This window comes from Silene latifolia, chromosome 7 (assembly GCF_048544455.1).
Source record: "Silene latifolia isolate original U9 population chromosome 7, ASM4854445v1, whole genome shotgun sequence".
In the NCBI taxonomy this organism is placed as follows: Eukaryota; Viridiplantae; Streptophyta; class Magnoliopsida; order Caryophyllales; family Caryophyllaceae; genus Silene; species Silene latifolia.
Genome location: NC_133532.1, coordinates 10,967,892 through 11,039,980, shown reverse-complemented (window position 1 = coordinate 11,039,980; position 72,089 = coordinate 10,967,892). Strand labels below are relative to the sequence as shown.

Sequence of the window (72,089 nt, the reverse complement as noted above, 5' to 3'; positions counted from 1 at the left end):
TAGCACTATGAGTAATGTTTTACTTTCCGACACTTTCTTTTCAAGTTTCACCTCGGAGGAAAAGACCCTAGAAACAAAGTGTAACTAGTCCTCTTTTCCCAGTGAGTCGCCAAAGCGTGGACAAGGCCCTCGGGAAGCTGCGTCCGCGGGATCCACACTGGGCATAATCGACTCGAGGTTCTTTCGAATCGAATTAAGACATATTAGAGTCGCCACCAAGTTTTTTGGGAACTTGGAACCGTTCAAGTCAACTTTACACCTTTCATCGAAAAGCATAAAGCCAATCGACTACGAGTGATTAAAGATAAAGACTTGTACCCTATATCACTCGATTTGAATGACTCTCGTAATCCAATGGTATTTAGACGGATCCACAAACCATAGATCTTGAGTAAGGGGTGAGGGTACGTGTTAGGAAGCCCATAAGGACACCTAACCCCGCCCGTCGATAACGGCCTCTACTAAGTCAAGTATCGGATTTCAAACAAGGTCATAGCTACTACGATATATGATATGCAAACATCGTTTTAAAACCCTAACATGTGACAACAATTTCTATGTCGTTTAATGCATGAATACTAACTTTGTCAAAGTTGTTTTAGCATGTTGGTTGATTTGAAATAAAAGATGCGCAAACACGGCTTAGGAGGAATGGGGGAGCCATTGGGATCTATCCTATTACAACCAAGGCATTTCATGCCGACACAACGAGAAATAAATTACAACTCAATCTAATTACAACAACTATCGTAATTACTTTGACTCGGATTACAATACAAACTAACAAAATACAACTTAAATTATTAAGTCTTAATAAACGAAACAAATGTAAACAAAAAAGCTAAAGCTAAGTTAGACTAATTAAAGATGTTAGCCGAATTATTAGTTAATAAACAAATTAGATTAGAATTAAACTAATTAAATTAAAATAAATAAGTATAAAGGCTTGAAATAAATTAGGTACAACTTATTAATTAAATTGAACCCAACTTATTAAAATTATTCACCAATCCATATTTATTAAAATAGGATTAGTAAACAATTAAAGAAACAAAAGAAGAAAAGAAACTAGAACTGGCAGACCCGTGCAGTGCACGGATCAGAAGTCAGACAGACCCGTGCAAGGCACGGTTTTTGTAGAAAAGCAAAGTTAATTATGTTTTAATTACGAAATCAGTAAAATAAATTACGAAAAAATTCATTAAATTAAATTTACAGATTTTGAACCATAAAAGATAATTAAAACGACTTTTAAAAAAATTAGAAATAAATAAAACAAATTAAAGGTTAATTAATTACAAATTGAATTAAATAAATACGAACTAGGTTAGGTACAATTCTAAATCGTCAACGAGTGCAAATGGAAAGGTGTTAAGCACGCACTTCCATGCTAGCGAGAAAATTAGTGAAAGGGAAGATGAATTCAATTAAGTTCTAATTGTTAATCGGTTTTTAAAGCTATGTCGATGTACCCTAATGTGTCTAATTAGGTTATCAAATCGATCTAATGTCATCTAAATGAGTTATATGTTAACAATCAGAGGTCATACTAACATGTGACGGGTCCTAAGATGGGTCGAATCACACGAGAGAAGAGGAGATGTCAAAAGCGAAGAACGAAGTTAAAATTCGTTTTATTAATGCCCTACCTTGAACACGAGGATATGTAAATGAGACGGGGGTGTACGACCGACTGATGTAGCGGTTTCTTTCCCATCTCAAGTCAACGCGGGTGTTCATGGTGGTACTTTAACTCATACTCGGACTAAACTAGTTTCATAGTTAATTAAACAATCGATAAACAAAAACGATAAACGAACAAAAACAAACTATAAAAAAACAAACATAAAAAAACGAAATAAAAGGGAGAAAGAAAAGGATTTGATGCACCCTCAACCTACATGTATCGTTGACACCGTCTTGGGTCGTAATCGATGGTAGATTTTATCTCGAGAGGCCGTCGTCGACGAAGAAACAAAGCAAACACGCGTTTTTATCGAATCTGGACAGCAACTTTCAAACAGCGATTTCTCCCTCGTTTCACGATGAAAATTCGATTTAAAAGATGTTTTGAAAACTAGAAAGAGAGGAGAACAGAGAGCTTAAAGCAACCCCTGCTCGTTTTGAGTTATTGGGCACGAAAAACGAGCACAAACAGAACTGGACAGACAGGAAAAAACCGCGAAAACAGAGTGTATAACACTCTGTTTTTCGAGGGATTTCGTGTACTCTCAAGGGCAATTTGGCTCGTAAATCTTTGTCTAATGTGTAGATGGATGTTATGTGGTTAATTAGGAACAAGAAACTCGAGTTTTGATGGAGGTTTGATGGAGGAACGAATTGTTTTTCGAAGAGGACACACAAACTGTTTCAGTTTGGATGTCGGTTTTGTGAAGGGTTTTTGAGAGGCAATTAGGGTTTGTTTCTGAGGTTTAAAGCTTGTGAGTGAAGGTAGGATGTATGGAGAACTTAGAGGAATGAATGTATGGTGAAGGGGTGGTATTTATAAGGAGTTAAAGTAGGTTAAAAGAGAGGGAGAGGCAGTCGGGCCTGCTCACGCATAGCTGCTGTCCAGCAGCTTTTGTGAGGGTTTGAGAGGGTTTTTCTTGGTGATTAAGCTAGGGTAATATGGGTAGGATACTAGGGTATGGGTTAGGGTTAATGGGCACGGGTTTTGGTGGTATTTGGAGCGGGTTTTGGGCTCGGGATTGAGCTGCAAAACAGGGGGGGCTGTTTCGTTTTTACGGGCTGTTTGGGGGTGTTTGGGATGGAATTTGGGCCGTGGTTATGGGGGTTCGAACTGGGTTGGATGGGTATTGGTCTAGGTTGGTTAGTGTACTCGAGATTCGTGCCAATTCGTAAAGAAAACGGGCTCAAAAACCGAGCTAAAATCGAGCTCAAAAAACATGTTTAAAAACGAGTTTTCTTCGCTTTTTAAAATCGATTTTTCAAATCAATTAACCCATTAAAATAAATGATTTTTCAAATCAAATATACTCATAAAATGATTTTTCAAATCAAATATTTATTTTATTTTCAATAAAATAGACTTGGGAAAATAAATTCAAAATAAAATAAAATAAATTGAATTCACCTAAAAAAAGCCACAATTTAAATATCATTTAAATTAATAAAATGAACTCACTAAAAAAAACATTAATTTAAATATCATTTAAATTAATAAAATGAATTCACTTAAAAAAACATTAATTTAAATATCATTTAAATTAATAAAATACTTCATCGACAACGCCCATTCTACATCGTAAAACGAACCCAAATAATGGCAATGACAGCTAAAGAATACATGTGTCCTATCATCATCGGGTGTTTGTCGGGTTCTCTATAAATTCCAATATCGACGGATACGGGTATCTACAGCAGTCCTTCAAGGACGCAACCATACACCTTAAAATCAATTATCAACACACACGCAGAACTACGATCTGGTTTGATTTCACACCACGTGAATATGTAGGCAGTCCTTCAAGGACGCAACCATACACCTCAAAACCAATTATCAACACACACGCAAGAACTACGATCTGGTTTGATTTCGCAAACACGCGAATACGTAGGCAGTCCTTCAACAAGGACACAACCGCATACCCCTTTCAATCTCAACCATCGGCATCAATCCTCAAAAGCAGCCCACCCAGCTGCAAAAATTTATCTTATACCTCTTTACTAGGGGGTCCTTCTTGGATGCGTCACCCAACACTTCCTTTTACCAAATTCTCACCTTCTTACTCTGGGGGCTTCTCTTTCGAGACGCCACCCGTTCTTTATCCTCAAACATCTTTTGAGTCTCAACTAAAGTCCAAAATAAACCACCTTTAGCCTAGTGCTTGGTTCGGACGATCACAAGGTCTTGGTTCCGCTCTCCGAATCATCATGCCTCAGGGAAGGATCTTAAACGAGCAAACGGAGGCAAATATGTCTGGAGAAGATAATCATCTAGTGTTCCCCAGCCGAGCGGACCTTCTACTCCAAAGATATGATGCACGTTGTCACCCTTTCTTGGCTAAGAAGCTGCACACACATATGAAAAGTCTATCAGAGTCACCCTCGTGTCGCGTTGAACCTGAGTTTGCATCACGTTCACGACCGCCTGTTTGTCAGCCTATCAGTATGCGTCCATGTGAGTCAATGTCGCAACGGTCACGTGTCTCCAGTCTATCAAATCACGGATCTACAAGCAACAAGACTCAATATTAAGCTTCAGAACTTTCAAAACTCCTATTTCCCCTCATGTGAGATATTTCATGCTAGTTGCTTATATGCTAATTGCTCACATGCTTATGTGCTTACGTGCTTATATTGTTGCATGCCTACGTGCTTGTCTATGCGTCTGCGGATTTGTGTGGTCACTAACCATGCAGATAATCTTGAGAAGGAAATTGCACTCCAACTGAGTCCAAGGGCTTTAACCGCATCAATTACATGGCATATGCTACCTCCCAACGAGCGGCAACTCATATCCCCAACGAGTCCTAAGAAGTTTCTAACTCCCTAGCGAGTGCCGATTTTCAAATGGAAGTCACACAGGTCTTTCAAAGATCCTCGCACCATCATTCATGATCCCGGCGCAGTGCTCTCCCTAAATGGTTTTCCCATAGAGCCTTTCTTAGATGATTTATCCTCACGGAGTTCGTTTAGGACCCCTAGCAAGTTGGTGTTCGTTGCTCCCTAGCCGAACCTATCAACGTCAACGTGGTTGGAAGTCATTGCTGAACAATATCTTGAAATAAGCCCGATGTTTCATGTTATTCCCTGCAGTAGATAATTCAACCATCTAAAGCTGGCGAGCCTCTACGCCACATTCAATAGCTGGCAAGCCTCTACGCAGGAACAAGAAGCAATTCAAGGACATATCCCGAAGATGCCTCGGGTATGACTCCTTCTTATGGCTGGCGAGCCTTTATACGTAGTCTAATGGACTTTAAACGACCCGCTTTGGTAGTCGACATGCTCTAAACTGTTCCCGACGACAGGTCCTTGACTCGAATCCTTGTGTCGCCTCGACGTCGCCCTTCCCGATGGCAGGTCCTTGGCTCAAACCCTTTTGAGTCGCCTCGACGTCGCAATGGTCTTCAGGTTGTAATATTCGATTGACCTGGAGGCCATACTTTGACTTTTGCCCCATCCAAGCCTCACTCAAAGTGGGGGCTCTGTAGATACCCAATATCTGCACCTTCCAAAAACCATCCGATGATGATCGGACTACAACGTGTTTTTGATATGCGTGCGTGGATTGGCTATACATGAGACGGTTTAATAAATTACTCGGATATGAAAAATGATTTCAAAAATGGTTTTCTAACTTCATTTGCATTAAAACAACACTATTTAGAGTTAAAACCGTCTTTGGACCCAAAACCGACTCATAAACCCGCAACCCGAGTCAATATGAGTCAACACGAGTCAACCCGAGTCTCGAATTTAGAAAATAATGCCATGAATGGTATCATCATGCCATTTGCATTAAAATGACACTAATTAGAGTCAAAACCGACATATGGCCAAAAACCGACTCAAGATTCAAATTCCGACTCAGGACGAGTCAAACCCGAGTCAAGCACACAAATTACCTACCCCAAATAACACCCAAGAGTAAGCTCACACGGCTAATAAATCACATAAGACCATAAATCACAACCAACAAAACATAGGTTAGAACAAATGGAAAATCCAAATTTCCGAAAAGGACAGGACACTCCATTGTATCACTGGCGTGCTCGCGCCTCAATGGCTTCCTCCTTAGCCTCCAAGCAAACACAACTGACCTACCACCCTACATTTCTCTATAAATACCCACCTTCACACACCATAATATTCACGCGAGCGTCCGCCCCCTCACATCTCCCTTAAACTTCTATACTCGACTTCTTAAGTCAAAAAATCGACACGTGTTTTCCACCTACCAATCGAAAACACAAGCCTTACACATTTTATTTGGTACTGTCGCCGTGAATTTGACTGACCCATTCGACCAACTCAACATTAATCAATATGTTTTTCAACAACATATTTTCGACACATTTTCAAAACAAAATCCTTTTTTAAGGCACTCTTTTAAACTCATTTTGATTCTGAGTAGTCACATATGAGAAAACCATTTCTAAAGTTGTCTACCTCTCAAACATCATAACATGTAAGTTTGAGGGTGTAAACAACTCACTTATTTCATGTCTCTATTATTTTTATGAGTTTATAAGCATGGACAATGCGTAAGACGATTCAAATATAGGTTAGATGAGCCAAAACCGAATTTTGACTGGAGACATAGGCTGGTAGTCACAACTACGAGCCTCGCGCCTCTTATAGGGTCCCTGTTCAGAATCCAAACGTGTTTGTTCTCGTCGTTCCTCTTTGTTTTATTTCTTATTTACAATCGGTTTTTACCATTTCAAATAATCCAATTCATTTTTATGACAAACTTTTTAACCATAAATCGTAATCAGCCTTGGTTCCTTATACCAATACGGTTTAATCCGTGACTCGGTGATATCATTTGGTTAATTACATTTTAAAGGGTATTCTAACACTCTTTTCTTTTATTTACCTTTTTTCTCATTTATTTACACTTACAAACATATTAGTCATAATTCATAATCATCCTTGGTTCCTTATACCATGTCAGTTTAATCCGAGTACGATGATAAACTTGACTAATTATTAGAAATAGATGAACTTAACATATTTAGTTCAAATCAAACATTTTCCTTTCACTTTTATTTCATTTTATTTTTATCCTTAACTTGACCATATTATATGTCACCCTTGATTAAAATAAATACCATGTCGATTTAATTCGAGTACGGTGACAAAACGGTTAAGCACACACATTTTACATTTTTATTTGTAAACTATACTTTCCAAGCTTGCAAATATGAATCCGACGACGAATATTACTAATATAAGGGTAATCATTCCGATTTATGCAAACAACATTTGCAAATCATTCATCTCAAATACGGTTTTAAACAAACTTTTTAAAAACCTTTTAAAAAGAATTTAACAACCTTTTTATAAAACCAGAGGACGCCCATTTTCATCGCCCTATGGCTCGCGCCCCTATGGGGCTGCTTGATGCTATTCTGCCCCATTTTTAGCACTTGTCTAGGATGATCCTGATTACGGTTAGCCCGAATACATGACGGATCAGATTGCGAGTTAACACTCTTTTAAACATTTTAACATTTTTTATTCATCCTTTTATTCTTTCATTTTAACAATAAATGGATCGTGTTAAGCACCATAATCCGAATTTGGTAAATGGATGTTTAATTTCCGTGTTCACATGTAAATCAATCTAAATCCAACTCGACATCAATTACTTGATATTTGGATAAAAAAACCGACTTAGCAAACTTTCACATGTTAGGTTAAACTTTTGGATGCGCATTCATGTATTTAAACCGTTTTATCAACTTTTGCACTTAAACAACCACGATCGATCAGTAGAGGCCGCTAACTCGGGAGGGATTGGGTGTTCGATTAAAGAGCTTCCCAATACGTACCCTTACCCCATACTCAGAACCTTTGGATAGTGGATGACCTTATCTAGGGCGTATGAGAGTCATTATAGCGATAGGATGCTAAAGGGGGACGAGTCCTTATCTTTAGTACCTATGTCAAGCACCGCTTTTTGCCTTGATTGACTGAGGTATAAAGTAGATTCGAACGGTTTCCAGGCATCCCATAATTGCTTGGTGGTGACTACGAATATCTCTGCATCGTTTCGAGACCTTCTCCGAGACGAAACCGACCGATTTAAAGCGATCTGATCGAAAGCATTTCTACCCCTCCAAACGTGGCTTTCAAAAGACCGCCGCATGTCCACAAATTGGCTTGGCATGCAGGTGGCCCATGTCTACAGAGTGGTAGGTGGCTTGTGTCCACAGACCGGTAGGTGGCCTATGTCCACAAAAGGGCTATCTACTACCTTAGTAAGAAGTTCTTGGAATATGAGGTCAAGTACACACCTCTCGAAAAGACATGCCTCACTCTTGTGTGGGTAACGAAGAAGCTACGACACTACATGCTTAACTATTCTGTCAAAGTCTTCTAAAAAATTGACCCTATCAAATACATATTTGAGAAGCCCGTTCTAAACGGTAGATTAGCAGGATGGACTTTGATGGTTTCCGAGTTCGATCTTAAATACGTACCTTTAAAAGTCATTAAGGGACGAGCATTAGCCGAATTCTTCGCAGACAATCCAATTCAAGATACACAAGTGATAGATACATGGTCATTTCCAGATAAAGATATTCCATACTAATGCCGAATCATGGGATCTCTACTTCGATGGGGCTACCAATTTAGGGGGTGTTGAATAGGAGTGTTGCTCATTTCTGCTGAAGGTAAGCACACACCAATTTCAGTAAAACTGGACTTTGAGGTGACTGACAATGCAGCAGAGTATGAAGCTTGCCTCATCGGTTTGCAAGTAGTAGTGAGTTTAGGCATCAAAAGACTTCGAGTACACGGGGATTCATCCCTAATCATTAATCAAATTACCGGATCTTGGGAAATCCGAAGTGAAAGTCTTGCACCATACCAAGCTAGGATAGATCAAGTGGCCCCAATTCTTCGACCAAGTAACTTATCTACAATTACCTCGAGAAGAAAATCAATTTGTAGACACTCTTGTAAAACTTGCATCTTTGATTAATATGCCTGACACCATGATAGAAATGCCACTATGCATAGAGAGGCGTTATGAGCCAGCTTATGTAGATTTCATTACCAACGATAAGGAGAATCAAGAAGATCCTTGGTACCAAGCTATTATGAACTACAAGCTCAATGGTGAATATCCACAAAACATGGAAAAGAGAGGACATCGAGCTATACGACTGCTAGCATCTTAATAGTCCTAAATGAAAGAGACTTGTACAAAAGAACGCCACAAGGAGTCATTCTCCTTTGCCTCGATCATTCGAAAGCAAAGAAGGTTATAGAGGAAGTCCATGATGGAGAGTGTGTTCTTCACATGAGTGGGCCAATGATGATGGCAAAGAAAATCATGCGTCTAGGGTACTACTGGACGACTATGGAGACAAACTGTGTCAAATATGTTAGACATTGCCACAACTGTGAAATCTTCGGGAATGTTCAACATGTTCCACCATCTCTACTATACACGATGACATCTCCTTCTCCATTCTCTACATGGAGCATTAACATCATAGTAAAGATCACCCCGGCTGGGATGGGAGGCCATTGGTATATCCTAGTGGCCATCGATTACTTCACAAAATGGGTTGAACCAGCGTCATATGCCACTCTAACCTCCAAGCAAGTGGCTAAGTTCATACATGCCAACAACATTTGTCAATATGGGTTCCCACATGAGATAATAAGTGACAACGGATCTCATTCTCAAGCCAAAACCGAGCAACTATTGTAATACTACGGTTTTCTATGCTTTTGGGTACTCTATCGAGTAGGGCTTACTCTATCGAGTAAGGGAGTTTGGATTTCGAAACAGTGTACCGCTGATGGGTACTCGATTAAGTAAGTGTGGCACTCGATCGAGTAAGGGTCACTCAATCGAGTAAGTGACTTACGGACCCCAGACCAATGGAGCCGTGGAAGCCGCAAACAAAAATGTCGTCACGATTCTAAAGAAAATGATAGACAATTGATTCAGTTTAAACTTTGTCGCCTAAGCTAACCAATCAAAACAATATTTATAAACTCAACAAACTACTCTTAGTAGAGTGGCAAGTAAAGGTCAGATCCCAAGGGACGGTATTGTATTGATTTATCGGTTGTAGGGAGTTGTGTCTTAGGGTGTCACAAATTGGGTTGAGATTGAGGTTTGCAAACTAAAATACTTAACAATGAAATGTAAAGAAATTAAAGCAAAACAAAGCAAGTAAACAATTAGGGTTTGTAAACAATTGATTAAGGCACTAGGGTGTCATGGGTTTATAGGGGAATCTGGTGAAGATCATACAAACATGTTTACATAGATGCAAGCAAATTATTGTTGTAGTGGAATCGAGATAGTTTATGTCTTACAATTCCTAGGAAGATTTGAGTCCCGGAGCCGAGTCGGTCAAGACTTTACAACACCTACAAGTCGACTTAGTTTATTCCTATTCAATTATATGCATGGTCTAACAAGACTTGAGTTAGTTTATATCTTACAAGTCTTGTTGAATGAATAAGAGATTCATGCTAGGTTGTCAATCAAGCATTTCATCAAGCATAACATGTGCATAAGTTGAAACTACAACAAGCAAGCATTCTTATGAAAACATATTAAATTAAGTATGGATCTACCCCCATGATTAATTTTCCTAATCCCCCATTAACCCTAGCTAAGAGACTACTCACTCATGGTCATGGTAAACATGCTAATAGGGGTTTCAATCAAACTAACAAAGTTAAACATGGTGAATGAGTAAAACAATAAACAATAATTAAGCAAAGGGTAAAAGAGATTATACCAACTTAAGGATGATCCAATTAATAAGCAAAGAATAATAGAAGAAAACTTGATGAATGATGAAGAGTTGTCAATTCTTCAATAAACCCCAAATAGTCTTCAAATTACCCAACTAAACCTAAGAAAACTTGAATGATTAAAGAGATATTAAGATTTGATTAATATTGAATTGTGTAATTACAACTTGATTAATACTAATAAGCTCTACTAAACTAGATTAGGAATTGGTAAATTAACTTGATGCTTAATTGTTGGATTATGTGTCCTCAACAATGGTGCGATCACATTATTGAAACTCATGATAAGAATACATAAAGGGATGATTCATTTATATAAATCAACTGATCAACATTAATCGGTAATGATTGGCTGACTAGAGTTTGACATTACTGTCGTTTGACGGTGGTGGTCAGTTGATCCCTTAAGGTCACACCTAAAGGATGAAACCCAAATAGATAATTAATTAATTGTATTTGATACAGATTAATTAATCCCTTATTTATGTGAGTTGAATTTTATATCTTATTGTAATATGATTAAATAAGATTTAATTTAGTAATTAAATGTTGAGTTACTAAATTAGTTGAGGTTTTATAAATATTTTGAGGTAGAGGTAATAAGTTATTTATATTTACAAGGAGTTGTAAATTTAACTAACTAGTAATTATGGGACCCGTTATATTTTGATATAATGGTAGTATACTACTTAAGTGTTGGGAGTATATTATAGGATTAATTATAATATTTAATTGTTAAATGACTATATTAATAATTAATTATATAAGATAATTGATCACATGACTTATAAGCATTTGTGGGAAAAATGTCAAAAATCAAAATAAGACCCATATGAGCCATGTTGGACGGTACAAGCATCATCATAAGGATCATGTTTTGTTTGCCATTTGTCCACTTATTTTTGAAGATTCCTACCCATTACTACACTCCAAGTTATGACATTGTCATTACTTGTTATCATAAACATAATGATGTATTTTTGGACTCAAAAATGGTCCACCTTTTGCATGTGTGCCGTGAGATAAGAAGGGAGTGAGCAACATTGTTTTGTTCATTCTTCTTTCTAATTTTCACATGCAAAAACCTCTTCAACTCACATTAAGACTAATATGCATCATAATATTACTAAGGTAGTAATAAAAAATAATATTAGTAAAATTAGGGAACAATACTACATAATAACTAGTCATTATTAGTAGTATTTTTGGGTGTAATCTTGGTGCAATTGAAAGAAGGTTCTCACAATATTGAGACAAGGAGGATCGTTCATTTATTTAAACTCAAGAACAAGTAAGAAAGGTGTTCTTACTTGTGCCCTTAATACCGTTTTTATCAATGTAAGGAAAATTTTTCTTTACTTATCTATTTATATTTTGTTATGCATGCATAAGATTATCATCTAAATCAATGAGTATTTTAGATAAATAATTAAAGAGTTTAATTTAAGGGTTAATGAATCCTTTCAAGTTTCAAGTGATATCAGAGCAAATGGTTGTTGCATGCATAATCGGTTTGGTTTTTCCGAGTTATTTGTAACTTAATTAAAACTAAAATTTGTGATTTATGAAGATAAAGTCATGAAAAATTTTGAATGTCATATATTCTGGTCCCAAAATGAATTTAGGTCATTTTGATGATTTACGGTAATTTTTGGCTCATTTTAATGATTTTTAATAATTTTATTACATTTTAATGTATAAAATGGTGTTTAAAATGCTAAAATTAGTTAGACTAAGTTTCTGACCTTGGATTTTTATATGACCTCACATGCATATTTTACTTATTGCATGTAAAATTTCGTATTAATGTGATTAATATTGCATGATTTATGATTTTTATGAGATAAAAATGACATAAATAGAGGTAAAATGGTTAAAATTAGTTAAACTTTGAAACATGCCATGAAATTTTAATATGTTGTCACATGCACATTTTACTCACTAGTTGTAAAATTTTAGATGAACTTGATTCATTTTGCATGATTTATGAATTTTTAGTGTAAAAATGACATAAATAGTGACTATTTTAGCAAAAATAGCTAAATTAAAATACATGGCATGAGAAAATTATTTTAAGTTGAATTATTATCCCACATTTCAGATCTAAACTTGTAACATTGATTGGATTAATTTTCGTATGCTTTAGATGTTTTATTTGATAAAACCGATAAATAACAACTATAATTTTCTCGATTTAAATTCGAAAATTTTAACCTTGATTTTTGATATTATGAGTGTCATGGAATTTTTCCAGAATATTCAAAAATTTAAAATTAAAATTTTGAAATTATTGTAATTTAATTTGGATTTATATCATAAAAGGTTATGATTTTAAGGTAAAAAATGAGCATAAATGATAAAACAAGTTGAATTATTGTCAAAAATTTGAGTGATGACTAATTTTTGAGTCCTAAGATGTTAGGATAATTAACTTGGACTAAAATTAGATTTTAGTAATATTTTGTGATTTTAATAAGTTAAAAATCGCGAATATCCATAAAGCCGGACTATATTTTCGATATAAATTAAATAGGGAGATTTGGCACATAATTTGGCATGTTAGATACATATTATAATGCTGCATATTTCCTTGATGAATGTCATAGTTTATTTATATAATTTTGAAATTATGTAATTTAATCTTAGTATGGCCTTAGTTTTAATCGATATTACCCGTAATGAAAGGGAATATTGATTCGGTTATAATTTAGGGTTATTTCATAGGAATAATCCATCATATGGGTGACCTGCAAAAATTACTCCATCCTTTAAGTAATCCAAATTTAATCCCTCCTATCCCTCCTTCCTTCCCAGAACAAACTTGCTTGTTTTTTGACCTGCTATAACAGGTGAAAAATGACGTGGCCTCTAATATTTTATATGAATAATCCATCATATGGGTGACCTGCTTAAATTACTCCATCCTTTAATCCCTTCTATCACCATCATGCATTTTTGACCACCCAATCACTATCACGTTCGGCGGTTGAGGCGGCGGTGACGGAAGAGAGTGCTTATGATGAGAATTGAGTTGAGAATGTTGGGAATGGGAATAGGAATAAGAATAGGGAGAATATTGGGTCTGCAGAGAAGGTGGATAAAGGATGATTGTTGTTGTTGTTGTTTTCATCTTAGTTTGGTGGTGGCGATGTAGTGGTTGGTGTGGTGAGGTCTTTGAAGGTGGGGAGTTTTTGGAGAGGTGATCGAAGAGGGTGATGTTGTTGTTGTTGCACTATTGCTGCGGATAATGACATTTTGATTTTGATTCGAGTTTTGATATTTTTGGATTGATTTTACATGTTCAGTTTGTTATGCAGGTTAAGACGATTTAGTTGAAGGGTTGGGTTGCCCATTGATAAGGTCGGAATTGAGAAAAGAAGAGAAAAGAGGACAGGGGAATAGAGGGACTCAGCGTCAGACTAGGTTGCACGGACACTCCTCCTAACTAGCCGTCCCGTGTCCGACACCGTGTCGAACACCCGGACACCCGACACTCGTCGGACACACGCCTAAAAATGTTATAGTCTATACGAGGAATAAATTGTCAAAAGAGATTGATTAGAAGATTGGTTTGAGTGAGAAATGAGAATTAGTTATAGTTGTTAAAGTCAAATTTTACCTTCAGTTACCTAAATTTAGTATCAAATACATTAAATTTAGAATCACATACATTACAAAAATAAAATCATACTTATTTATAACAAAGATCATTTCTTTTACGAATGTCCCTTGATTGGGTCTGTCATCCAAGACCTGAACATTATTAGTTTCAACGAGTTTTTGTCAAATTATGATAATATAACAAGCCAAAGTTTTCTAACGAAACTTAATTATCTCAAAGATTTAATTCCTAAAGATGATTTCATTAAGATTATTTTTATTTGGTGGAATGCATGGTTTCATAGAAATGATATTATCTTTAATAATATTAATTTAAGTATCAGCAAACTTATTACTTTATGTAATAATAGCACTAAGACCTGGAATGTGACTAGATTTAAGGATCTCAACAATCCCGAGATAGAAGAGTCGGCTAGAAACAACTCTAGTAAGGAAGAAATTTGGTGGAAAAAACCTATAAACGGTTTCCTAAAGCTAAATTTTGACGGATCGAGAATAGAAGGTAATAAAGCTGCTTTAGGATATTCTATAAGAGATCACAATGGTAAAATCGTTTTGTTGGGAGCAAAAAAGTGCGGATCCAATAGTATCCTTTTTGCGGAAGCTCTTGCTTTATAAGAAGGTATTTTAGCAGCTAAATACTTAGGAATCTCAAAGTTAATTGTGGAGGGTGATAATTTATGTGTTATTAACTCAATTCGAGGTACTTGGCAAATTCCTTGGGAAATTTCTAGTATTATCAAGGATGTGAAATTAGACCTTCATTTTTTCGATGAAGTGATAATTAAACATTGCTTTCGTGAAGCCAACAAGGTTGCTGACTTCATGGCTTCTATTGGACATTCATGTCCAACTCTTTCGAGGTGGTTTGATAGCCGGTGGCTTCAACTTACCTCCCTCATTCGAAAGGATGAGATAGGTTGGTCCTACCCTAGAGGATCAACCTAGTTTTCTTACCTAATCAAAAAAAAAAAATATGTTTTTTTATTAAATTTAAATAGCGTGTCCCGTGTCCTAAATTTCATGGGATGCCGTATCACGTGTCCGTGTTGTGTCCGTGTCCGTTTTGGTGCTACCTAGGCGTCAGAGGAGTGACCGCAGGAGGAGTGTTAATAGTTCGTATTATTATGAGATTAAATATAGTGGGGAGTATTATAAGAAGGTGTTTATTAACCCTTATTAACATAAGGCAGCCTGTTGTTTAGGTTGCCGGTCACTCTAGTGTGTTCTGGGAAGGAATGAGGGATAGGAGGGATTAAATTCGGATTACTTAAAGGATGGAGTAATTTAAGCAGGCCACCCATAGGATGGATTATTCCTATGAAATAACCCTATAATTTATTGTGATCTCGTATCACTTTTATTTTTTTTCATTAGATTTTATTTTACAAATGTATAATAGGAAGTACAATGTACATTTTATTATTTTCTTATTTGTAATTCCGGAGTTTCCTAAAGACGGTGCCATTCGGAAAGGAGTTCCGATCAAGACGGTGTTTGTCCTTGGGAGGCGTGTCAAATGAAGATTCAAGGGACCAATGGAGTTGGTTTCCGAATATGTAATAGAATATAAGATTTTCTATTTTAGGAAAGGTCATACTAGGAAATTTACTTTACTTTATTTGCTTGCTTTATATGTTTGCATGCATTGCCAAATCGCCATTAACATCACATGCATTTTTATATATATCGTCTTTTCGACCGTGTCGATTATAATTATCGTAGTTCACTAATATAGTTCACATAAAAGGTGATAGATAATAAATCGACAAGACCTTTCACATATTTAAAATTGAGATTAGCCTTTCCAAATATTAGGACCCATGAATCCCTTTGACATTTGGGGTAGATTCTGTTTCCAGGGGTACTTTCATTTTTCATCGGGTAAGTGGGGTAATAAAACGTTATTACACGCGAAATTTGGTTGGTCTCAACGGGACATGAAGACTAGTCTTATGTTCCGAGGCTAGAGATGAACTTAACGTAATTTCATCGACCGAGAGTTCTAATTGTAGAATCGGTTAAAGAGTTAACCCACAGAGTCATATTAGTGAGGGATATATCGGTTTCCCGTGCCCAAGTTAATATGGATTTGGATCTCGGAATCGTTTATATAATTGGGTGGAGGTCATTATATAAATGCTAAAACATGTTAAAATGTTTTCATAGATTAACGATGAATGTTTCTTTTCCCACTATTTTGTTGTTTTATATTGTTCTTTATCATTTCTTCTATTAATATACGATATCAATTCAATTGTAACACGAGTCTCCATTAAACCACTATTACTAACGAAAAATAGAATCTCTTTCTAAATCCTCAAATGAACCGTATCATAGGTTGTGGACTAGCTCCATAGGAATCGTTCTATTCCATAGAACTCGATAAGGAATCGTCCTATGCAAATATAAGATTAGCATCTTAAAATTCCTAACATATCTATGCATAATTTCTTGTAAAGAAATATGAATGGAGGTAAAGATTAGTCAAAATATGTTTTGATAATTCTTCTATGCATCAATGGTTCAAAAGTCTTATTGCTCAAACTAAACACTTGTCATCAAGCACTTAAGTTGTTAAGAACATGACAATGTAAAATTGGTAAATTAATTTGTTAGAAATTTTGATTGACCAAATACCACAATAAAGTTCATCCTTATGAAGGATTAACTAGGAATTTATATGAAGATAAGTCTTCATCAAGTAGAAATTCTTGAAGTGAGTGGGAATAATAAGAATTAAGTATCTATCCTAATTGTTAAGGATAGAACTAGGCTCGAAAGAGAAAGTGTTAGACACTAAATTAGATACAAAACCCCAAATAAGTAAAGATCAAGGAAGTTGGTTGTGCGACTCCAACATATTCCTTCATGAATATCAATGACATTGACATTGCATTCTTGCGAATTATCACGTCATTAGTATTTGATACTAATCTGTGAATCATGTTAAAAATTGCCACATTTCATGATTATAAAATATGGCAAAAGGATGTCAAAACCACCTTTCTAAATGGGTATTTAGAGTAGGATGTGTTCATAACACAATCCGAGGGTTTTGTAAATCCTTGGAATCCTAACATTAAATAATCGTATGACGACTAGCAAGAATAAATTTAGAAATTTACATGAATGGAACTAGGGTAGTTACCATTTTATCCATGGACATATAAGTGTTATAGTGTACTCATTTTAGTTTTGTATTTACAATTGTACCTCAATAATTGTTATGATGTACACTAAGTCTAAATAAGAATATAATTCAAGTTTTCGTACGAAACGCAAAGGGTTTCTCTATTATGCAATTAAAACAAGCGTTGTGCCCTATTATACCACGATTAAGTTTATGGTGAGACCATACAAATCAAGGTAGTTATATTCAAACTAAAAATAAATGTCTTAAGTTGGTGACCCCAATCATTTCTCAATTCTTGATTGCAAATTGCATTTAGAAACTAGTTTTGACTAGTATCCCAAACCACTTGATTGGGAATCTCTTGGTGTGTGCAAATCTTGTATTAAAATCAAGATTAATTCATGACTTCTTTCTAGAAAAAGGATTATGAATAGAGCAAGATATTCGCCCTATTTACACTGTATGGTCGAATAAAATTTCAATCAGAAAAGGTTACATCTTTATCTTTTCTACCAACGAACTAGGTAGATACTTGGTATCCACTTAATGAGGTAAGAAGAGAAATTCTTTGAATAAGTTCAATGAATGTTTAAAAGTATCAAAACCTAGAGATTATGACCAAAGTATTAGAACTTTGTTAATATAGGGAACAATAAAGTGAAGACTTTTATATGCACCAATAGGAGTGTGATATGGTATCACAAGTTCACCTTCATAATATTAGAAAGTGACAAAGAATCCTATACGATATGATTAAATCTTTACTATAAAGTTGGAAGTAGTTTCTATCACAATTTGTCTAGTATTTATTTATTCCACTAAAATAAAAGATAATTAAAGCAATCATCTACATTTCATATGAGATATGATTAGGCATGGTGCCTGAATTGTAAATTGTTTCGATAATAAACATGTGCTCTCTCTTCCTAAATGATCACGAGAACAAAGGGTTTGTGGCTCGTGATGCTGTCTATCAAAGAAAAGAGGATTATTTCTTATAGACAGAGTGGGAGAAAATATTCAAGAGCCAACAAATGAGAATAAGACGTGGGAAGATGTTCCTTCTTGGTCAAAAATCAGTAAATATTTTCGAAATCTAAGTAGACAGGAATCATGTTATTTTGAAAATAACAAACCTATAACTTATTAAGATGCTTTATCTAGTTTCAACTCCGAAAAAGTCCGATGCAAGCATAAACATGAATATGTTTATTTAGCTTGGTTGGTTGGTGGCAAAGGGTTTTGCATGCAACAACAACGCTTCATTGTATTTGGATGAGATTTGATATAGTTGGATTTTAAAATCATCTTGCATGAGTTTTGTAAATCGCGACTATCCTAAGGTAGAATACAAACTTAAGAAGAAATCTTAAGTAGAAGTTAAGGAGTTGAATTGTATGTTTTGATCATGTGATAAACGTGTCTCGAATTGTCGAGTAGTTCTGTTTATACATGGAGTTTAGTGGGAGTAATGTGGTGTTAATAGTCTTATATGTAAGGGACATATTGATTATTGTGAATAATGAAAGACTTAGGAGAGGAATATTACATCTCTAAGGCATCCAGACCTATAAAGATAGTTCTAAGAGGATATTAGCGTTAAATGAATATTCTTATAATGATAAGAGTCTAGACAAGTTCAAAGGCATTGAACATGTAGCAATTAAATCCACTTGCTTCCGCTGCGAGATTAATTCATTAAGCTAAGATGCATCACCATTCTTAAAATTCGTATACTTAGAGTATGACGAAAGGTTATAAATCGAATTTATGTGAAAGTCACTATATAGCCATATAGTCTATTCGTTAGTACTCAAAAAGCACTAATGATTTGTCTTCCATGTCTCATATGTAGATAACATATCATTCATTGAAAATGACGGGCCAATACTCTCTTCCGTGAAGAAGTGATTGGGAGACTAGGAAGAGGTGTAAGACATCTTTAGTATCCGAATCTATAGTGATAGATTAGAGAGGATAAGTGTGTAGAAATAATCATTGGACTTATTGAAAGGATTCATTAACCCTCAAATTAAACTTCTTTAATTTTAAATCTAATTACTCATAAATTAAATATGGTGATCTTATGCATGCATAACAATATGTAAATAAATAAGTAAAGAAAAAGTTCCTTACATTGATTACATCGATTTATTGGGCACAAGTAAGAACACCTTTCTATACTTGTTCTTGAGCTCAAAATAAATGGATGATCCCCTTTATCTCAATAGTATGAGAACCTCCTTTCAATTGCTCCAAGACTATCCCAAAATCCCACAAATATTACTAACTAGATAATAGATGTAGTTTACCTTAAATTTAATCTAATATTATTTTTATTTACTACACTAGTAAGTATATCAATATTAGATTGTTTGAACAAATTTATCATAAAACCATTTTATGTTTTATGTGTTTTTAGAGAATTTGGAGAAAAGAATAGAGATAAGCATCAAAATGACCACACATTATAAAAATGAGAACATGCTCATCTATATGTGGGGTGACCGGTTTTTGCACTTGAAATAGGGCCATGCATTTGCTTTTTGTATTCTCAAAACAGCTAGTGAATAGGTGTGTAAGATGGTCATCATGATGTCTATTTTTATTATTTAAAAAACAAAACCATCAAAGCCCACTTACTACTTACAAAACCGGTTTTTTGCACATAAAATGGACCTCCATTTTATCTTTGTAATTTGTCATTTGTAATTAGTGTGACATGTGACATGTAACATGTCATTAGGTATAATAATGCATTATTTAACTAATTAAATATCATTATATATTAAATAAATTACAAATAACAATTTAACAAGTAATTCAAAATTACATGTATATAAAATGGGTCACATTAAGTCTAGTTAATATAATCTACAATATTTTGTAATTATAGCTAACTGATTTCTCTTATCTCAAATGTTTCATAAACATTAATCAATTTTAGTAATATAACATATTAATTACTAAATTGAATCTTATTTAATCAAATTACAATAAGATATAATATTTTCTCTTATATATCAATTTGTTCAATTTAAGGATTTAATCAATTTGTATCGTCATACAATCAATTAACTTTACAATTGAGGGAATCGTCCTTTAGGAGTGACCTTAAGGGATCAACTGACCACTACCGTTAAACGACAGTAATGTCAAACTCTAGTCAGCCAATCATTACCGATTAATGTTGATCAGTTGATTACATAAATGAATCATCCCTTTACGTATTCTTATTATGAGATTCATTAATGTGATCGCACTATTGTTGATGACACATACTCTAACAATCTCCCACCTGTCCAAGACAAGTGTGCGTCACCAATTCTCTTGTCCTATTACAATCTCCCAATCAATGCAAGGTGTCTTGCAGGTCGTTCTTGCAAGTGATCATATCAAGAGTGGTTTCCTCGATCTGGAGAGTAACTGTCTGACCGGAATTATATACCGTAGATACCTTCCGAGCGTGGCCACGTATTTCCAGTTCACTACTCCTCGAGTGGCCTTGAGACTTCAAATAACCCTTACAAGGGGTGGAAAATTCCTATCGCACTATTCCCTTCGTTTAGCTACAGCTCATCATGACCCAAGAGATGCCCATTTGACCCCATTAACGAAAGTCGTAGAGCATAACTCAAAGTCACTCAGAAACTGTACCAACTTGGGCGAATAATCTTTAGTCAAAGAATTGACTCAAAAGAATACTATAGTAGCTCTCTCCACGACCAGGCTATATGAATTACCAGAACTCTATAAACGGTGACTGCCCGACAGAGTGTCCCTTACAGTCTGCCTATGTGATCAACTAGTCATCAATTCTGACCCTATGGCACTTGAACTTGCCATCAATCGCATCACAATCTAGTCACTTGGAGATGTCACCTCATATAAGTGACTAGGGGCCAATACTATGTTAATCAAGTTCACCTAAATAGGGTTCAATATTGTCTCGACAACCTATTTGGAAAACAAAGTATTTTAAGAAAAGAGTTTTGAATAAAACTCAAACGATGAATGTATTATCACATATTTAAAATTGATACTATATCAATTACTACATAATCTATAATCCATAGTAATATTGTAAACATCCATACATCTCAACTCAATTGAAATGGCATGACTTATCATGCTAAGCCTATGAGAAGGCTTTGGTTAGTAAGTCTTAGCAACACATTGCACTTTCCCTAACCTTACTATGTACTTTTTCCCTTTGTTATGTATAATCTTTATTACTCCCTCCCAGTCACTATAATGTTCCCTCTTTCCCGAAACGGATTATTCAACTAATGTTCCCCTTTCTATTTTTAGAAACTTTTACTCTTATTTTATTCATTCATCTCTCCTATCACCAAACCCCACACAACTTTTTTACTCCTATTTTATTACTTTCCTTTATGTTTTGGCCCCACAATTCTTTATTTAACTACTAATAATTCATCCATCTCTCCTATCACAACCCCACACAACTCTTTTACTCTTATTTTAATACTTTTCCTTAAGTATTGTGCCCATATCAAATGGGAACAATATAGTGACTGGGAGGGAGTATAAAACTTTTGAGTACGTGTCTAAATCCAATCTAGACATAGGCTTTCGAGCCTTGAATAGCTCCCACTGATCTCACAGTGAGTAGGGATAGGACCTTCGGTTATTGGAACGAACTACCATAGTTCCTCCAATTCATAAAACCAAATTCTTATATCATCCCTTCCTTCTTGCATATCTCATTACTGCAAGTGTACTTAATTTCCGTTGTGTATATCTCATTTGTTCAACTGCCTAGGATGTTTCTAGCAGATATCCTCCTTAAATAATATAGCCAAGACGGTTCTATAACCATCCTTATGTGTTTAGAATATGGTATTTGTGTAACTCCTTGCATACAAATCCATTAATTATTTCTACACACTTATCCTCTCTTATCTATCACTATAGATTCGGATTCTTAATATGTCTTGCATCTCTTCCTATTCTCCCAATCACTTCTTCACGGAAGAGAGTATTGGCCCATCATTCTCAATGAATGATATGTTATCTACATATGAGACATGGAAGACAAATCATTAGTGCTTCTTGAGTACTAATGAATAGATTATATGGCTATATAGTGACTTTCACATATATTCGATTTATAACCTTTCATCATACTCTAAGTATACGAATTATAAGAATGACGATACATCTTAGCTTAATGGATTAATCCTACAGCGGAAGCAAGTGCATTCAATTTCTACATGTTCAATACCTTTGAACATGTCTAGACTCTTATCAATATAAGCATATTCATTTAACGCTAATATCCTCTTAGAACTATCTTTATAGGTCTGGATACCTTAGAGATGTATTATTCCTCTCCTAAGTCTTTCATCATTCACAATGATCAATATGTACCTTACATATAAGACTATTAACACCACATTACTTCCACTAAACTCCATGTATAAACAGAACTAATCGACAATTCGAGACATGTTTATCACATGATCAAAACATACAATTCAACTCCTTAACTTCTACTTAAGATTTCTTCTTAAGTTTGTATTCTACCTTAGGATAGTCGCGATTTACAAAACTCATGCAAGATGATTTTAAAATCCAACTATATCAAATCATATCCAAATACAATGAAGCGTTGTTGTTGCGTGCAAAACCCTTTGCCACCAACCAACCAAGCTAAATAAACATTTTCCATGTTTATGCTTGCTTCGGACTTTTGCGGAGTTGAAACTAGATAAAGCATCTTAATAAGTTACAGATTTGTTATTTTCAAAAATAACATGATTCCTGTCTACTTAGATTTCGAAGAAATATTTACTGATTTTGACCAAGAAGGAACATCTTCCCACGTCTTATACTCAGTTTGTGGCTCTTGAACATTTTCTCTCACTCTGTCTATAAGAAGTAATCCTCTTTTCTTTAATAGACAGCATCACGAGCCACAAACCCTTTGTTATCGTGATCATGTAGGAAGAGAGACAACATGTTCACTATCTAAATAAGCTACAATTTAGGTATCATACCTAACCATATCTCATATGAAATGTAGATGATTGCTTTAATTATGTTTTGATTTAGTGGAAATTTAAATGCGAGACAAATTTTTATAACAGAAACTTCCTCCAACTATATAGTAAAAATTTAATCATATCGTAATGAAAATGAACTTGTGATACCATATCACATTTCTTTTGGTGCGAATAAAAGTCTTCACTTTATTGTTCCTTATTTTATCAAAGTACTAATACTTTGGTTTTATAATCTCTAGGTTTTGATACTTTTAAACATTCATTGAACTTATTCAAAGAATTTCTCGTCTTACCTCATTAAGTGGATACCAAGTATCTACCTAGTTCGTTGGTAAAAGAGATGAAGAAGTAATAACATTTTCTGATTGAAATTGTATTCGACCATACACTTCAAAGTGTAAATAGGGCGAATATCTTGCTCTATTCATAATCCTTTTCTAGAAAGAAGTTATGAATTAATCTTGCTCTGAATACAAGATTCGCACACACCAAGAGATTCCCAATCAAATGGTTTGGGACACTAGTCAAAACTAGTTTCTAAATGCAATTTTCAATCGAGAATTGAGAAATGATTTGGGGTCACCAACTTGAGTCTTGTATATATGACATTTATTTTTAGTTTGAATATAATTACATTGACTTGTATGGTCTCACCATAACCTTTAACGTGGTATGTTAAACGGAGTAAATATAAGATCAAAGCATTCTCAATGTATGTGGTTATCAGTCGAACAACGTCTTGCATGTCGATAAATGACCTTATCACCTTATCATCGAGTTAAAAGCTTTTAGAACATGTTTGACCTAAATTATTAAAAATGAGTTTTTGTTTCATAAGCTTAATTTTCAAGAAGTGTTTTCCAAAACTAGAAGCACCAAATTGATGCTTCTATTTTTATTGGGTTGTATAGAAAAGAATCTAAGCTTTATAATGAATTATTTGAGCTTAGACTTATACATTACGAGCTTTATTTGAAAGAATTTGAGGTCCATTATAAAAATATTGGTTTTAAAAAGTTATAATGAAACTCAAGAATAGTATATATAAGCTCAATTAGATTTTAATTTTGACATAAAAAAAATATAAATATAAATCAAAAGTTATAAAAACTCGAAACAAATACACGTAAGCTGAGTTATATTTATTATGGTTGTACAATGCTCTTGTACAACAGGTTGTATAGTAGTATTTGTGCCAAAAAAACACTTTAAAAAAACTAGGCGAAACACACACTTAATGCCATTGTAAAAATTATTTATTTTCTAATTTTGTTACAGTAAAATTATGTTTTTCACAACTGCTATTGTAAAACTGGATTAATATGTTTAATGCCATTTTACAACTTGTTTTGCGTGATAATGCAGGTACCTATTACCTCCATTTTTTCCCATATAAAAGCAATTAATTTGCCATGATCTTTGTGTAAATAATTAAGGTTTCGTTTAAATTAACAAAATTTTAAACCACATACGGTTTTTTTTTAAGAATAATCATAACATATTTTGAAGCAAAAGAACATTATGTATTTAAAAGATATTATAAATTAATATTAATAATTAATTTCTTTAATGTAATAGTATAATAATTTAATATAATCTCGTGGTATTAAAATTTAATCATCGTATACGGAGTACCAATGAAATAAAAAGTAGTTTTAGATCCACTTTGGTCTATGATGTATTTTATATTTAACCCCGCAAGTATAACGAGTTATCGTTGTAAATGTGAGGATCGAACCCAAGGGACGATAAGTAATGGTTCTAAGACGGTTTAGTTAATCCTAGTTTAATTCAAGCCAAAGGCAAGTTGGTTGGTAACTAAAGATGAATTACGACTAAGACAAGGAAAACAAAAACAAGCAAGTAGAAGACAAGATTAAACTCAAGATATTAAGAGACTAGGGTGTTTGGGTTCACTAGTGTAGGCCACTGTAGGGTATGGTTGACTTATGGTTACAACTAGGATAGTCTAAGAGCAAGGTTAAGGAAGGTCTCCACCCCTCGGTGTAAGACGGTCCTCTAGGCTAGGTCGGGTCAAACTCTCGCTCCAACCCTCTCTAAGCATGCTATTGTCACACACAAACTTAACACAAGCCTAAGCTCTCACCTAAGCATGCAATAAAAGATGAAGGAACTTAAATTCGCATTCAAGCCTTTCAACAAACACTTGGTGTGAACAAAAACAAAGCATTTACTCAAAGACTCCCCTTTGTATCAAAACCAACAATCAAACCATAAATAACCTACACAAGCTCCCCCTTTACCCTAGCTAGTATGTCACTACTCACACATAATTGTAACAATAAACATAAAAGGTGAAAATTTTAGCAGGAGACAAACAAAGAAAGACATGTTTAACAAATAGGGAATTAAACAAACATAAATATGTAAACAATTCAAAGGAAATGAAATAAAAATGAGAATTATACCAATACTAATTAAAGGAGGAAACTTGGAGTGATATAAAGAATATGAATCTCTTCAAGTCTTCAAATTACAACCCAATAACTAGATGTAAACTATTGGAAAGACACTACAAGAAAACACGACAAGGGCGGCTAAAGAAGGCGACTGATTTCAGTCGCCCTTATAAATTTAGCGACTGAGAACAGTCGCCCGCACTTGGTAGCAAGTTCTAGTCGCATTTGGCGACGGGTCATAGTCGCCAAAATTGGCGACTGTGTTTATTTTAAGCAGGCGACTAAAAACGGTCGCCAATTTGGCGACTGGTTTTCCACTTTAGTCGCCAAATTGGCGACTGTTTTGAGTCGCTAGTTAGTCGCCATGTCATTTTTCTAACTGAGGAATTGGCGATCGTTTTCAGTCGCCAATTTGGCGACCGTTTTCAATCGCCATATCCAATTTCATATCAAAAGGTTGGCGACTGAAAACGGTCGCCAATTTTACATTTTCAGCCGCCAATTTTACATGTGTTTTTGCATAAAATTCACTTTTGACCTAGCCAAATACGTAAAAACCTGCAAAGAATACCACCACCACCAGCATACAACACAAGGGAAGCCAAACACGTCAAACTTTTATACATAAAATCAAGTTTCATACACAAGTACGAGTTTTGGTGCTTGTCTAAGTAATTAACATCACCCGACAATAACGTTTTCTCTAATAAGCTAACTACATAACCGGAAAACTTGCTCCCGCCCCACTACCACCTCCATAATTAGAATCTCTAGATTTATTATGTATAATTGAAATAAAGAAAACAAGAAATTAAGACAAAAGGAACGGATTAACAAAGGACCGAGGAAGAAGAAGAAAAGCAGGAACTGCGGCAGCCTCTGGAAGAGGCGCAGAAGATGTTGCGACTCTTCGAAGAGGCACAGCAGTTGCTGCGTTTCTTCTCGACGTCTGCCCACTGTAAATACGTAAAATCAGTTTGATAAAAGGGTTTTAGAGATCGGTTTTAAGCATACTTTTGACGTAAATCTTACATTAATTGATACAAAAATAAAATACAGTAATAAAGATGGGATTTACACCCTCAGACTTACATGTTTGACGAAACGAGATTAACTAAGTTAACGTTTTAGTGATTGCTCGACTCGAATGTATGCAGAAAGTGCCCTCGTAAGAGGATTTAGATTAAATTGATTGATGTATAGTGGTCAAATTGGTCGGTCATGCAACGTGACTGGTACTCAGAATGATCTGAGCTTACGTGGTCGATTGATCAAGCACGTAGACGTCAAAAGCTTAGAGCACGGTCTTAGAATGCAAAGGGAGAAGAGAAGGGCGAACACTCGCGTGAAAAATATGTGGAATGAAGGTCTTTATTTATACTAGAAAATATGGAGAGTTATGGAATGACTCAAACTTTGGAAAGAAATCACGGAAAAAATCTGAAAACACGCAGAAAAGAGCTGGGGAAGAGGCGCAGCAGCTGCTGCGATCCTTCGAAGAGGCGCAGCAGGTGCTGCGTCCTTTCCCTAGAGGTTTCCTCATGCGAAAGAAAGATTTCCGCGTTTCTTTTATGGAATTGCGGTAGATCTCGACTTCCTTATTCTTTAAAGTAAGATTTTCGGGATATATTTTGCCAAAAGGTATAAAATTAAATTTATGGAATAACTATCCGGAATATTCTAGGACATTTGGACTAGGCATTTTAAACGGTTTATTAGAAAAATGAAGCGGTTTTTGACCCGGACTCCAAATGAACTCTAATTACTGTCAAAACGACCGTATCGGCGCGTAGATGACAACCAAGGGGTAGACACAAGTATTTGAGCTATCACTTGACGATAAACTTACGAACTGTCATAAATCGTTTCGTGTACCAAACATGCAGCTCAATCATCACCGGGTGGTTTGCGGGAGGTGTAGAAATGAGGTATCTACAGGTTGTTTTAAAAGACAAAATGTTTAAATTTCTTATAAATATGTTGTTTGACACATAACATATGCAAGACATACACAACCAAAACATTTGAATAAGTTGAGCTTTGACCTATATGTTTGATACATAAATATCACACATTATACATTATAAATTGAGAAATGCATCAAATTATATTCACGTTGTTTTGAACCAATATTAATTGATTTGGACATAACGTATCGTGAAATGATCTAACTTAAGAAATTAATGTTGATTGTTGCATTATTCGAATACATTTATTTTAATTAATATGATATTTTATAAGTCACAAAATTATTTATATAATAACGTTTATCATGAATAGAACTATCACTTACTCCCTCCATTATTCATTTTATGTCGTTTTAGGAAAAAAAAACACAACTATTAAGAAAATGAATTAAGTGTGATAATGACGTTAATTAAGCATTTAAATAGAGCTTTGGAATTAGCAAAATGGTTGGAATTTTACAACTCATAGTGAATTTCTTTATTATAAACCAATGAAAAAAAGGTTTGCATTGGATGTAATTAAGAACTCATATTTAATTTACAATTCCAATAAGAGAGAGTCCATATGAAATGTAAAACAACATATAAAGAGTAAAAATTTTAATCACCTAAAAAGACATATTATGAATAATGGAGGGATATTAGTTATAATTAAGATTGTATGAATTTTATTTTAAAAAATTGAAGGTAAACCTAAGAAAATAAGAGTCGAGAAAGTTAATTTATTTTTCTTTATAAGTAAAGATATTAAATGCCATATATGCACTATATTATTTCTCTTCAATTATAATAATAAAATTTTCAAACAGGCCGTGCGAAGCGCGTGATACTTCCTAGTATATATAACCTCTTAAAATTGTATGGCTAAATAATAAAAGTAATTATGTTAGTAGTGTAACACCCCGGCCCAAACCGGGTCGGGAGCGGTTACTTATGATAGCTCACCAGGCTGTGTACATGGGCCCACAGATCAACATGGGTCCTTTATAGCACATTTTGTCCTCACTCATGTGCATCCCGGGAACCTTCCCAAGAGGTCACCCATCCTAAGACTACTCCCAGCCAAGCACGCTTAACTGTGGAGTTCTTTTGCATGGATGACCATAAAAGAAAGTGCACTTTGTTGATATGAGTAGTACTTCTAATCCCTTGAAGCACTAGTCATTTAAGTCTATCACTGGATCTCTTCAATTAATGTGGGGTGTTACTTGTGATTATGAGTAAGGCTTAATCACCTAGTTGTCTATTTCCGCAATTCTGTTAGGAAGCGAGTTTTTGGCAAATTCTTAGGGTTTAATACTGATAGTACACTTGTTCATTGATTGCCACTTCATTTACTTGTGTCTCGCTTTAGACTGAGTTTTATGTTAATGGACTCGTATTTGGGTTTACAGATCAGTTTCTGATTGGCACTGATTTGGAATTAGTAACGAAGGTGTCGTAGTAATTAACCATTCCTTTTCTGTTTGTGTATTTTGAATTTTGGTAATGTGAAATCTAGCTTATATTTTTAAAAGCCCTCTAGTACAAGTAACCTATCTAATTAAATCTAGCTTGTATTTTTAAAAGATATTTTCTTATCATAATATATACATGATTTAATTTGTTTACTTATCTGAAAATCTTAAAGATATAGTTATGGAAAAATAAGATTCACTTTTATCTTATTTACCTTAACTAATATATCTTGGATTGAATTAGGAAAGAGATAGAGATTTATCTCTTGCGAGATAAACCGTCTATCTCACGGCATCCTAGGGTTTCGCACAAACCCTAGTTCTCTCCTCTACTATAAATACATATGATCATTCTTTATTCTAGTCAAGCTTTTCGAAATATAAAAATCCCTTCCAAACAAATTTGAGTTTAATTTTCAATTGGCTATTTTCATTGTTTTGCGTTTGGAAAATCTTGCGAAAAGTCGTGCTCTTTAATTTGCTTATTTTTCTTAAGGTTACGTCATAAGATAATAGTACTTCATATTGTTTCTTACTCGTTCAATTGTGTGAACACTTAGAAGAACAATCAAGTGCTTTCTTAGTAACTTAAGATAGTCAAGACCGAATATCTAGTGATATTCAAATTGAGTTTTAGCTAGAGTTAGCTATACGAGTTGGGTTGATAATTTTGTAATCCGGAGAAAGGTACTAAAATTATTAATCGAGAATAGTGGACGTAGGCTTCGACGTGTGAAGCTGAACCACTTCAAATATCGTGTGTTCTTGCAGTTTTCTTTTCATTCATTTCATTACGTTTATAATCACTTAGTTAATTAGTTAAAGTTTAATCAATAAACTTTAAGTAATTAATCATTGATATAAAATAAAAAGTGGGCATAAGTTTTAACTACTCAATTCACCCCCCCCCCCCCTTCTTGAGTATTTCGGGTGTGATAGACTCTTCAGGTTCCTATCTCGGGGTTGGGTCAGACTATGAACGGGAGGACTTACCGTAGTGTGCTGGGGTATCGTCTGGGTATTACATTATTCACGATATCTAGGCCCGTCCGCTTGCTCTCGGGTTTTTTCTTTGAGGATGTTTTTTGGGGACCACGCTGTTTCTTGTCTTTGGTCTTGTGGGCGTTAAACATCGGCATAATCTTGTCAGGGACACTCTTTTCGATATCTGTTATAGATGCAGTATTCTTGCGGGAAAGGAGGTTGATATCGGTTTGGTTGATGGACATGGTGGCTCTCTTCGTCCCTGGATTTGTTGCTTTATTCTTGGGACGGGGGCGTGATGTGTGCGTTGATTTGAGTTCTTCTCCTTTGACTCGGTCGGGATGACGGATTTTGTGCTGGACCAGGGTTGTCGGCCGATCTTTGCTCAGCGAAAGTGTGCTAAGTATGGGGATTTGTGCGCTGTAGCGGGTTATGGTTTCCTTCCTTTCTCTTTCTCTTTACTTGGGGAGTGGGTTCGGATCTTTGTTGCCTTGCTCAGCGGATCCGAAATTCTCGGTATCTCGGGATGCGGGGGCTTGGGTGGCGCTTACATTTTTGCTAGACTTAGCTTTGCTATTGCTAAAGTGTGGGAGCCCGGATTGTCTCTCGGCTCCCACCAATTTCATGTAAACTTTTATTTTTCTTTTAATGAAAGCTGCGCGCATCTTTTTATAATTAAAAAAAATAATAATAAAAAATAATAATAATAATAATAATAATAATAATAATATAAAAAAAATATAAAAAAATAATAATAAACAATAATAGTAATAATAATAGTAGTAGTAGTAATAATAATAATAATATTAATATTAATAATAAATATATAATATTAATAAAAACTATTAAGTTTAAGATTCGCAAAATTGAAATTGGCTGAATTTAGTGAATTTAACCTGAATAGAAATTTGAATTTGAAGTGAATGAAATTGAAATTAAGCCAATCGAATCGAATCAATATAGTGAATTTGAATCAAGTGAATCAATATATATTTGAAATTAATCAATCAATATATTTGAATTTGAATCGAATCAATAAATAATGGAATAACTAAATGAATAAATTTGTCTTTGAATCGAATCAAGTGAAAGTGAAAATAAGCAGAAAAAAAGCAGGCAGCCTAAATCTCTAATCAACATAATTCAATCAACATACGAACAATCACAATACGCTGTATTCAACATTTATGAACTCCAGAACTGGGATTCTAATTTCATTGGTCTCTCGGACATTTGTTTAATTGTTCAATCAACATTAACAATTTGCCTTAGTCAACTCAAACCCTTCCAATTAAACTTTTAAACTCCCCCTTCTTCTGTTATAAACTGTAGATTCACACTGTATATACAACATATCTGTAATCTGTAATTTGTATATCATCAAATAATTTCTATAACCTATTTAACTCGTTTTACTTTAAGACGGATATACCCGCTTCAACAAAAATTTGTGATCATCAAATAGTGTGCAACTGTTCTCTGAAAAACAAAGAAAGTGACTTCTCAGATAAGTGTGTGGGGGGATCACTTTGATTGAGGAGTAAAGCAAAACCCACCTGTGTTTTTTAACTTGTACTTGTATTTTTCATCCCCCCATTTTTGTACCTTTTTGTTTAAAATATATTTGTTCATAACCCCACCAAAATTTCTAAACCCAGGAAAAAAATCTGGAATTTTGTATGTTTCTGTATTTTAATTGTAATTAGATACTAAGATAAGGATATATTGATTGGTTTTAGTTAGTTTGGATAGTAAAGACAAAAACTTGTGATTGTTTTTGGTGTTTTTGACAGAAAAATGAGAATTTTGGAAATGATCTATATGGGTTGATTGAAGATCACATCTTTTTTATGTTTTGAGTAAGTTTATAGTTTTTTAAGATTCAATTTTGATTAATTGTTTGATTTTGTTACTTGGGTAGTATTTATTTTGGAATGTGCTAGTTAGTGCATTGTTTGTGTTTTGGTATTCTGTTTGTTCTTCAATTAGATCCTTGACTTTTTCAAAATTCTCCAATTCTGCTGTTTTGGAGCTGGTATTTATTAGGGTGCTGATACTGATGTTTTTTCGCTAGTTAAAGTTCGGTTGATTGTTAGTTATCTAGCTTTAAGCTAGGTTTTTGTGATGATGGACTTGTTTTGATGTAGTTTCAAACTTGTTTGGAAGGTACATTGTCTGCTGTGGCAATTCGGTTTAGAACTGTAGTTTACGCTGTTGAATTCTCGAGTTTACTATCTATACGTCTTCATTTACTTTGCCACTTTAATTACTAGCTATGTAGCTTTGACTACATTTTTGTTTAGTTGGGCTTCAATCGCCTAGCTGTCTGTTTCCGCAATTCTGTTAGGAAGCGAGTTTTTGGCTAATTCTTAGGGTTTAATACTGATAGTACACTAGTTCATTGATTGCCACTTCAGTTACTTGTGTCTCGCTTTAGACTGAGTTTTCTGTTAATGGACTCGTATTTGGAATTAGTAACGAAGGTGTCGTAGTAACCATTCCTTTTCTGATTGTGTTTTTTGAATTTTGGTAATGTGAAATATCAAGTTTCCTATTTTAGTAGTTATTCTATGTTAAATTGCACTGGGATCTTATTGTTGAACTGGTACACAGGACAAAGGGATTACTACGACACCTTGGTAAAGAAGAAAATGCAATCCAATGTGCCTCTAGATTACGCTGTCTTCCAACTGTCTCCTGGACGATCACGGTGAGGATTCAATATTCGATCACAAAGCATAGATATGACAGTCTCAGATATGAGAGACCAACTCATTAACCTTTTTGTTTAATGAGCAATATGTGAGAATATGGGTTGATTCAAACGCACCATTCGCGGTACCTAATACCATGCTCACATGTGAGCGCGTCTTATGCCAGACTATTTGATATTCTATGTCTTCTGAAACTATTGCAACTAGTTGTTTTGCATGCTCATTATCCTTGATTACTTGACAGATGTGAGTTATTTGTTTCTTATGATGGAACTACGGAGAAGCTTGCATCAGGACTTGTAAAACCTTTCGTTACTCACTTGAAAGTGGCAGAAGAGCAAGTTGCATTTGCTGGGAAGTCAATTAAACTTGATGTTGAGCGAAATAAAAATGTGGAGACATGGTTTACGAAGGGAACTCTTGAGAGGTTGTGATCTCTATTACCTGAACCCTAATTTATACTCCTGTAAATGAACTTCCTTTTTTTTTTCTGGACGCCTTGTCTCAACGTTCATTTTCATCCACATCATAGTTTGCTCCTTAATTCTCGTGCAAAGGAAATTGACAAGTAATTTCGTGTTTCATTGTCACCTATATATCCAGGTTTGTCCGGTTTGTTAGTACACCTGAGGTATTAGAAATGGTCAATACATATGATGCAGAAATGTCTCAGTTGGAAGCAGCTCGAAAAATCTACTCTCAGGTTACCAATGCCCCTTCTAATACACCGTGTACTTGAGCACGTCTAGTAGACTTCTAATATGCTAAAGTAACTAATCTTTTTTTTCAGGGAGCGGCCGACCATGAATCTGGTACATCAGGTACCTCTACTTGTTTGTGCTTTTACATCAACTTGTTCTTGTTAGATGGAGAACGTTTCAAAACCATTGCACGATTACTTTATATCAAAACCTGTTTCAGAATTTTGTTAAATCTTACTTTTATGTCTAATATTGTCATAGAAAAAAGAGATTATTTGGCATGTAAATTGCCTGAGAAGCTAGTGTACAAACTACAACAGTTCGAGTACTTGAAACTATGATCAGTGAGGACAGACAGTCGATGAGTGTGAGAATACATAGTCTTATACTCTTATATCTTACAGTGGCATTGTCAGTGGCGGATTTAGGGGGGGGCTAGCAGGGCGCCCCCCCCCGGATTTGAAATTTCAAATTTTTTAACAACCTGAATTTTATTTCCCCAGACCCCAGTGATCCACATTTGGAAGTTGTTTGGAAATCCGCAATTAATATCAACTCGTGTTGTTTTTATTCTTGATTACATAATTATTCTGTAATTCTCAATTATTTTATTATTGAATTTTCTGCTCCAGGTGGAATTGGTAACGGAGTGACTGCGGCATTTGATGCAACCAAGTAAAATTTTCAATTTGCTTATTCTTTCTTTCCAGTTTATCATTATTTTTTGGTAATAAATTGTCAAAACATTATAATTACCTAAATGTCTGTCTGAATATTATAACTCCTCTTTTGACCTTGATCATGTTTTATATTACAAACTATGTTAGTCCAACACTTCACTTAGCTGTCGCAGGACACGGCACTTCGGTTTAGACCACAAAATAAAAAAAATCGCACAAAGTGGCCGTATCCAACACGTGCCAGACACGACACCGTGTCAGAGAGTCGGAGTAACACGAGATTACAAGTTTTTACTGTATGGCCTCCTGAAAACATCCATTTAAAATGGCGGATGAAATTTTTGTATCCTTTCTAACACTTTCTAGGTCATTTACTTTCTGTATGTCATCTTAAACTTTGATAGGGTGCAACAATGGTTATCCGTTTATTCCTTTTGACTTCATACACTTATTTAGGATGGAGCTTTTGAGAGCCATTGATATAAGGCTTTCTGCAGTAAAACAGGCCTTGGAGACAGCATGTAGTTGTGCATCTGCTGCTGGTTTTAATCTCAAAACTGTCTCGGAACTTCAGTTCTTTGCAGATCACTTCGGTTCTCATCGCCTCAGGTAATATTTTTTTTTTTTTCTCAAAGCAAACATACATTATGCTACATTGTTTTCTGCCCTGCTTTTCATTTTCGCCCTTGTTTTATCTTTGGAGAGCATTGATCTCCATGAGCTTTTGAATTCCTGTTAAAAATTTTGGTATCTATCTGGTAAAGACTAACTTCAGATTTGGTAAATGTGTTTCTTTCACGGTGTCTTATCTTAAATAGCAAGCTAAACTTTCTGCACTTAAAAGAAGTTTTTCGAGTCCAGTGTTTAAAATTTTTCATTTCATGCAGCAACGCCTGCAGTAAATTCATCACCCTTGCACAGCAACGTTCTGACCTCTTTAATTCCGACAACAACACAACAGTAGCATGGAAAGCCTCATCTGATAGTGTTCTTCACTCCTCCGCTAGCTCCGACATGTTCCTTCATGACCCATCTGATGACCATACCAAAGTCACCCTCCCTTCACGACATTTTTCTAGGGAGCCAAGTCCCAGTCCTAGTGATGATGTGGATGCGAGAGAAAGTATTAAAAATAAAGACTCTGACAAAGACAATGCTATGAGGCCAACCACCTCAGCTACAAGCGAGTCAGCCTCCACATCAGCTGGGAAGCCTCAACTCACCAGGCGACCAAGTGTGCAGGATCGAATTAATCTTTTTGAAAATAAGGCTCAGAATTCTCCCTCTACTAGTGATACAACATCCACAATGATTGGTGGAAAATCCGAGCTTCAAGGATTATCATCGGACGTCAACTCATCCACTGAAAAGGTTGTTTTGAGAAGATGGAGTGGGTCCACCGACATGAACGTTGATGTCAGTGGAAAGAGAAAGGAACCTGATAGCAACGGAAACACTCCTACATCCTCGGGTTCATCATCACGTCTTTTTTTCCCTCCAAAACTTAAGGATCCGTTCGATCCAACGTCACAGGAAGGGGATAAGAATTCTAAACCGCCTTTGGAGGCAGAATTTGGTTCTCAGTCAGCGCCTGCATCGTCTGAATTGAATTCAAAGCTTCCATCATTCTCAGGGAGATCATTGGAGAAGGATCAACCGGATGGTGGTGGGATCCGGTCTAGAACAGCATCTTTCAGTAGAGGGGACGATTTTGGGTTTGGAACCCAATCAACCTCTAAGCAGGTCCAGGTCAAATCCTGGCCCGGGAAGATCAAGAAATTTGGTCCCTCTATTCAGAGTGAAGGTGATTTGGGTTCAATGCCCTCTGAAATTCACTTGCAACCTGAAATTCAGAGCATACGAGTTGAGCTTGATCCAGTGCCTGCTCAACCTAGATGTCAATCTTTATCAGAAATTGAGAAATCTGAAGGAAGTGATTTGGAATCATTAAAGAGTCAAATGACAAGGCGTGGAGTCGGAAAGGAGAGTCGAGCAAAAGGGACCCTGGGAGTGAATGATGAGCTAAAAGTAAAGGCAAAGGAACTCGAGAAGCTTTTTGCAGAGCATAAAGTTCGTGTCCCCGGTGACCAGTCGAGTTCTGCTTGGAGAATTAGGGATGATGTCTTGACCTGTAAGCAAGAAACGGATGGCAAGCCTGCCAAAGTTTCTAGAGAAATGGATAGCTTCAATACTACTCCATTGTCAAAAACTGTTGATAATCACAATCATTACGTCGTACCAAAGCATAACATTTACAGTCCTAGTTTTTCAGATGGGTCTAAAGGAAAACTGTATCAGAAATATATGAAAAAGCGGGATGCGAGATTAAGGGAAGACTGGAGTTCAAGTAGGCCAGAGAAGGAAGCTCAGATGAAGGCAATGCATGATAGCCTTGAGAAAAGTAGAGCTGAAATGAAGGTCAAGTTGGCAAGTTCTGCTGTAAAGAGATATTCTGCCTATGATACTCGTCAAAGGGCTGAGAAATTGAAGTCATACGATACCCAATCCGCGATGAAGAGAGACCAGGTATCTGCTCGCTTTGTTTCCTCAGATAGTTTACATATTGCATTTAGTTCGTCCGTCATGAAGAATGAATGTGGGACTCACTTAGCTGCCATGTCACGTGTCTGACACAACACGACACTTCACTTTAGACCACAAAATAGAAAACTTCGCACAAGAGAGCCGTATCTGACATTCCGACACGTGTCAGACACGACGCCGGGTCGGAGAGTCAGAGTAACACAGTTGCCTGCCAAGTATGTTTTCTCTTTGTTATATGTTCAAGTTTTCACCATGGATTTTCATTTCCGTAACAGCCTACAGATGCGTTCATGAGCGCCAAGGATTCCTCTTCGAAAAGTACACAGGGAAAAAGGGTTCTACCAAACAAAATTACTACGTCACCTACAACCCGCAACTCAACTACCCCTATTCATCAGTCATCCGGTAAAACTTTTAAGCCTGGTGTCGGAAGACGGAGAACGCTGTATGGCAATCGTTTGGCACAATCAGTTCCTAATTCCTCCGATTTGAGGAAAGAAAACACGAGTCCATCATCGGGCGGAAGCAAGCCAGCCCATGTTCAAGAAAGAAATCATGCTCGGAAAAATAAAATCAGTGAAGACTTGTGCCTGGCCAATGAAGTAAAGTCAAGGAGACTTCAGTCATCGAAAAAGAACACGCCTACCACTATGGAAATGAATACTTCTCGCTATTCTGATGATGTAGATGACTCTCAGTTCATGCCTTCCAAATATCATATAGAGAAGAATGCGGAGTATGGAAAACTCTCTGACATGGAGTCGAAGGCTCTTCCGATAAAGAGTAATGGTATATCAAAAGCTTCAATGATGGAAGAGGCTGCAAGAAATGAACATGGTTTTGGTGATGCAAGTTTCGGAACAGAAGAGATGATGGATCTAGCCAAAGACGAGGAGCGTGTCTATGAAACCGTAGTAGTGGAAGAATCTATTTATATTGACAATAGCAAAGGAAGACTGAGCCATGAATCGGACAAGTCCGGAAATTCTCTTTATCAAAACAATAATGCAGAAGACATTCCTATTTCCATGCCTACTCTTTTTCACTCCATGGGGTCCACTTCAGACTCACCCGGGGAAAGCCCTGGATCTTGGAATTTACGCTTACAAAACCCATTTGCATATTCCCATGAAATTTCAGACATTGATGCGTCGGACTCACCATCTGGGAGCCCTGCATCGTGGAACTTATACACTCTTTCTCAGGCGGAGGTGGAGGCTGACAAAATGAGAAAGAAATGGGGAGCGGTTCAGAAACCCGTTGTTGGTATGGACAGTTGTCATAGCTACTCACGCAAGGATGTAACCAGAGGTCTAAGGCGATTCCTCAAATTTGGTAGGAAAAATCATGCTTCTGAGAGTGTGGCGGACTGGATATCTGCTACTACATCTGAGGGAGAGGATAGCGAAGATGGAAGAGATCTCGCTAATCGTTCCTCAGAAGATTTGAGGAAATCGAGAATGGGATTTTCACAGAATCATAATTCTGACAAAGGATTATATGGAAGTGACATGTTCAATGAACAAGGTGATTTGCTATTTCTCTTTTTATCTATGAGCTTAAAAACCCTTCCTTTTATTTGTGTTAACTGTTAAGAGTGATATGTCAGTCTTCTTCGGCTTGCGAAAAGTAATCAGCTGCTTTTGTTTCATTTAGATTGTTTTTCTTCTTGATATCTAATTTGATTTATCTTATTTTGTTTTAATTGATTTTTATTTCCTACCGAGCCAAATATTCATTATTATTTGGTTCTAGTTTATGATGGAATAAAGTAAAATGGCTCACCGGTGGGAATTCTTTTATTGTGAAGTAATAGCATTAGATATAACTTTTGCCACTTTTTTTATTTTATGAGTCACCGAAGTCTGAAACAGTCGCTTTGTGTTCCTAACATCCGACTCCCCCTACCCGCTGTTTGCGGGAGCCCTTTAATCATATGGATTACTGTAGTTGCTCGATCATTGGCCTTTGCTCATGCTATTCATGCATAGTCCACTGCATGTGTTTTTACTTTTTACGATTAAAAAAGACAACCAAAAAAAAAAACGCCCACCGTGGGGCTCGAACCCACGACCACAAGGTTAAGAGCCTTGCGCTCTACCAACTGAGCTAGACGGGCTTTGTTTATTAAGTAGTTGGTACAATTGAATCCTTTTAACTTTGACATTACGAACTCAAAAGACAAGGAACCAGGTTAATCCTAAGTCGTAACTAATGTTCTCCGCTGTTAAATGGACGGACTTAGTTTCGTTTATATCTGAACTCTCTTGATAGTTAAAATTCTTCAATGTCGAAATTAATTTTTTTATTAAAAAAAATCGATAGGGGTAATGTTGCTTGTTTTCTGTTTTTGCTTAAAGCTTTGGTTGCATATTTCGTCACGACTACAAGTCTACAACACTTCAAACTTACAAAGGGATATTCTGTAATGATTGTTTAACTGCAGTTCAAGGATTACGAACCTCAATCCGAACACCTACATCAAATTTCAAATTGCAGGAAGAACATTTGTCCGGAAGTTCTTTAAAAGGTAAATTTTTCTTAACATTCCTTACTGACCTATTTCTTTAAACTCATCATCTTGTCAGTTTATTACTCACTCCGTTTCTTGTATCCTTTTTTAAATGCCACATGCACCAGTCCTAAATACAATTAGGAGAGTCGAAAAATGGTAGGAAAAATATTCCGTAGTATTGTTTTTAAGATCTTTCATTTAAGTAAATGCTCTATTGGAAAGAAATAAGCAAAGGGAGTATAATCAATTTTTTTGCTTTCTCAAGTCAATCAATAATAGGACATTCTACGTGGTAACCTCGTGTTTTTGTTTTTTTTTTTATTTTCTACGTGGTAACCTCGTTTTTAACAAAAACGCCTTTGACTGGCCATAACTCACGATCAAAACATCTGAAAGCGGCGATTTTTTTTTTTCATATAGACAGGCTTTACTAGATTTTTGATCTGGAAAAAAAAGAATTCAGTTTCTGAACTCGTGGCAAGAATTACGGTCAGTCAAACTTTAAACTTTGACTGATCGTACTCGTACCTCTTTGTAGCGAGTTCCGAATGCGTCATTTTTTTTTTCAAATTGACCGCGTTTATGATATCTTTAATTTGAAAAAAAAATTGTCGCTTTCGTAACTCATGGTTGTGAGTTATGGCCAGTCAAAGGCGTTTTTGGTGAAAATGAGGTTACCATGTAGAAAATAAAAAAAACACGGGATTAGCACGTAGAATATCCCATAAATATATTTAGCCAAGTGAATGGAACTCTTAAAATGGATAGAGATCCTCATCCGATATGAAGCCTTGATAAATAAAAACTTCTGCTGTTAATTCTTTTGGCCCCTACAATTAAGCATATTCCCATCGCTCGACCGAGTAGCGGTAATGTTCATATAGTGACTTGGGTGGTTAGCTTCTTGAAATCTACATGACGATGCTTCATTTACTTTTGTCAGCCCCGAAGTCATTCTTTTCACTTTCGAATTTCCGGAACAAAGCCAACGATTCAAAGGCAAGATAGAAGTTCTCCTCACACACACATTGAAGGCAGAACACAGATAAATTGATATAGAATCGTCTTGAAAAATTCGCCATAAGAAGATACCGTTCACTTCTAGTTGGCTTACATTGAGAAGATGTGGTGTATATATTTGTACTGTTTGAACATACTTTTGTTTGGACGGGATGATTCTGTGGTTTTGGAACTGCTACTGGTACAGGTATATATAACGCGTTAGAAGTATAGTTGATGAATGTAAATACTGAAATTTTGTGTATAGTTTGCTCGATGGCTTTTGCTTAGAAAAAAAAACGCCCACCGTGGGGCTCGAACCCACGACCACAAGGTTAAGAGCCTTGCGCTCTACCAACTGAGCTAGACGGGCTTTGTTGTTTAACTACTTGGTAAAGTTTATAATATTTACTTTTCACTTTTAACATATTCAAAGATAATGAACCAGATTAATCGTACTTAATGTTCTCCACTGTTATGAACTGAAATTATAAGTGAAAGTGAATTTACAATAAGTATGCGCTTACTTAGTTTCGTGTATAGTCGAACTCTTTTGATACCTAAATTAGTGTAGATCGTGCGGTTTTTTAGATAGAAATATTAAAAAAAAAATACAAAGTAATAATTATAAAACTTGATATTTAACTCAAGACCCCATATAATGGAAAACTTAGTTTTTGTAGCAAATAGTACTCAAACCTAACATTCAGCTACTAAAGAAGAACAAATAACTGAGTACAGGCCCCGTTTCTCAAAACCTTCTGAACATGTTATTAAACGAGCTGACAAGTAGTTATTGAATACAAGAATCAAATACAAAGCTTTGAAACATATGCAAGTAAAAAGACTACTAAAACTCAAGCTTATTTGTAACTTGGCAAAACAGGAATACTTTGCTCATGCCTAAAGAAATTTGTAGGATCAACCCTAGCTTTCACCATCAACAACCTCTTGAGGTTCCCCTTAAAAAAGTCGAAGGCAAAGCCGGTACTATTATTCACATTAGTGCCAATATCAATATCCCTATAGTTCAAAAACGCCTCCCTCGGATTATTCGACACAAATTGAGTCATAAACCCGTAAATCCCTCTAATAGCTTTCATATTCCCGTGAAGAACCTCAAGTGACGGATCAGCCCAATACGCAAGGTATTGAATTTTAAAGAGCTTCCCTTTCCTATGAGGAAATGGTGTTGCATTCTCCGAAACTTCACCCATTTTTCCGCCATATGGATTGAATTGCATTGTTACATTCTCAAACTCGATCATCTTTTCCCATAACAAAAAAAGGTTGACATTCTATTTCAATGGTAATATTAATGAGCTAGGATCGTCTTCATTTCTTATGAAAACGAGAGAAGTCCATTTCTTCTAATACGTTAATTTGATATACTTTTCCATCGCCTCCACATCATCCATCGTTTAAAACTAAGACCGTGAGATCGTTCCAGGATAAAAAAAATGGAAAAAAAATGAAAAGAAATGGGGAGGGTTCAAAATGATCATAAGGGCTATATACTAGCAATAATCTAGCATATACTCGTATATCACAAAACAGGCAAATCAATTCAGTGCATCATAAGTTGCCTTCTTTCTGACATGTTTTCTTACATCAGCATATTACATCACAAAACACCCTGAAGATAATAATCGTATCTTCTAATAGTAGTAGCATAATAAATCTTATTTCATAAGACTAATATTATTCCGATTACGGTATATTACAATATACCGTAATATCTTCTATCACACCCGATATATAGACAAAACGATGACAACCGTGAGCGCTTGACCAGTGATCGAGAAAACAAGGTTCTAGCAACGCTGTCGGAAGGTTAGACTCAAACGACCAGAGCGGAAGTTTGTTTCATCGAGCAACATTTTGGGAGCAGTGTCGGGTATGATTGCAGGAACGCCATGGAAAATGTGTCTGGATTTTCCACCAAATATTAGAACATCTCCTGATTCTAATACGACTTTATCTGCCTTTTCAACATCTCTTTGATCACCATACAAGAATTCTGCAGAATCGCCGATGGAGAAAGTTACAATAGGTATTCCTTTACGCAGACTTTCTTGACTCTCACCTTTGTCCTGGGATAAACAAGAGGGAGATATCTTATGAGAAGCAGCAAAATATGATGTAAAATAGAGCTGACAAACAATGACACGACACAACACGACACGATCTGTTTGCCAGGTCTAAATAAAACATGAAGTGACGAACCTGATGTAGCCCAAGACGTCCAGTTTTTGAATAATAATTAACCAGACAGATATCTGGCTTAACTGATGGAAGTATGGACTCTACATTTTTAACCCTCTCACGTTCAGAAATAAGAGATTGCGAGTCCTTGACTGCTCTATCAACCAACTCGAGAAGTTTCCGAGGAATAGGTGGTGGTTTTGAATGATCTGATAGTCGAACTTCCTCATATTGGCAAGTCTTAGGATCCCAAAACTGACCAAAACACATCAATTTCAGATGCATCTTCCCACCATCATCAAATTGTGGTTGGTAGAAACCCACATTCACCAGACCATGTTCTCGGCAAATCTTCAAAATACTGGCCTGAACAGTACAGATGAACGATAAATGAATAAGCAGGCAGGGGAGAAAAGACTTGGGAAGTTCAACGTAATGCAACGCATCACAAGCATCATATTCCCCTAGCAAATGTCAACTAACTTATCTAGTAAAAATTTTAATAAGCGGTACTCGTGAACCGTGATCTAGGTTCGCAACCCATCAACAAAACTACCGAGTTTGTGTCTCTCCACGCAACAAAGGAAAAAACACGTCTCCTCATCAAAGATAAATAATGATAAGCCATCCAAATCTAAATGAAATGAAAGGACATCAGAAGGAATTTCAGGAGGCACCTGTTCTGAAATTGAAAGATAGTTTTTCAGCAGCACCATCCCAGGTCTCAAAATTGATTTCCGTGGTGGGCATAGATCAAATTTCTCTATGGGAAATTCAGAATTTTCAGTTTCTCGTAAACTATCAGTACTTTTTGGAGTCTTGACTTCAGAACAACTTTTTAGAGGCACGGATTCCCCAGACAATTGAGCAGCTTCCGGGGTATGGACAAGACTTTCCATAAATGCAAGATCAAGATTTACTGACGAACGATCACTGTCTCCTTTACTCAGAGCTTTTGCAGTACCATTCAAATTCAATTGACCAGATCCTAATCCAAATTGTTCATCACGGTGAAAACCAGAAGCATTGCTACTAACATTACCTCCACTAGAGCTACTTCCACTGCCAAACTTAGACCATCCCCCTCCCCCTCCCCGGCGAGTAGCAGGAGTTACATTCCGATAAATACCACCTCCAGAATTCTTCTCCGCTGCATTGGAAGACGGTGTTGATTTTCCAACATTACCTTCATTAGAACTACTTCCATTGCCAAACGTAGCCCATCCCCCTCTCTGTCGCGTAGCAGGAGTTACATTCCGATACATACCACTTCCAGAATTCTTCTCAGCTGCTTGCCCTGAGCTAAATGATTTTTCAACAGAAGCACTTGACATACTCCCACCAAAAGACACGTTATCTCGGACCTGTGTCACGACAAGGCAGTTGTTGCATATAAATCGAAACCACAAACCACATGTGAATGACCTAATCGACAATCAAACTGGGAGACCGTCAACACTCCGTAGTTGCTACAGATATGAGGTTGATAATAGGAATATTTATAATAGTTGGGCCTCAACCATCACCTTAAGGTTTTGGTTGAGTTGGTTCATCTATCAGTTGATTATCAGGTAATGTCACTGAACGAGCAACTGCTGTTACTCATGACCAGTGGCGGAACTAAGCGGAGCTAGCAGCAGTGGTGGAACTAGGGGTGGCCAGCAGGGTGGCTCACCCCCGGGCGGGTGAAATTTTCGGAATTTTAGTTAAAAATTCGGAATTTTTTACAAGTGTACCTTATATCATTACCGGTATATTGTAAAACGGATTCCTTGATAACTGCATTTAAAATAACGGTTAACAAATACTCCCTCCGTCCCGGTCATTTGTTGTTGTCCTATTCCATTTTAGGGTGTCTCCGTCAATTGTTGTCCTTTATATTTTAGGAATGCATTTGATTAACAATTTGGTCATTCACATTCAATTTGTTCCACATGTCATTTAGTAATTGACTCTTTCCTCTTTCCTTGGTTTTTGTGCCAAAACAAAAGGACAACAAATGACCGGAAGGGAGGGAGTACTCCATACCATGGGGGTAAAAGTGTCTATAGTGGATGACTTTACGATAATTTGTAAAACCGTTTCACAAGAGACTAACTGCAATCGGAAAAAGTTCACCAATTTGTGCATAAAACAACAAAAGAAAAAACTGGCAGATCAATTATATGAGTAATTATTTAAAAACAAAAATACAGAAATTAAAGTAAAAAAATGAGAAGAGAATAGATAATTACAGGGGTTTGATTATTAGGAGAAAACTCAGGAGGTTTAGGACGCCATGAACCCTGCGATTTACGGCGGGTAGCAGGAGTTACATTCCGATAAATACCACCTCCGGAGTTCTTCTCAAGCGCATGTCCTGAGCTATTTGATTTCTCAATTGCATTGGTAGACGGTGTTGATTTTCCCACATTACCTTCATTATAACTACTTCCACTGCCAAATGTAAACCATCCCCCTCCCTGGCGAGTAGCGGGAATTGCATTCCCATACATACCAACTCCAGAATTCTTCTCAGTTGCATGCCCTGAGCTATATGAACTTTCAACAGAAGTACTTGAGACACTCCCACCAGGAGACACATCATCTCGTACCTGTGTCACCACAAGGCAGATATAACGTATTAATCGATACCATAAACCACATTTGAATGACTAAATTGACAATCAAACTTTGGAGACGTCAATACTCAGTAGTTGCTACAGAGATGAGGTCAATTATCCGGTAAAGTCAGTGAACGAGTCACTGGTGTTGCTCATAACTCGTAAGCAGTAGCGGAACTAAGGGGAGCTAGCAGCAACCTCGGAATATACAATACTCCCTTTCTCATTTATTTAATTACCTTTTTAATTCATAGTGCCATTTTAATATTTTAATCGAAGGTACACAAATGATCAAGACACATGAAACTAATAATCAACTCACTAAATTGTGTCTTTATTTTCTCATTTTAATAAGGCAAAAGATAATGAACGCCCCTGGGGCGTTTGTTTAGACTATGCAAATTTACAAATATACACTTATGATCCTAAATACGTGCTACGAATTTAGTTTCTGCATATTTCATAGCCGCAATCTACGGACTTATTGTTCCGTTTCCTTCGTAACTTATATTTTAGCTTCTCACTCATCCCTTAATCCAACTAAACATCTATAACCAACAACAATTCAATGATGGTAAGGATCCAACGCCCCACCATAACCCATTCATTTCGACAACCTTCATCCCCAACGACCACTACAGCTCTTTGCTAAATCCATTCCCAAAAGGGTTCACCACTCCCTTCCTAGGGTGTCTAATGGTTTGTTTTCCGGCGGCGAAACCGACGGAGTCCCCCAAAAAGAATTTCTAGTTTGGTTTTACGGCACCGCGCGGTTCGTAAAACCGAACCATAAAATCTTTTCAGAGAAAATTTCGGAAACAAAACAATATATACGGGTGGTTCATGTGGTGGTTTTAGTTGTTGTCGAGTCGATGGTTTAGGTGTAGGGCCTGAGTTTTGCGTTAAGTTTGGGTGGTCGGGTTAAAAGTCGTTGCTGAGTATGGAGAGGAGGGTTGTGGTCAGAAAACGGCGATAAAGCTGGTGACGTTTTGATGACAGTGGTGGTGATTGGGACAGAGGGTGGTGGTGGCGACTTGGCTGGTTGGAGTAGATTAGTACGCAGTGATGGTGAATGTGGGGTGAATAGTTGTGTTGTACGAAGTAAATTATTTGAAATGAAACAGCTTTGTCGGTAGTCTGGAGTGTAATAAGGAGAGTATCAAACGCCCCCAGGGCGCCTGTTATCAGGATCGTTTTAATAAAGTACTCCTCATATATAATAGAGAAATGGTAAGATAATAAAAATAAAAAAAAATAAAAAGGAAGTACCTTTTAAAGCGCGACAAACGTCAAAATATGTACGTGTTGTATACTACAAATTCTTCTGTATGTCGGTTTTTACAATATACTTGCTTTGCACAAGTATATTGTAAAACTAATTCCTTGATAGCTACATTTAAAATAACGATTAACAAATACTCCGTACCATGGTTTCTAGGAGGGGTAGAAGTGTTTATAGTGAAATGTTTTTAACGATAGTTTAATGTAAAACTGTGTTACAGGAGACTTCCAAAATTAATGGACCACGACAATAAATCGGAAAAAATTCACCAATTTGTGCATAAAACATCAAAAGAAAAAAACAAACCATATCAAATACCCTGTATATTAAAAGATTAACAAAACTATAAATGTTCTTGCCGAAGTTTCCCCCCCTAATTATTCACCTTCTAATAGTCGTCCCACAAAATCTCATTGAAGACGGCGATATCCGTCACAAGCTTGTGACGGATATCATTTCCTCTTACAAAATACCCATGAGAGGTGAGTGGGGGAGCACATGGGGGGTGCCCCACCTTGTCCCCTCTCCCTTTTTATGAGAGGTCTTCCGCTTGTGGCGGGATTAGCCCGTCACAAGCAAGACGCTTTGTAGTCGTCCACACCCTCATTACTTGGTCTCATTATCCTCTTTTTATTTATATGTCATTTGCTTAAAATCAATCTATTATCTATTAATTTGTATAAAATCACCCCCTTAAGATTCTTCCCATTGTCATTCATCCCTAATATCAAATGATATAACCAATATGTGATAATTACTATCAGACAGTATTTACCCTCAATTAAATTTACAGTTCAACATGTTTTTGTTTTAAGCATTTTGTTTTTAAATTATTTTTTAGCTTAACCGTCTCACACGAAAATTGTTTTGGCCATATCTATTAAAACAAGTATCCTTAGAGCATCCACAACAACAAAAAGTTTTTGTTGTTTTTTGTGGGTCCTCAACCTATACACCTCATTTTATCATAAAATGATATTTTCCCCTAAAATTTTATATAACAATTAGCAAATTTCATGTCAATTAGATCAATAATACAATAAAATGCAATCATTCTCTCATTGTGGCCACCTACAACAACAAAAAGACTCCTTCCTAAAGTTGATATTTACATATTCATTCCCCCACAACAATAAAAAAGTTTTTATCATAAAACAAGTTTTTGTGAAACTCATCCAAATATGATGAGTTTCACAAAAAGTCATTTTTAGATAAGTTCTTTTTGTTGTTGTGGGGTAATAATTGTAAAAATATCAACTATGAGTGTAGATCCACAAATAGGATTATACATCCAGTTGTACCATAAGCATGGTACAACCAAGGTATAAGAATCCGAGCTTATATGTATTTTTTTTGAGCTAATTCAAAGTTAGTGTTTTTAATGTGTAAATGAATGAGCTCAATATTTTCTACTAAAGCTCATATTCTTTAACACAAAGCTCAAATACTTTATCACAAAGCTCAGCTTCTACACCGTACAACATATACAACTGGTTGTATAGTCCATGAATTGGTGTAGATCTTATTGTTGTTGTAGATGGTCTTACTAAATAAATGAGAAGTTGGTTATTATGAAAATAATTTTAGCAACTCGTGTAAGGTCACTAGCACAAAATTTTGTACTCTTGTTGGAGTATAAATCACTTATTAGTCGATCTCTCATTAATATAATATATCATCATTTTATTTTGAATAAAAACTCACTAAACTTTAAAAATTGAAATAAAAAATGAACGTCGTGACTAGGGCTGAGCAAAAAATCCGATCATCCAAACCGATCCGAATCCGATCCGAATTTTTGGCTATCAGATCCAAAAGTTAAGTTTGGTTTGAATATCCGATCCGAAATCTTTGGTTTTGGTTTGGATATGGATATTAGAATTAAAACATTTGGATATCTGATCTGATCCGAAACTATAGTTTTCTAGTATAATTTCAAGAAAATACAATTTTTTTTTATACAACAACTTAATTAATGTTTAAAATACTAGAGAAATATGTAGGTGGTACTTAAATTTTATGTCGAGAACATTGAAGCGAGAATACTAAAAAAAATCATCATATAAGACGATGAATATAATCGTGTTTGAAACTTAATTTTAAAGTAAATTCAAAAGTATGGATATCCGCATCCGATCCGACTATTTTGGATATCCGAACATTGAATATCCGAAACATTTGATTTGGATATTGGATATCTAACTTCAGGATTTCTAATATGGATATCCGATCCGAACTAGCATTTTGGATCAGATATCTGATTCGTGCTCTGCCCTAGTCGTGACACATTATGAGTTTGTGACACTAACTTATTCTAAACGCATCATATAAAAATGTTGCTAATTCATTTTAAAAAGTATAATCCATAGGAGTTGGTATAGGTGACAGATTATAAGTTTGTGACATACGGAGTACTAACTTATTCTTTCTAGCTACGGAGTATATCTTTAACTTAATTATACTCTATAAGATCATCAGTTAATGGTTATACTTTTAGTAGATGTAAGGATATGATTATTGGTAAGACTCACCAAAGTTAAAGTCTTAAAGTCTTAAGACTTTATCGAAGATGTCTTAAAAAAAAGTCTTAGAACTATGTCACATCAGCTTCTCACTAACTTTTATTATTTCTTTATTTTTCAGACTCAGCTCAGACTCCATACATATCAATCAGACTCACCTCAAACTTTACTTTTCCAGAAAGTGGAGTCAACTCACCCAAAGTCTTAAATTGAGTCAAGACTCAACTTAAGACTTTGTTAAGACTTTAGTAGATTATTGGTAGTCATAGGCAATGGTGGAGCGAGAGGGGCTAGCAGGGGTGGGGTGGTCGCCCCAGCTGAAGGACCGCCCCGCTGAAGTTTAAAAATTTGGAAATTTTTAGTTAAATTTTTCAAATTTTTTCGAGACCCCCTTATAATATTTCTCTTTCGCCCCTGCTGCCTTACAATCCTGGCTGGCTCCGCCACTAACTCATGAGTGTTGTCTTAAGACTTACCAAAATTTTGTCTCAAAACTACTAATAATCTTACCCTAATGAGATAATATTATTGTAAGGAGCAATATTGACAAAATAGTTTCAGCAAAACATACAATTTTATTGGTGTATTTTTCCATTCTTAATATGAAATACTACCAATGATATATTTTATCACTACATTTAAAATGGAGTTAAATTACCGTAATTTAATTGTTATAAACGCTATAACATCCTTACTTAAAAAAACTATGCATTTGCACGAGAACCACACTAATATACGGGTGATTATTTAAAAACAAAAGTAGAGCCTATCAAAAAAAAAAGTAGAGGAATTAGAGTAAAAACAATAAAAAAAGAGAAGAGAGAAGACAAATTAATTACATGGTTTTGATAATTAGGAGAAAAACCAGGAGGTTTACGGCGCGATGAAACCTGCGATTTACCACCTCTTGAATTACCACGACCACCATGATTCATCGCTCTCAAACAAATAATGAAAGAGTAAAGTGTGAAGAGTGAAAGGTTAAAAGTGGGGCTTTTATTTTGGCGGATTTTATTATGTTTTATTGGAGAGAGTAAGTCTTGCTTAAGACGGGTCGAATCTTAAAACGGGTAGTTACACTCACAAAATGAATATGGGGGACAAGGTGGGGACACCCCCATGTGCCTCCCACTATCTCTATTTGGGCATTTTGTCTCACAAAACGGTATCCGTCTACAACTTAAGACGGATAGTGCCCGTCTTAAGTAAGAATTTGTGTATTGGAGAAGTATGTAAGAGGCAAAGTGGTAAGAGTGTCAAGTGTCAACGTCAGGTAGCGTATTGAATATTGGTGAAAATTATCAATTTCCAATGTAATGTTAATCACAAATTCTATGGATTGTCCGTCATAAGCTTGTAACAGGTCAATAAATCTTATATTAATAAATAAAAATAAATCATTTGTGATTTTTTGGACACTTTTATTTTTGTTTGTTGAGTAGGTTTCCTGAGAGACGGTCTTTTAATAAATTTATTGAGAGACTATTTTATAATTTTAAGAAAAAGTGGGTACCAAAGTTAATAAAATAGGTACAAATCACGATTAAAGATAAAATAGGTACATTTATTATTTAAATAGGTACTAAATTACTATGTCACGATCAACAATAAAAGGGTTACGAAATACAAATAAAAAGGTACGAAAGACTGCCCTCTCAATAATTTATTGTAAGACCGTCTCTCCCAAGTTTTAGGGTTTATTTTATTTACTATGTGGTGATATTTGACTTGTCACTAGCTTGTGACGGAATATCCGTCACAGGGAAAACGTACTGAATAATATTAATAGGCTTAACTGCTTAAGTTATAAAAAAGTTAATGTGTTAAATTAAAATTACATTTTAAAATTATTTTATCATTAAATTTATTTTATTATTAGTTTTATAAGTATATTTTATATTTTTATGAGAATTATATTTTATACATATTACATTTATTTTAGGAAGTCTATTTTAATTAAATGAAGTTGGTAAGTTAGTTACCCTTTTGTGTATCTGCTGATCGAGGTGGCTTAACCCGAAGGTTCTAAATGTTGTTAATTTAATAAAAGGTAAAAATGACCGGTTTTATAAGACAATTTGAGAGCCTATATAATAGAAAATTTAGTTTTTATAGCAAATAGTACTCAAATTTAACATTCGGCTAGCAAAAAAGAACAAACGACCGAGTACAGGCCTCGTTTCTCAAAACCTTTTGAACATGTTATTAAACAGTCTGACAAGTAGTTTTAAATCCAAGAATCAAATACAAAGCTTTGAAACATATGCAAGTTAAAACTCAAGCTTATTACTTGGCAAAATAGGAATACTTTGTAGTTTGGCAAGTAGCTTTGACTACAAGTAACACATACTCTTTCCTGCTCCTGTTTATTTGTTTACCTTTTTTTTATTATTCCTTGTGATGTGTAACAAATAGTACAAAGCTTTGAAATAGTCGTAAGGAAAAAGACTAATACTCAGACCCTATTTGTGTAACTAGGCAAAACAGGAATACTCTGCTCATTCCTAAAGAAATTTGTAGGATCAACCCTAGCCTTCACCATCAACAACCTCTTGAGGTTCCCCTTAAAAAAGTCGAAGGCAAAGCCGGTACTATTATTCACATTAGTACCAATATCAATATCCCTATAGTTCAAAAACGCCTCCCTCGGATTATTCGACACAAATTGAGTCATAAACCCGTAAACCTCTCTAATTGCTTTCATATTCCCGTGAAGAACCTCAAGTGACGGATCAGCCCAATACGCAAGGTATTGAATTTTAAAGAGCCTCCCTTTCCTATGAGGAAACGGTGTTGCATTCTCCGAAACTTCACCCATTTTTCCACCATATGGATTGAATTGCATTGTTACATTCTCGAACTCAATCATCTTTTCCCATAACTTGTCTAAACCCGCCTTAGGGATCGCTTTTTCGACATAGTCCGATTTGTGCTTATCATAGGTTAGATGCATATATGGTATTCTACTAAGAAAAATGTCTAGGGGAGTATTTAAAGGAAGATTATTAAACAATAAATGAGATTCTACCCACCTTTGTTCTACACAATCTTGTTGTTTTAATCCCAATAGAGGAAATTCATTGTCCATCAAATTAACTAAATCTCTAGCTTTTCCCAAATACAAAGCTATAAAACTTAAACTCAAAACCTTGTTAACGACCTGCGCTTGCACCCTAACAAACAAATTAGGGTCGATATTAGGTGCGACATGTTGCCATTGATAGAAAATGTCACTTGCATTTTCGTTTAATTTCTTTTGTACAAGAAAGGTCGTTACTGTATCAGGAACCCTAACTAATTTAATTTTCCATCGTAAAACAACACAAAAACTAGACGCGCCACCACCTCTAATAGCCCAAAACAAGTCCTCCCCCATTGTTTCGCGGTTAAGAATCCTACCAAATGGGTCCACAATTTCGGCATCCACGATATGATCCACGGTTAACCCGAATTTCCTAAGTAAAGTACCATACCCACCCCCGGAAAAGTGTCCACCAACTCCAACAGTAAAGCATACCCCCGCGGGAAACGCGAGGGTATTGCTCTTATTTGCTATATTATAGTATAATTCACCAAGAGTTGCCCCGGATTCAACCCAACCCGTTTGACTTACCGGGTCAATATCGATAGACCGAAGGTTAAAAAAGTCAAGTATTACAAAAGGGTTAGGGGATACATAAGAGAGACCCTCATAATCATGCCCACCACTTCTTACTCTAATTTCTAACCCATTTGCCTTAGCACAAATAACAGTTGCTTTGACATGAGACTTGTCTAGGGCAGCAATAATGGCTAGAGGTTTCGGAGTAGTCGATACATTAAACCGAAGATTTCTTATATATGCTTGCAAAATTGATGGGAAAGAAGCATTTTTTGGAGTATAGATGGCTTTGTTGATAGGTATTGATGCATTAGTGTGTAAGGGAAGACAATTTAGAAATTTATCAACATTATTATTAGGGTTATTATATTTTAATGCTGAATTTGCATGAAATAAAATGAGAGTTATTAGAACAAATATTTGTGTGAAAAATGTGGTAATTTTTGAATTAAAAGATTTCATTTTTTTTTTCATTAATTGTTTTTAAGGCTAAAGATATTGCATGTTTTTGGTTTGAAGCCAATATATATAGTTAAGTTAATAGGGTTGATTTTGTTGTGGTATTTATTGACTATAAAAGTGTTCATTTTGTGCTAAAAACGTACAAAAAAAATTGGGACATAAATCTTGATTTTCCATTCAAATCATGCAAATATGTAAATGTTATTCTTGAGTATTATAAATGCATTTAAGTCATTGCCTAAATACAAGGCTTTTATTTGACTGATCTTAATTTCATGTACAAGGTATCATATATCCATCTACATTGTGATTTACGAACCGGTAAACCGATAAGACCAACGAATCGCGATTTATAAACCGATTATCAATTGTAGTTGATTGTACGGGATGTATCCCTCTTTTTTATAAGACTGTTCTCACATTTCGAAGAAAGAAATTGTAAAGGTTAATATAATGCTGAGTAGATACGTGACAAAGTTATCTTTCAAAATGAACACACATGGCATAATTTTCATCAGATCGTATATATTTCTACATCAAAACATGAAAAAGTGCAAAACAAACCGTGTCATCAATTATTGAGTTATTATATTCTAAAATAAATAGGGTAGAAAATTAGCCCATTTTTAAATAATAATACAATAAAGATCTCCAAATCACAATCAATTTAACTTATATAAAATGATATATTCTATCAAAACTAGAAACAATATACAAAATGATACTCCGTATTATATAGACAAAGCAGACCTGTGAATTTTCACGGGTTTAAACCTAGTTATACGGACAATGCAGTATATCTCAAAAGATACGTGTGGTCGTGTGGATACAACTTACAAGAACTTTTTTTTCTTTTAATGCTAGCTCTAAACTAAAAATTCGGCTTTTGGGTTCCCTTCAAACTATTTGTAACAAATGGGTCCATAACGTAAGATCGGAATAATTTTTGAAAGGAAGAGAAAAAAAGAACTTATATTTTTTTTGTTTCTGAGAAGAGTGTAATGGAAAAGTTGCGGAAAAAATACATAATTGAATAAACCACGTGTTTTTTCGACTCATACGACTCAAGTATCAAATCACAATTGTTTTAAATTGTTCAATAGAGAACTGATTTGCTATTCTGCTGTGTAACTCTCCTGATATGGAATTCAACAACACTTCAATCGCAAATATGTGACGGAAAAAGGCGAGAGGGTTCAAAATGAACATAGGGACTATAATACCATTAGTAGCAGCATATCACAGAACAAGTAAATCAGTTTCAGTACATCAGGAATTTGCAGTACTCAAAGCTGCCTTCTTTCTTGACATGTTTTCTTACATCAACATAGTACATCACAAAACACCGATATATAGACAAAACGATGACAGCCTTGAGCCCTTGACCAGTGATCGGGAAAATAAGGTTCTAGCAACGCTGTCGGAAGGTTAGATTCAAACGACCAGAGCGGAAGTTTGTTTCATCGAGTAACATTTTGGACGCAGTGTCGGGTATGATTGCAGGAACACCATGGAAAATGAGTCTGGATTTTCCACCAAATATTAGAACATCTCCTGATTTTAATTCGACTTTTTCTGCCTTTTCAACATCTCTTTGATCACTGTATAAGAATTCTGCAGAATCGCCGATGGAGAAAGATACAACCGGTATTCCTTTATCCAGGCTTTCTTGATTCTCGTCTTTGTCCTGGGATAAACAAGAGGAAGATCTCTTATGAGAAGCAGCAAATAATGACGTAAAATAATTGAAGTATCCAACAAAACATGAGATGACGAACCTGATGTAGCCCAAGACGTCCAGTTTTTGAATAATAATTAACCAGACAGATATCTGGCTTGACTGATGGAAGTATGGACTCTACATTTTTAACCCTCTCACGTTCAGAAATAAGAGATTGCGAGTCCTTGACTGCTCTATCAACCAACTCAAGAAGTTTCGGAGGAATAGGTGGTGGTTTTAAATGATCTGTTGGTCGAACTTCCTCATATTTGTTAGTCTCATGATTCCAAAACTGACCAAAACACATCAATTTCAGATGCATCTTCCCACCTTCACCAAATTGCGGTTGGTAGAAACCCATATTCACCAGACCATGTTCTCGGCAAATTTTTAAAATACTGGCCTGCACAATATAGGCGAAAGTGAATGAATAAAGGGAGGAAAGACTTGGGAAGTTCAACGCACTGCAACGCATCATATGCCCCTAGCAAATGTCAACTAACTTAGTTGGTAAAGTCATCGATAAGCGGTACTCATGATCATGACCTAGGTTCACAACCCATCAACAGAACTATCAAGTTTGTGTCTCTTTTACACCACAAAGGAAAAAAACACGGCGCCTCATCAAAGATAAACATACAAAATGATATTTCAGAAAAATAATGGTTAAGCCATGGAAATCTAATGAAAGGACATAAGCCAGGGAATTTAAGAAAAGGAGGCACCTGTTCTGATATTGAAAGATAGTTTTTTAGCAGCACCATCCCGGATCTCAAAATATCACCTTGCAGCCCACTGCTCAACCGTTCCTTTTCTTTACGCTTCTCCCTATTCGTTGACATTAATGATGCATTCAGTTTGATCACACTTGATTTCCGTGGTGGGCAAAGATCAAATTTCTCTATAGGACATTCAGAATTTTCAGTTTCTCGTAAACTATCAGTACTTTCTTGAGTCTTGACTTCAGAACAACTTTTTAAAGGCATAGATTCCCCAGACAATTGAGCAGCTTCCGTGGGATGGACAAGACTTTCCATAAATGCACGATCAAGATTCACTGACGAACGATCACTAGCTTCTTTACTCGGAGCTTTTGCAGTACCACTCAAGTTCAATTGACCAGATCCTAATCCAAATCGTTCATCAGGGTGAAAACCAGAAGCATTGCTACTAGCATTGGAAGATGATGCTGATTGTCCAACATTACCTCCACTAGAACTATTTCCACTGCCAAAGTTAGACCACCCCCCTCCCCCTCCCCGGCGAGTAGCAGGAGTTACATTCCGATAAATACCACCTCCAGAATTCTTCTCCACTGCATGCCCTAAGCTATTTGATTTCTCAACTCCAGAATTCTTCTCAACTGCATTGGAAGACGGTGTTGATTTTCCCACATTACCTTCATTAATACTACTTCCACTGCCAAACGTACCCCATCCCCCTCTCTGGCGTGTAGCAGGAGTTACATTCTTATACATACCACCTCCATAATTCTTCTCAGCTGCTTGCCCCAAGCTATACGGTTTTTCAACAGAAGCACTTGACATACTCCCACCAGCAGACACGTTATCGTTATCTCGGACCTGTGTCATGACAAGGCAGCTATTACATATAAATCGAAACCATAAACCACATGTGAATGACTAAATCAACAATCAAACTGGAGACCGTCAACACTCCGAAATTGCTACTGATATGAGGTTGATTATCAGGTAAAGTCATTGGACGAGTGACTGTTGTTACTCATGACCAGTGGCGGAACTAAGTGGAGCTAGCAGCAGTTGTGGAGCTAGGGGTGGCTAGCAGGGGCACTCGCCCCTGGCGGATGAAATTTTCAGAATTTTTAGTTAAAATTTCGGGAATTTTTTCTTAGTGTACCTTATATCATTACCGGTAACGAATTCCTCAATAACTGCATTTAAAATAACGGTTAACAAATACTCCCTACGTCCCAGACTCCCAGTCATTTATTGTCCTATTCCGTCAATTGTTGTCATTTCTATTTTAGGAATGCATTTGATTAACAATTTGGTCTTTCACATTCAATTCAATTTGGTCCACATGTCATTTAGTAATTGGTCATCCCCTATTTCCTTGGTTTTTGTGCCAAAATAAAAGGACAACAAATGACCGAAACGGAGTACTCCATACCATGGGGGTAGAAGTGTCCATAGTGGATGACTTTACGATAATTTGTAAAACCGTTTCACAAGAGACTAATTGCAAATTGCAACCGGGAAAAGTTCACCAATTTGTGCATAAAACAACAAAAGAAAAAACTGGGCAGATCAATTATATGAGTAATTATTTAAAAATAACAAAATACAGAAAATAGAGTAAAAACAATTAAAAAATAATAAGAAGAGAATAGATAATTACAGGGGTTTGATTATTAGGAGAAGAATCAGCAGGTTTAGGACGCCATGAGCCCTGCGATTTACCGCCTCTTGAATTACCACGACCTCCACGATTCATTGTGCTCTCTCTCAACAACTAATAATGAAAGAGTAAAGTGTGAATTTGGGTAAAGGTTAAAAGGGTTAAAGTTGGGGGTTTTATTTGGCGGGTTTGATTATGTTTTTTAATTGTTTTTTTTTTCTGGGAAAGTATGTTAAAGGGTCGGTCTAGTGGTCAATCGTCGTCAGGCAGCTTATTGATGAAGAATTGAAGACTATCAATTTCCAATGTTAGTAGTAGCTACTCTTTAAGTTAGCCTTTAGTATTTCGAGGGAGATTGTCTCAATTGTCGATAGGGAATACGGTCATATATCTCGTTATTACAAAAAAAAAAAATGTTAAAAACAATAGGAGTACTTTGTATTTAATTACTTTTCATAGTTTATTTCCGCGATGTAGTTTTTTTCTAATTTCAGTACATTTTGTGCGATAATTTTCATTTATATGCCCTTGGTTAAAATTATCTCTAAATTTAATTTTCTCGATTAGAAATCGCACAATATGTCAAACTAATCAAATTTATTCAATTATAAACTATAGTTTGAATTTTAAAAGATATTTAATTGTTAAATGCATACTTATGAATTAAATTCACCAAAAAATTGGTGAATTTAAGGTTAGTTTTTGTTGAACTATTGGTAGATTCGTCGGAGGAGGGGGGATGTGCTTGCTGTCGATGAGGGGAGGGGAGAGTGTGACATCACTGGAAGAGAAGGATTGGTGGTGATGCTTTGTCACCCATAGGCTGGCCCACAATTGTCGTTATACGACAATGGCGAAGGGGAGATGGTTGTGGCAAAGGAGTAGAGGAAGGGTGGTTGTCGGGGGAAAGTAGTTGTTTAATTTGATGGTGACGGCCTGAAGGTTGATGGAGCGTTTTTTTTTTCTTTTTTTTCAGATGTATATAGTGGGTACGAAATGCAAAGGGTACAATGGGGAGATGTGTATTGTATTGAGTAAAATACGTACTACGAAAATCATCTTTTTTTTAGATGTAGTATTTTATCTGACGTGTATATACTAGGTAAATTCCGAGTATGTGTGATAACTGAATAATCAGATGTGCACAAGTACTGGTTCAGCTAATTCTATGGAGTACTCGATTTTTAAAAAGGAGATATTAATAAAGTCGAAGTAGATAATTACTAGTGATGGGGCATATTTTGCACCCGCTGACCGAGTCAACATATTGAGCAAGGTCAAAGATATCCACAGCAAGTCAACGTATCAGACAGCCTAACCGACGCAACATGTCGGCCTGTCACTTGGGTCTCGGTCTCGGCAACTAGCCGGCCGAGAGGCATATCCGCGTACTCACATCCAAGTCCCCAAGATGGAGTCAACCAGCTCGCGGCCGCCATGGGTCCCTCGACCGAGGGTAGAACAGTCTTTCCACCTGCTAACCACTTGGTCACTACGTGACAAAAGGTGAAAGTCTATAAATACTCTTCAATCCTCATTGAGAAAACGATCCACAATAATTCATCCATAAACTCACTATTAATCTGGTATAAACTCCCTTATCTCTCTACAATATACTTTGCCAAGTAACACACAACTTAATCTCTTTAAGTTTACTGACTTGAACGTCGGAGTGAGTACGCTCGGTACCAAGCCGAGCCCTCAGTTTGTTCATTGTTTCAGGAGAGGCCGAAAGGAAGAAACAAGCAAAGACGTCATTCATCAAGCTTACGTGGTAAACAAATCCTGCTCCGGAATTATACCCGGAACAACTAGAGATTCAAACGTCATAATGAGAATTGAGGATTCAAGATTTCGAGGGAGTGTTAATATTATTGTTAGGTTAGCTATTCGTTTTATACATAGATTTTGTTGTGGATAATGAATGTGAAACTCGCTAACCCACTTTTTTTTTTTTTTTTTTTTTTTTTTTGATTAGGTAAGAAAACTAGGTTGATCCTCTAGGGTAGGACCAACCTATCTCATCCTTTCGAATGAGGGAGGTAAGTTGAAGCCACCGGCTATCAAACCACCTCGAAAGAGTTGGACATGAATGTCCAACTGAAGCCATGAAGTCAGCAACCTTGTTGGCTTCACGGAAGCAATGTTTAATTATCACTTCATCGAAAAAATGAAGGTCTAATTTCACATCCTTGATAATACTAGAAATTTCCCACGGAATTTGCCAAGTACCTCGAATCGAGTTAATAACACATAAGTTATCACCCTCCACAATTAACTTTGAGATTCCTAAGTATTTAGCTGCTAAAATACCTTCTTTTAAAGCAAGTGCTTCCGCAACAAGGATACTATTGGATCCGCACTTTTTTGCTCCCAACAAAACGACTTTACCATTGTGATCTCTTAAAGAATATCCTAAAGCAGCTTTATTACCTTCTATTCTGGATCCGTCAAAATTTAGCTTTAGGAATCCGTTTGTAGGTTTTTCCCACCAAATCTCTTCCTTACTAGAATTGTTTCTAGCTGACTCTTCTACCTCGGGATTGTTGAGATCCTTAAATCTAGTCACATTCCATGTCTTAGTGCTATTATTACATAAAGTAATAAGTTTGCTGATACTTAAATTAACATTATTAAAGATAATATCATTTCTATGGAACCATGCATTCCACCAAATAAAGATAATCTTTATAAAGTCATCTTTTGAAATTAAATCCTTGAGATAATTAAGTTTCGTTAGAAAATTTTGACTTATAATAGTATCATAATTTGACAAAAACTCGTTGAAACTAATAATGTTCAGGTCTTGGATGACAGACCTAATCAAGGGACATTCGTAAAAGAAATGATCTTTATTTTCAATAGGGTTGTTGCACATAACACAATGAGGTGGGACATCAATATGACTCTTGAGAAGTCTACTTTTCGTTGGAAGGCCGTCAACACATGCTTTCCAAAGAAAAAATTTCAATTTAGGAGGAATATTCAATTTCCAAATCCACTGAAATTCACATTTGTCAAGAGCTTGATCGAACAAACCTTGCGCTAACCAAGTTGCTGTTTTGGTAGAGAAATTTCCATCTACGGACAACCCCCAAATTAGGGTATCTGGAATATCATTATGTGGCACTGGAATGTTAGTAATCTGATTAACAATATCGTTATTCACTAAACTGGATAATTTACAAACATCCCATTGCTTTGTCCGAGGTTAGGAAATCTTTAACCAAAAGATTAAGATCACGGTTACTATCATCATCAACCATACTGCTTGTAAGTGGGTGTGAAAAAACCCAATTATCAGACCAAAACTTAATGTTGTTACCATTACCTACCTGCCATCTCAGTCCTTTTCTAAATAGAGTCCGAAGACTCATTAGTTTACGCCATTGCCAAGAAGAGGCTGAATTAGGCTTATGATCAAATAGTGAACAATTTCTCAAGTATTTTTTAGATACCACTTTAACCCATATACTTTCCTTATCCATAAGAATTTTCCATAAAAGTTTCATTTGAAGAGCTTTATTAGCTGCTTCAGAAGATTTAATTCCTAAACCGCCAACCGACTTTGGTAAACAAACTTTATGCCAACCAACCAAATTAGGAGAACGCTGGGAAGGATTCTTATTCCAAAGAAAGTCTCTATTAATCTTATCTAATCTATTATGGATCGATGAAGGGAGGAGGAAGCTTTGCATCTGAAAAGTTCCCTTCGCGGCTAAATTAGCATTGACAAGAACTAGTCTACCTGTTTGAGATAGAGAATTCGCTTTCCATTTCGATAATTGAATGCAAGAAGATTGAATAATGTTCTCGAAAGTATTTTTAGTCACTCTGCTATCAATTATAGGACATCCTAAATACTTACCCAAATGAGCTTCCTCGTTCATATGAAGAATGCCTCTAAAGGATTCACGAAGAGAACGCTCAATATTTCTAGTGCATTGAAAAGTGGATTTGTCAAAATTAACAAATTGTCCGGAAATCGTGCAAAATTTATCTAAAATAGACTTAATAGTTCTACAACTCTGGTTAGAGGCTTTAGCGAAAATGATAGTGTCATCCGCAAACGTGAGAAAAGGAATTTTCTCCACCCCGGACCCAATTCTAATACCAATGTCACTAGAGCTAACATCACTATTTTTCTGTAGAGATCTTGCTAAAATCTCAGCGCACATAATAAATATATATGGCGAAAGGGGGTCTCCTTGTCGAATACCTCGAGTGGGTTTAAAAACGTCTCCCGATGTTCCATTTACTAACACTGAGTAAGAAACAGTGTTTATACATGCCATAATCCATGAAATCCACTTAGCATTAAAACCCATTTGCTTAAAAGTTTCCTCGATAAAATTCCATTCTAGTCTGTCGTATGCTTTCTCCATATCAAGTTTGATTGCAATCCAACCTCCTTTGCCCTTTTTACGTTTAAACGAGTTAAAAATCTCGTGTGCTAAAAGAATGTTATCTTGAATAAAGCGATTAGGTGTAAAAGCACCTTGAAACGGGTGTATAATTTTATGCAAGACACTTCGAAGACGATTAGTCAAGATTTTTGCAATAATTTTATAAATTGTTGAACAAAGACTAATCGGACGAAAATGGTTTGCTGTTTGAGGATTTTCAATTTTAGGAATCAATGCTATGAAGGTATGATTCATTTCTTTTAGTAATTTCTCAGAATGAAAAAATGCTAAAACTGCTTTGGTAACAGAATTTCCTACAATATCCCAGTATTTTTGAAAAAACTCTGCAGGAAATCCATCGGGACCTGGACATTTATCTGCGGCTAAACTAAACACAGTTTGTTTAACCTCTTCCCTACTAATATTAGCTGTAAGAAATCTGTTATCTTCATCTGTAATTAAGCCACTAATAGACTTAAAATCCTCATTCTTGTCAAAATTACAAAGTTGATTTTTTGTAAACCTAAGTTTAAACTCGTCAGAAATTTCTTGTTTAATAAGTTCTTGATCGAATACAAGCACCATTCTTATTAATAAACCGCTTAATACCATTTCTACTACGTCTAATCGTGGCATAACTTTGAAAAAACTTGGTATTGTTATCTCCAAAATTTGCTTTGGTTATACGAGATTTTTGTTGCCAATAGACACGTTTATAGTCAAGAAGCGCATCACGCTTTTTCAGCCATCTCACTTGTGCCGCTGCCCGCCGACCAGGTCACCATCATGGGACATGTGGTTGATGCAGCAAAGCTGAAGCTACTCCTGGACATAATTGTCAGTACGCCGGCTCACACTGTCACACCGACAAGAGCGGCGGAACCCGTCCGGGAGACCGGGGCCAGAATGTGACTCCAAGAGACTTGAATGGAGCACGGAAGAAGCCGGCCCCGTCAAGACGCCGGAGGAGCCCAGAGTGCCAGTGGTAGACCTAAATCCTTCCCGCACCCGCGGGAGGACAGCGTCGCCGCGGCACCGACGAGGCCCGCCTCGCAGGAGGAGGAGTGAAAGAAGTCCGACTCGTCGAGTCGGAGAAAGCCCGACTCACCGAGTCGGAGAAGAAGCCCGACCCGCCACGGGGGGGAGCCGGATTAAGGATACAAGGAGCGATCGCGCGTGTCGTTCGACACGTGGTCAAGACGACCCCTCAATGACTATGTCCTTGACGTCCGGTGCCGACTAAGCTAAAGTTGCCGCCCATATCATACAAAGGAGAAGGTGACCCAAGCGACCATGCCGAGGCCTTCGAGTCTCACATGTCGGTATGGTCACATGCCAAGCGACCATGCCGAGGCCTTCGAGTCTCTGCTGCCGAGGTCTTCGCCCTGAGCAAGAGCGAGGGTCAGAAGTGGGAAAGACCTCCCAGGCCGAGGAGTGACGGTGACACGAGCGATCTTTCGCGAGTACCACGCCACACGGTCACTTAATCGATAATCGCGCAGCATCGAAGAATGTCGTTCAAGAAGCGATCCGGAAGGGAGCCTCGGCAAGTATGTAATGGAGGCCCGGGAACAAAGTAAATACAATCGAGCCAAAACCTCGATCACCTCGGCCAAAACCGGGAGTGACGGGGGAACGAGCCGAAAGATGCAATCGAGTCAAAACCTCGATCACCTCGGCCAAAGCCGGGAGTGACGGGGGAACGAGCCGGTAAATGCAATCGAGCCAAAACCTCGATCACCTCGGCTAAAGCCGGGAGTGACGGGGGAACGAGCCGAAAGATGCAATCGAGCCAAAACCTCGATCACCTCGGCCAAAGCCGGAGTGACGGGGAACGAGCCGAAAGATGCAATCGAGCCAAAACCTCGATCACCTCGGCCAAAGCCGGAGTGACGGGGAACGAGCGTAAATGCAATCGAGCCAAAACCTCGATCACCTCGGCCAAAACCGGAGTGACGGGGAACGAGCCGAAAGATGCAATCGAGTCAAAACCTCGATCACCCTCGCCAAAGCCGGAGTGACGGGGAACGAGCCGTAAATGCAATCGAGCCAAAACCTCGATCACCTCGGCTAAAGCCGGGAGTGACGGGGGAACGAGCCGAAAGATGCAATCGAGCCAAAACCTCGATCACCTCGGCCAAAGCCGGGAGTGACGGGGGAACGAGCCGAAAGATGCAATCGAGCCAAAACCTCGATCACCTCGGCCAAAGCCGGGAGTGACGGGGGAACGAGCCGGTAAATGCAATCGAGCCAAATATTCAAAAACAACTAGGCTCTTTCTCATAATAACCCACTTACATATGCTTACATAAAAATTTAATTTAAAATAAAATATAAACTATGTGGATGGACAAATAATAAGGGTCAAGGGAAGAATCCTTAAAGCTGACAGTCATTGCATGTGAGATTGAGATAGACGCAAGTAATACCTCTCATTTTACACGTTAAACTTTTCACCATGCATGGATGTTCGTTTCTATATTAGCTTTAAAGCGTCTTGTTTGTGACAGGTGCATTTCGTTACAAGGTGAAGATGGGGTAAAATGTGACCCATTTAAGACAAAAATGTAATTATTTTACCTAAAAAGTTACCAGAATAATTTTCTAAACTATAATAATTTGTCATTAAAATGGTCACAATTTGTTGCTAAAATGACGACATTTGGCCCGTCTTCAACTTCTGACGAAAAGTGTCCGTCTTCAATGAGAATTGGTGTATTAGCTTATGGGTAATGTACTCCTTAAATGACTAATAAATTTCGAAATGTTGCTCTTGGCCTTGCTCGTGCTATTCGTTCATCATTGAACTGCATGTGTTTTTAAGAGGAAAGTAAATACATGAGCCAAAAAAAACGCCCACCGTGGGGCTCGAACCCACGACCACAAGGTTAAGAGCCTTGCGCTCTACCAACTGAGCTAGACGGGCTTTGATATTTAACTGTGTGAGTACTATTTATAAAACATCGTATTCCATGTTAATGAAGCAACTCACGCCTTCTAAGCTAGGTAGCACGGACACTCCTCCTAACTAGCCGTCCCGTGTCCGACACCGTGTCCGACACTCGGACACCCGACACTCGTCGGACACACGTCAAAACATGTTATAGTTTACACGAGGAATAAATTCTCAAAAAAGATTGATTAAAAGATTTGTTTGGGTGCGAAATTAGAATTAGTTATAGTTAAGGTCGAATTTTACCTTCAATTACCTAAATTTAGTATCACATAAACTACATTTAGAATAAAATACATTACAATAGTAAAATTATACGTTATTTATAACCATAAAATATTTTTTTTATTAAATTTAAATAGCGTGTCCCGTGTCCTAAATTTCATGGGATGCCGTATCACGTGTCCGTGTCGTGTCCGTGTCCGTGTCCGTGTCCGTTTTGGTGCTACCTAGCTTCTAAGTTGTAAGATACGAGAACTTGGTTAAAAAAAATTGGATTACGGTTCAAAAATCAAAAGTGAAGGTGGAATTGCTTGAAAATCAACTTTCTCAATTTTGTAATGCTTAAATTATATGTAAAGCTCTTTTGTATTCTTCTCTAGTCATGTTAAGTCAAAATGACTTTAACATTAAATAGATAGCGTAACTTTCGCCTGAAATATATGTTGGGTAAGGATTAGGCACTTTGGCTCCCTTAGCACTTAGCCATATTGTTATCATTTGATACAGTTCGACCCTTGCTCTACTTTAGCAAAATGCAACCCAGGAAGTATTTACGAAGTACTTCTTTTGTCTCAATTAGTAGTTTATCCTATTATTTATGGTAAAATAAACGATTGAAATGAAATGAATAATCATCTAGATGAATAAACGAATTACATAACTCGACATTCATAATGTGGCCTCATGGGCTAAGAAATGTACATTTTCATTCATTTGTAATTTAATCATAATATAGTCATTTTCACTCCTTATTGTGCTTCAATTTTTATTAGACTCTTTTAACAAACTCCGAGATTATAACAATGGAGGTCGAACACGTTATCTTCACTGTGTTTAACTTAACTAGTAAATGCCACATGACTTACGCGGGAGTTGTTAGTACTCTAAATATTCACACACACACACACATGATTTACTGTGTAATTGTAAAAAACAATAAAAACAAAATCTTTAAATTATACTCTCTCTGTCTCAGTCAATAGTTTACAATTTTGTTTTTTTCGGTGATTAGATCAATAATTTACACTTTTCCTTTATAGTAAACCGACCAATCCATGTGGGGACCATAACATTTCCTCCTTATTTAAAGTTCTTTTTGATTTTTTTAATAATTATAAATTCATTACTTTCTTATTACCTTAATAATCGTGTATAAAATAATTGTAAATTAACTTGTCAATGATGCTGCCAAGAAGAAAAGATGAAAACTACCTCTTTGATTTCACTTTATACTCTAACCGTATAAGAAACAATAAAAAAGAAATGGAAAGAATCCTAGGTTATTTTTATAGTCCCATTTTCTTACCTGGTTATAAAATCTCAAAAAATCTAAACTTCAACACAAATTCTTGTATAAAGTGATTTTACACTGAATAATCTTGTGAAAGGTACTTATTAAGAAATTATTATAAAGTTATACTTAGGTAAATTCTAGATAGTTTACAATTTTTACATAATTCACAAATTTTCATTTAAGTCCATTTTTAGCTCAAAACATGTCATTTTTCTCATCATATATTATAATAAAGCAACAACCGGCTACCCCATCGTACGCCACATGTCACAGCAAATTCAATCGCCATGTGTCATACTCTCTAATTAAAAAAAAATTAAAAAGAAAAAATCTGCAATCACGTAAACATAAACCTAAAAAAATGTGCTAAATTATTTTCATATTCTTTTTATATTAAAAAAATGACTAAATTATAATAGTAAAAAAGATATGGATTGATTATAGGAGAAAAATTCTAGATTCTTAGCATTATTATAAGAGGAAATTATGAGATATTAGTTATTTACCATATTGTCATAACTAAAATTGTGTAATTTAAGGTTCAATTAATCTTACCAAATATTCAATTCACGGAAACAATTTATACACGCATGTCTTTCAACTTTGGAATCAAAAGGTTGGCTGAGATTTCCCTAAATCCGTAACTTAGGTAACAAATATTGTAGGCTTATTTCATATCTTCTCGCTTTTTTTTTTCGTTTAAGCACTCACACATCATATTCAATAGGCTAAATTCCACATATATGTTTTTTAAAATTTTAACTTCAAATTTGATGACAAAAACAGGAAGAAAGTCGCTTGAAGAAGAATACTCAATCAAATAAGATGAACTAGCACATTAAAGTACAAAGCGGAATAATATTGAAACGGGTAAGTTGTTTGAATGATTCATCCATTAGATAAGTTTAAAGTAATATTATTGTTTAGATTTTTTGAATATTTATGCATTTGGTGTAGAGTTGAAGGTTTTTACCATCCATCTATATCGTGTGGTGACTTTTTTTCACGATGATGCTTTTATATCTAATGTCGAAGGGTCATGGAGTTTTCTCACTATTTGATAACGGGTTTGATACTTTGATTGTGCAATTCCCATCCTTTGATTATGGTGTATATATGTTTCATTTAGTTTAAAGTCAAATCAAATGAGACTACAACTAATAGTAAAACCTTTTTTTTTTTAAAACGTAGGATCATTGAGTTTCTCGACTCACAAACCTGAGCTCGATAAAGGTAAGTACACTTCCCTATCGCATAGGTGAGAAAGCATTCTCTCTATTTTTTTCACCCCATTATTACTTTTCCAGTTTCTCTAATAGGTTTAATATACTAGAATTCGTAAACTGTAATTATATTTATTTGTTTTGAATTTTTGATGTTTGTACATTCAAGATCAGTTAGAATATGGCGTATATTACAATTTTACAAGATGAGAGATGAATTATGACAAAGTTAGGAAACAAGAAGAATTACTGAAGATTAGTTTTTATTTACAATGTACGTAAAAATTCGACCTGATAAATGTGTGCATATATATCTGATTGTTCATACACCTTGAACAATTGTTAAGAAAGAGGTGAACATAGTCATTAGTTGGGTGGCAACTGACAAGGAGACAAGAGTAGTGACAATCTCTATATATATATATAAAAGAGGGTTTTTTCGAGCGATTCTAGAGCGTCCACATCATCAAAAATTAATTTAGGAAAGTTTCATAAATAATATTTTCCACATAAAAAATATAGTGGAGAATCTTTTAATTATTATAATATCTATATTTCCTATTTTATATTCATGAGAAGTTTCTAATTTTTATATAAAAACTTTGACATTTCATTTGGCAAAAAAATGTTGTTGTAAAAATTATGAAGATAATATAATTAGATTCAGGGTGAAAAATGCTTTCATTAGAGTATAGATTTCATATGATTTGCACATACGAATATTAAAGATGGTGTACTTCTTTTAATATGTTATATGTCCACATCGAAAAACAATGTTAGTGTGGTGATTATAATAAGTATAAATTATAAAATTGTCCCACATCGAAAGATTAACATAAGGTGGGTGATCCTATGATTATAAATAGGAGTCATCATTGGAACCTATATACCAACCAAAAACCTTTTGAGTCTCTTAATTATTGTTTTGGAGAGTTCTTAAGAGTTTATATCATTATCTTCACAGTATGATATATACATATTTTTTCTATATTATGTATTATATTCAAGTGATGTTTATAATCTCAATATAAAAACTTATACATCTCATTTGCCAAAAAAATATTAAAAAAAAAATGAACGAATATTAATAAATAGTACTCGCTCCCCCCATTCAAGACCAAATACAACATTTTCATTTACACACTTGCCAAGACACAAATTACAACGTAAATATCTTTAAGTTTACATTATAAGAAATTTAAAAATTTGATATTCTCATTGTACTTTATAAGTAAATCATATTATTTGCACATATTTGTTTGTCCCACATTAAAAAATAATGTAGATGTGGTAAATATACTACATATAAATAGTTAAATTGTCCCACATTAGAAGATTATCATGAGGTGAGGTATCACATGATTATAAATATGAGTCATAACTTAGGGGTATCAACCCAAAATCTTTTGAATCGCTTAAAAATTATCTTAGAGAGTTCTTATAGGAGTTTGTATTAATGACAAACCTTAGTTACAACAATATCATACAAATATTAATCACGTAAATATTTATAAAAGGTATTATATATTACTATAGTAGTGATATTATAATGTTTATTTTAAGACAATCGATAGTATAATAATTTTATTTAAGATAAAATCATAATAAAAAAAAGGGTGCTAAATATACATAAATTGGTTATTAATTTAAGAATTATAAAATTTAAGAATTATAATACAATCAAGTGTTGCATAAAAAAATCTTGAGTCCACAAACAAATCAATAATGAGCGTTTTTACTTTGATAAATAGTGGAATTAAATCTTTTTAACTTTCTGATGGGGCATATTCTGCACCGTTGACCAAGTCAACACACTGAGCAAGGTCAGAGACATCCACAGCAAAGTCAACATATCAGACAGCCTAGCCGACGCAATCCATCGGCCTGTCACCTTGGTCCCACCGGCACCTAGCCAGCCGGGAGACATATCCGCGTACTCATATCCAAGACCCGTCGGCCGGCCTGCCATAGGTCCATCGGCCGAGGGTAGAACGGTCTTTCCACCTGCTAGCCACTTGGCCACTACGTGACAAAAGGTGAAAGTCTATAAATACTCCTCAACCTTCATTGAGGAAAGGATCCCACAACTTAACCTAAGTACACTATTCATCTGGTAATATCCTCTTTATCTCTCTACAATACATATCTAGCCAAGTAACACAACTTAATCCTTTAAGTTTACTGACTTGAGCGTCGGAGTGAGTACGCTTGGCACAAAGCCAAGCCCTCAGTTCGTTCATTGTTGCAGGAGAAGCCGAGAGGTACGATAGAGGCAAGAAGGGTTCAACTCAAGACATTATTCTACAAGCCACGGGTGGTAACGATACTTGCTCTGGAATTACACCCGGAACAATTGGCGCCGTCTGTGGGGATAGACACTAGAAGCTAGTCATATTCATTCCCAAACCAAAAAAAAAAAAAACAACAAAAACCCACCCAAAAAGCTAAGAAAATGTCGAAACAACAAGACGCAGTCGTGGACCGACTTAAACCGCGTTCTACCAAGATGATGCTTTCAACAACTCGAGTCGTGCGACCCTCCACCGCGGAGTAATCCAACCAGAGTTCGGGATGCCAATAATACCCGACACGCCGCTACCCACCAACCAGGTCACCATCATGGGACGGTGGTTGACGTAAGCGAAACCGAAAATGCTCCCGGACCTAATCGATGCATACGCCGCTCACACTGTCACGCCGACAAGAGCGGCGGAAACCGTCCAGGAGACCAGGGCCCTAAACGTGACTCCAAGAAATTTGAACGGAGCACTAGGAGAAGCTGACCCAGTCAAGACGCCGGGGGAGCCCAAAGTGGGCGCGGTAGACCTAAGTCCTTCCCGCACTCACGGGAGGACAGCGTCCCCGCCGCACGAACGAGGCTCACCCCGAAGGAGCCAGAGGAGTCCGACTCAGCAGAGTTGGAGAAGAAGTCCGAGTCGAAGAAGGAGCCCCTCCCGCTACGGGGAGGAGCCAGTTAGGGATGTGAGGAGCCGATCGCCGCGTGTCGTTCGACACGTGGTTAGGCGACCCCTCAACGCCACGTCCTAGAAGTCCGGTGCCAACTAAGCTCAAGTTGCCACCTATTTCATACAAAGGAGATAGTGATCCATCCGACCACGCTGAGGCTTTCGAGTCTTACATGTCGGTATGGGAACAGCCTGATGAGGTCTGGTGCCGAGTTTTCCCAACAACTTTGCATGGGATGGCTCGGTGAGTCGGTACAAAGGGCTTCCCGACGGCTCGGTGTACTATTACGCCGACCTGAAGGACGCTTTCCTAGCCCAGTATTCCTGCAACAAGAGAAGAGCCGTAGAGACATCTGACCTCCTGACTATCAGACAGGAGGGAGGCGAGTCTCTCCGGAGCTATGTGAAGAGGTTTGATGGAAAGGTCCAGCAGATTCGAGAAATTAATCCCGAGTTGGCGGCCTTCGCGGCGATGAAGGGCCTCCCAAGGGGAGCCTTAAAAATGAGCTCATCAAGAGCGGAGGCCGGGCTTGGACGCCGCCAGGGAAGTTGGCCGACCAAGCCATCAAGGTGGAGGACTATCACAAGACCTGGGTAGATCCCAGCGAGGCCGAGCACTCAGAAAAGAAGAGTCGCGGGAGGACGGCCCAGACGAAAACGCCGTGACAACAACGGGTCGCGGTCCGATGAAAGACGCCGTGAGAATAATAGGTCACGGTCGGATGATCCGACCGGAAATGTGAGTCGGCGGGCGCCGGATGGAATTCGAGAACGTACCACCGGAGGCGGTATAGTGAAAAACCCCTCTCGTCGTATCGGCGCGAGGTCTTCGCCCCGAGCAAAACGAGGGCCGAGTGGGAGAGACCCCCAAGCCAAAAAGTGACGGTGACACGAGCCGCGATCGTGAGTACCACGGCCACACCGCCATTTAACCAACGATCGCCGCCATCTCGAAGAATGCCATAGAGGAACCGATCCAGGAAGGAAGCCTCGGCAAGTACGTTGCAAAAGGCCAAAAGACTGACGCCGGCAGTTCAGATAAGAAGTCCGTCTTCGAGCGGATAGGAGTGATTCATGTTGTCATCGGGGGCAACGAAAACGGAGGGTCCGCTCATGGGCACAAACGACACCTGAACGAGCTATATCAGGCCATCAACTTTGTGCCCAACTCAGGGATCCCCTCTGCAAATATCCCCGATATGACTATTGGAAGAAAGGACTACGAAGGGGTCATCGCTCCTCACAGCGACCCGCTTGTAGTCAATTTGGACATATCCAACCACCTGGTCAAGAGGTGCCTGATTGACACAGGCGCATACACGAACATCATGTTCAGAGAGTGCTTTCTCGGCCTCGGCCTGAAGATCAAGGACTTGAGCCCCTGCACCAACCCCTATACGCTTCTCGGGGCGGCCTGGGTACCGGGATCAATCGGACTCCCGGTGACGTTCGGCGAAAAGAATGCGGCTAAAAACGTCCTAGCCGAGTTCGTGGTCATCGACGGCTCGTCCGCCTACAACGTTCTCATAGGCCGAGTCACCCTGAGCGAGGCCGACGCAGTGATGTCCATCCGGGCCCTAACACTGATGTATGTCTCGGACCGGGGGGAAGCGCATAAGCTCGTCTCCAAAGACGAGAAGGATGAGGTGGTCAACGTCCAGATAGCTGCCCGAGGATGCAACATGCAATCCCTCAAAGAGGCGAAAAAGTCCGAAAAAGGAAAAAGTCCGTCCCTACAGCGCAGAGGGCGACCTCATGGATACAACTAGTGGCGATCGGGAAGGTGTGCCTATGATGAGCCATTAGGGCATTGGTAATCTCGTGAAAATTTATGTAGCGGCGGAGGTGTCCAAAATAGCTGTGGACACCCCAACGCATGTTTTTACCTAATGAACAACCATCCAAGCCTTCCATCAAAGTAAATTTTTCCCATCAGTTATTTAAAAGAGGCCGACGCCGGCTCACACTGTCACATCGACAAGAGCGGGCAGCCTTATGAAGA

General features: G+C 36.6%; 5 protein-coding genes and 3 non-coding genes across 12 annotated transcripts; 1 reads left to right on the top strand and 7 right to left on the bottom strand.

Annotated features, from left to right (window-relative positions):
- Positions 1-31,252: 31,252 nt before the first annotated feature.
- Positions 31,253-40,482, top strand: LOC141591722 (uncharacterized). 5 transcript variants are annotated; one of them, XM_074412152.1, is made up of 12 exons: positions 31,651-31,668; positions 31,890-31,955; positions 32,710-32,806; positions 33,055-33,237; positions 33,414-33,513; positions 33,601-33,631; positions 34,144-34,186; positions 34,648-34,800; positions 35,079-36,717; positions 37,011-38,262; positions 39,182-39,265; positions 40,194-40,482. In XM_074412152.1, exons 3-12 carry the CDS (start codon positions 32,748-32,750, stop codon positions 40,256-40,258), a joined length of 3,609 nt encoding a protein of 1,202 aa, XP_074268253.1. In that variant the 5' UTR covers positions 31,651-31,668; positions 31,890-31,955; positions 32,710-32,747; the 3' UTR covers positions 40,259-40,482. The 5 variants fall into 5 exon arrangements, with proteins under 5 accessions (XP_074268251.1, XP_074268255.1, XP_074268253.1 ...); XM_074412151.1 differs by lacking the exon at positions 31,651-31,668 and adding an exon at positions 31,669-31,773; XM_074412150.1 differs by having other exon boundaries at positions 31,253-31,955.
- TRNAK-CUU (transfer RNA lysine (anticodon CUU)) lies at positions 38,782-38,854 on the bottom strand. Its single transcript has one exon. It is a non-coding gene; the product is annotated as a tRNA-Lys (tRNA).
- A 67-nt stretch (positions 40,483-40,549) lies between the features above and the next one.
- On the bottom strand, positions 40,550-40,622 carry TRNAK-CUU (transfer RNA lysine (anticodon CUU)). Its single transcript has one exon. It is a non-coding gene; the product is annotated as a tRNA-Lys (tRNA).
- A 490-nt stretch (positions 40,623-41,112) lies between these two features.
- Positions 41,113-41,466, bottom strand: LOC141589713 (berberine bridge enzyme-like 17). The gene has a single exon (XM_074410339.1). It carries the CDS (start codon positions 41,464-41,466, stop codon positions 41,113-41,115), a length of 354 nt encoding a protein of 117 aa, XP_074266440.1.
- A 349-nt stretch (positions 41,467-41,815) lies between these two features.
- LOC141591725 (uncharacterized) lies at positions 41,816-49,876 on the bottom strand. The gene is made up of 5 exons (XM_074412156.1): positions 49,701-49,876; positions 44,689-45,048; positions 43,132-43,818; positions 42,476-42,820; positions 41,816-42,342 (listed from the first exon to the last, which is right to left on the bottom strand). The coding sequence occupies exons 1-5, from the start codon at positions 49,794-49,796 to the stop codon at positions 42,064-42,066; spliced, it is 1,767 nt and encodes a 588-aa protein (XP_074268257.1). The 5' UTR covers positions 49,797-49,876; the 3' UTR covers positions 41,816-42,063.
- Positions 49,877-51,316: 1,440 nt separating this feature from the next.
- Positions 51,317-52,924, bottom strand: LOC141589711 (berberine bridge enzyme-like 8). The gene has a single exon (XM_074410337.1). It carries the CDS (start codon positions 52,922-52,924, stop codon positions 51,317-51,319), a length of 1,608 nt encoding a protein of 535 aa, XP_074266438.1.
- A 1,195-nt stretch (positions 52,925-54,119) lies between these two features.
- Positions 54,120-57,280, bottom strand: LOC141591724 (uncharacterized). The gene is made up of 4 exons (XM_074412155.1): positions 57,024-57,280; positions 55,370-56,227; positions 54,703-55,047; positions 54,120-54,611 (listed from the first exon to the last, which is right to left on the bottom strand). The coding sequence occupies exons 1-4, from the start codon at positions 57,117-57,119 to the stop codon at positions 54,333-54,335; spliced, it is 1,578 nt and encodes a 525-aa protein (XP_074268256.1). The 5' UTR covers positions 57,120-57,280; the 3' UTR covers positions 54,120-54,332.
- A 7,002-nt stretch (positions 57,281-64,282) lies between these two features.
- On the bottom strand, positions 64,283-64,355 carry TRNAK-CUU (transfer RNA lysine (anticodon CUU)). Its single transcript has one exon. It is a non-coding gene; the product is annotated as a tRNA-Lys (tRNA).
- Positions 64,356-72,089: the final 7,734 nt, after the last annotated feature.

Excerpts from the sequence above, each read along its gene's own strand:
- LOC141591722 (XM_074412150.1), top strand. The coding sequence starts at position 32,748 with ATGCAATCCAATGTGCCTCTAGATTACGCTGTCTTCCAACTGTCTCCT. Across the intron at positions 32,807-33,054 it reads CTGTCTCCTGGACGATCACG|ATGTGAGTTATTTGTTTCTT; the intron begins GTGAGGATTCAA and ends ATTACTTGACAG. Across the intron at positions 33,632-34,143 it reads CCATGAATCTGGTACATCAG|GTGGAATTGGTAACGGAGTG; the intron begins GTACCTCTACTT and ends TTTCTGCTCCAG.
- LOC141589713 (XM_074410339.1), bottom strand. The coding sequence starts at position 41,466 with ATGGGTGAAGTTTCGGAGAATGCAACACCATTTCCTCATAGGAAAGGG.
- LOC141591725 (XM_074412156.1), bottom strand. The coding sequence starts at position 49,796 with ATGAATCATGGTGGTCGTGGTAATTCAAGAGGTGGTAAATCGCAGGTT. Across the intron at positions 43,819-44,688 it reads CTCCTAATAATCAAACCCCT|GTCCGAGATAACGTGTCTTT; the intron begins GTAATTATCTAT and ends GTCGTGACACAG. Across the intron at positions 42,821-43,131 it reads ATCTTTCAATTTCAGAACAG|GCCAGTATTTTGAAGATTTG; the intron begins GTGCCTCCTGAA and ends TGTACTGTTCAG.
- LOC141589711 (XM_074410337.1), bottom strand. The coding sequence starts at position 52,924 with ATGAAATCTTTTAATTCAAAAATTACCACATTTTTCACACAAATATTT.
- LOC141591724 (XM_074412155.1), bottom strand. The coding sequence starts at position 57,119 with ATGAATCGTGGAGGTCGTGGTAATTCAAGAGGCGGTAAATCGCAGGGC. Across the intron at positions 55,048-55,369 it reads ATCTTTCAATATCAGAACAG|GCCAGTATTTTAAAAATTTG; the intron begins GTGCCTCCTTTT and ends TATATTGTGCAG. Across the intron at positions 54,612-54,702 it reads GACGTCTTGGGCTACATCAG|GACAAAGACGAGAATCAAGA; the intron begins GTTCGTCATCTC and ends TGTTTATCCCAG.